We start from the raw sequence: 60,000 nt of genomic DNA on the forward strand, positions 1-60,000 counted from the left end.
AGGAAAACACACGTGAAAACCATATTAATCGTGTATGTGGCTTTTGAAAATAGATCCTTATGAGAATCAAAAGCATTTCAAAATACAGATTCTCTCTCTCTCTCTCTCTCTCTCTCTCTCTCTCTCTCTCTCTCTCTCTCTCTCTCTCTCTCTCTCTCTCTTAGGTTGGTGGGCATCTGTAGCCTTTGAAAACAGATCCTTATGAGAGTTTAAAGCGTCTTAAAATACAAATCCTCTCTCTCTCCTCCTCAGGTTGGCCAGCACGTGTCTGTTCCCACGCCCGGGGTCAAGGAGAATGCATCACACAGCTAGCTACGTAGTTCTGGTGGAAAATGTTCCTGGAAGTGCACCATTAAATCTCATTCACATCAAACAGCTTCTCTGAATCTTCCTCAGTCTTCCTGTCTTCCTCCTCGCTTCCCTTTCCTACACTCCCTCTCTTTCCTCCCCCTCCTCCTCCTCCTCCCCCTCTCCCTTTGTCGTGGCCATTATTGTATCATCTAAATGACGAAAAATTAAGCCCTCGTATTAATAATTCAGGTCAGTATTGCCTAGGGAACACGTTTTCTTTAATTAGGAGGGAGAGAGAGAAGAAGGACGGGGAACGCTCCTCTATCATGCAGACAATGGCAGCGGGACAGAAGGACATTATTGCAACAAGAGTGTGGAGTTGTTTCTGTTTCCTCATGGTAATTAAGCTCAGTGGAGATAATTATAAAGGCGTAGCAATTACGAGTTGTTTACATAAAAATAATACACGCCCCATGTTATGTGACCGCCCCCCGCCTCTCGTAAATCAGGGTGCGCGCAATTTACCGCCACGCTGAGCTCCGCTGTGAAATTTACGAACCCATGAAGTTCTAATTATAAATAGTGCAGCGGGGAGAGGAGGGGTGGAAAAAATGTTCAGAAGCCATAGAGTGACTGACCTATAAAAGTTATGATGCCTTGTTATTATTATTATTATTGTTATTATTATTATTACTATTATTATTATTATGTGATGCTTCATTGTAAAGACCGGAGGGAAAAAAATATATGTTGTCACTGTCAGTAGGTCTCTCTCTCTCTCTCTCTCTCTCTCTCTCTCTCTCTCTCTCTCTCTCTCTCTCTCTCTATCATGACAAAAAAATAAAAATAAAAGCACCAGTATTTTTTTTCTGAATTATGATAACAATTAACTTTTTAACCTTATAGGCTTTTTTTCTATTTTTTCTCTCTTTTATTTCCAACAAGCGACAATGGCTGGAAAGAACTACCCACTGGTGTAATAATAATAATAATAATAATAATAATAATAATAATAATAATAATAATAATAATAATAATAAAACCGCAGTTTCTTTACCCCTACTCTAAATAACTGTCACCGTAGTAGTAATAGTAATAGTAGTAGTAGTGGCAATAGTAGTAGTAGTAGTAGTAGTAGTGATGATAAAATCGCAGTTTCTTCACCCCTACTCTACATAACTGTCATTGTCACATTCCCAGACAGTTCCTAGACACCACCCACCACGCCCTCCGCTATATATAGAACGATCTCAGCCAACGCCTACACCCAGCGCCGGGCAGGAGGTGAGGTAGCAGGCAGCCTGGTGATATTACAAGTCTCTATCTCTCTATCATCTTCAAGTACCTCATGAGGTCACAGAGAGAGAGAGAGAGAGAGAGAGAGAGAGAGAGAGAGAGAGAGAGAGAGAGAGAGAGAGAGAGAGAGAGAGAGAATACATAGTTATCCTTCCATTATTTGCTCGCGCTGGCTTGGGAATAGTGTGTATGGATGAGGCAGGGTGCATGTGATACAGAGTGTGTATGCGGGTTGTGTATGATAAAGGTGTAGTTCTTCCACAGCCCTTCAACCAACACCACCACCACCACCACCACCACCACCACCATCTCCTTCTCCTCTACCTAATACTTTTTTAACTAACATTCCGTCTTATCAACTCCTCTCCTTTAACTGAGTGTCTTCATCCTCTATATCATCGCCGCAACGTTGCATTTCTTGCAATCTTCTATTGCTATTTTCACGGTAATTGCTCTTCTGATAGTGCTAACTGCATGCCTCCACTCATTCCGCGGCCTCGCTGCGCAAGACTTTCTACTTTCTCTCACCCCTATTCTGTTCACCTCTCTAATGCAAGAGATAACCAGTATTTTTAGTCATTCTTTTTTATTTTATTATTATTTTTTTTTTATTGGCAGGGGGATAAACTTTGGGACTCCCTGCCTGGTTCTGTATTTCATCCTTCCTTTGACTTGAACTCTTTCAAGAGGGAGATTTCAAGACAATTATCCTCCAATTTTGGATGATCCTTTTGACCTTTTGCATCTGGCACTCTCAATGAACCTATTTTCACTCTTTTTGTTGCCTTTGGTCAGTGCCCATCTCATATATATATATATATATATATATATATATATATATATATATATATATATATATATATATATATATATATATATATAAAGTATTTCTGTTAATACCTCCTCCGATCCCCCTCTCTTCCTCCTACTCCCCTTGAACCACCACCATCATCTCCTCCTCCTCCTCCTCCCTCCTTATCCTACTCCTACTCCTCCTCCTCCTCCTCCTCCTCCACCCCAATTACTTTATAACTATATTTCTTCTATTACTTCATCGGATTATTAGGAAGCTTTAAACGAAGATTAGTCCGGTGGTGAGTTTGTCTAATCTGTGGAAATAGGTAGGTATGTTTCTTACACGGACTGCCACGTATAGGCTTGATGACTTCTTGCAGCATCCCTTATTTTCTTATGTTCTTTTCCCCTATGCATATACTTGCAGCGACCACCCCTTTTCCCTTGGTTGCTGGCAAGGAGGGCAGGAGGATCACGATCCAGCAAGGGTGTTCGGCGTCTTGGAGACCTGAGCGGAGCTGGGCACCTTCCCGGCGCCTGGACACAGCTCACGTACACAGAAGACAAGGGGGATAGCAGGGACACAAAATAAACACTGGCATAAAATAATACTGGCCCCTCACGTCAGCTCTTCTTTTAAGACAAAAGTCCCGGATGTAGGGGAAACGGACTTCAGATTACAAACGAGGCTTCGTAGCATATTCTAAGTCAGGAGTGTCAAACTCAAATCCTTTCGAGGGCCAATTATGTACTTGGTTATGGTCTCGAGGGCCATCAAAGATTTGGTAATTACTTATTGGCAAGACAAGATTACAACTTATTTTGCTGGTCATCCTGGTTTACCAAAAATGCATTATTAAGGTAGAAGGTAAAAGTTATTATGTCTCGTCTTAACAGTTTAGTTACATTTTCCTCACTTATAACAATTATAGTAACGAGTTGAAAAATCTCTTGTCACCTCGCGGGTCACTTGAGACCATCCCATGAATTTGACACGCCAGCTCTTAATAGAGGTCAGTCAGTGAGATTAGAGTAGTTAATGCTGAACTCATCGCACAAAAAGAAAACCAAACCATTGAAGGGCAAACCAAAGAAGAAAAACCTACACGAACATTTCCACCACACACGTTGGTCAAGAGGAACTGTGATATCCCTTGCATTCCCTCCATCCCCTCCACGATGACCAACGCCGCCACCCTCGCCCACCAACTCACCCAGGCACGCAACGAACTCAACAACCTCAGGTGCAGTGCGTGGCAGCTTAACACGCTATCTTAAAGTGCTGTAGATGAAATACTGAAAGACCCCTGATGGCTAATAGGCCCGATGGAAGCTAGACTATTGTGAATTGTATGCAACTAACCAGCAAGTAGCACTTTTGTGTATTGGTGTGTAAGGTAACAGGATGATCAGTATCTTGGTAAACTACAGTAAGGTTATCAGTTAGTGCAGTGTTAATGTGCATTAGATCAGCAAGAAGCCAGTAGGCCTACACGTAGCAGAACGTACACGACAGACACATGGTTATCTTTATTTATCATCCATGTCTATAACTGTATTTTTTTTTTTTTTCATGAAACAGACATACACTGATATAACAAGATATTGTCCTCATAAGATCTTCCTCTCAAGCCACAGAATTTAAGGGAAATTGGTTCTGAAATAAGGTGATAGATGGCAGGAGGTGACTCAAAAGTCAGGTTGTTATGCAGCCAGTCAAGAGCTTTATTATTCCTAGCTTACTGTTGTAGTGAACTGAAACTTGTTATTTTTTTGGTAAATCACATACCATTTGCTTGAAGAAAAATTTATTAATTTCCAATGCATTTTTATGTATCTAGAATTAATTGTATGAAATTTTAAATGGAATTTCAACAGAATAGTAAAGACCATATGGTAAAGTTAAGCTAGACATAAGTTTGCTCAGATTAACAAAAATCCCAGCCAGCCCTCACTGCTGTTATGAGTAAAGAGGCTCTGGGAAGCTGAAATCCTTGTGTTAATGATGGAATCAGTATTACCTTCATATTATGCCAATGGTAAATTAATCATGTCATCTTGACATATTTCACCCTCAGTGTTATATGAGATTTTTAGTGAGTGGCATAACTGATGGCAACGCATATTTCAGGAAAACCATCCGAGGGTTGCAGGCCGAGCATCGGAAAGATGTGTCTCACCTGAAGGAGGTGATGGCCAGGACCTACACTCCCCTACCCACTCTGCAGGCTCCCTTGCAGCCTACCAGTGCCCCAGATGCAGGCCTCTTCCATGACTGGGAAGCAATAGGTAATACATGTTGCTGTTTGAGATTTGATACATGAGTGAATGTGCTGGAAGTCTCATTATCAGCTAAAAATTTTTGTAAAATTTTGATGGTTAACAATGGTGATGAGGAAATAAACAATTGAGATATGTGATAAATGCTTCAGTATCAATTAAGATACATTCCAAAAAGAAGAAAAAAGCTTAAAGTTTAAACTACATGTAGTACATTAGATTTTCCCTCTTAATTCAATTGATTTCTTTAAATACAACATGCTCCAGAAATGTCAGAATTAGGGTGATGTCATTATCAAGTGTATTGCTGTCAACAGGCCACATCAGATCCTGGTTCCGGACCAAGAATGGGACGCCCCGGCAAGGCAGTGTGAGCAGCCTGACCCGGGGTGTGCTGAGGCTGGCCACACACACCTTCAACAACCCTCACCACGCACTCCAGGGACTTGAGGATTTCTCCCATGTTTGGTGAGGACACAGTTCTTTTATTTGGTGAGGACTTTTCCTTGTATAGCTGACTTTTTGTGTTCTTCACTTCTTCTAAGTCAGAGAGAAGCTTTTTTTCCTTATTCCTCAAGCACCCAAGACTGTTCATAACTGATAGGCTGTTGAAAGCTATGTAAAAATAAGTACTAACAGAATTGTGATGATGGTGATGATGATGATGATTAAGGCTTCATGACAACAAGAGATTACAAAACAGTGAGGAAATGTGTATGAGAGTTTTCCATTTGGAGGCTATAATGTACACTTTCTTAAATGCAGGATCTTATTTGTGTTTGACAAGAATGAGGGGAGTGGGAGGGGCCACCGGAGATCCAAGGTGGCCCCTCCCCGGCTGGGTGGGCAGCGTGTGGGAGTGTTTGGCACTCGCTCCCCCCACCGACCCAACCCTCTTGGCTTGACACTTGCACGCCTTGACAAAGTTGAAGGTAGTGTGATGCTGTCCCAGTGTGTAGCTGTTACTATTTCTTCTCTTTATTAGATAAGAACTGATATATGTCATGAAAACAAAGTGGCCTCCATTATGTGCAGATATATGCAGAGATGACTAGATTGCATGAAGTGTTATGTATGTTGGAGACTGCCTGTTGGAAACCAGTTTTATTCCTCATTAAATTAAGACAAAAATTTAGAGAGGCTGAAATGGTTCATATTGTAAATAATAGTATTTACGAGTATAATGACCTTCACCTCTCTGGTGTGTTGTCTATTGTTAATCTGCTGTTTGTACCACAAAAAAACTGCTGCAGAGACCTATTTTCATTTTTTTTTTGTTATATTAAACCTTACAATACAGAGAGCATGGAGCTGTTAACATTATGTGCAACCACTTTATGTATACAACCATAAATAAAGACCTCTCACTTTCCTGATATGTTATGCTTCCCTAACTTACTGTCTGTATCACAGGGGACTGCCTTCACCTGTCAGGCCTGGACATCCTGGATGGGACACCAGTACTGGACATCAAGCCTTACATCCTACAATATGATGCCCCACCTGTCATTGCCTCACATTTTGCAAATTGTCAGACAGCACCAGTCTCCACTAAGCAAGATAAGGAAAATAGAAATTTCTTACCTCTTGGGCATTGCTTGGAGGGTGAAAAATATAGCTGTGACCTGAGCCAGAAGGAGAACCAAGCTTATGATAAATCAAGATCCCAAATAGAAACTGAAAGAATAACATGCAATAAAAGTGGAGTTTCTTTGAGCAAGAAAGCACTAGAGAATCACATCACAAAATTGGGAAAACTGAGTGAAATACCTGCCACAAATGAAGACCCCAATAGGACAAAAGGGGAAATGAGTTTTAGTAAAGCCCAGAAACAAGACAATTTGATCTCAGAATCAGGTGAAGAAGAATATAGAGAGATAGAGACTCTTGTTCTTGATCATGTAAGAGAGATAGGGGCAAGAAGTAAAGATGAAAACGAGGAGAAAGAGACGCATGTTTCTGTTGATGTAAGGGGATTGTCGCAGTGTGACAAGGGTGAGCAAGGGAGTGAAGATCAGAATGCAGTGGTGATAGCTCCCTGGATCACTGCACCTCCTACTGCCTCCCTTCAAGTGCTGTTTAATCCTATTGCAGAACAGCAGCTTCTGGCCTTCTCTCATCAAGCTGAGGATGAAAACTATAGGTATGGAAAGATGGGAATGACAGCTCATGTGAAAGTATATGCATACATTTGCTGATTTTAATGTAATTGTCATTTTTTTCCATGTTCATCTTTGTCATTAGTTCATTTTTCATTTAGACCACATGTAGAATCACGACAATACCCTTAAAATCTCCAGTAACTACCAGTAGAACTTTTTAAAGATAGTTAAGATATCAGAATGTTTGAGAATGTGTTCTTTTAAAGTCATGGATGTGTGTCTGCACCCTGCCAGAGTGAATGGTGTAATCTCTCCCTCCATTTACTGTTGTGGTCAGAAATCAAGTAATATGCTGCATTCCTACTGTGCTTTGGATTTTCTTGTACCTAATGACTGATTTGTTGGCAGCCTCCATATAAAACCTGACAATTGATAGAATTTGAGCAGATGAGAGGACTGAGGGAAAGCACATAAACAGTGAAGTGAATGCAATATGTTTATCACCTGCTGACTACAATCATCCCTCTTTCAAACATAACAGTATTCACTTCTGGCAGATTCTTAGCAGATCAGAAGACTGAGGAAGTGAATGCAAGATATTCATCTGCTGACTACAATCATGCTTATCTCAATCATGACATCATTCACTTCTGACAGACTTGAGTACCTGTCTGGTGGGGGAGAGCTAAGGAGGGCCATTGCTAGTGTGCTGCAGCAGGATCCCCGCTCAGTCTACCGCCGCAGGAAATGTGCCTCTCTCCTATACTACTTCTCTGTGGACACTGCTCACATCACTGCCTGGTTTGAGGGGAGCAGTGCTGAGGTGTTGAGGGTTCAGCCACTCACCACTAAGTCTGATATTTCCCTAGCAGAGTGACCTTAATTTTATCTTTATCTGTTTATTTATTTTTTTTTTATGGTCATATTTCTATGACTTTTCTTATCGTGTGTTTGTAAATGACATAATCCTTTATTTTCTTATCTCCTGTCCCTTTGTTACTCTTTATGTAGATTTATGTTATTTTTCTCATTTCTCAGTCACTTTTATCATGCAAGTTTTCTCCTCTGTTCCTCAAATCTTGTACTTTATACATACTTTTTCTCCTTGTGTTGTTAACTGTTTGGAAAATAAAAACATTGTTGAAATCATGCATTTTTATGACACTGGAACCAAGAAGACATGTTACTTATCTTTATAAGAAATTATGCATTGTTATGTGGGTGATGTTAACATAGAGAAAGACAAATCAGCAATCTTATGAGTTATAACTGCCTGGATCAAAGTGAGTTTGGCTAAAGTACTTGGGAGACAGCAGGTAAGTGAGAATTAGAAAACAGATGATAATGAAAAATACTAAACATACAAGACAACAAACCAGAACGAAAACTTTAGTAGTACTTTAATAGAAGGGACCAGGTGAGACTGAGAGCCATAAAAGAAATAATAAACAGGAGACAATAGGCTAGAATAATGGCTAAGCAAAGTAATTGGAAGATAACAGATGAAAAATAGTTATAATTATAAAGAGACAGCAGGTGAGAATGAGGACTTGTAATCAGAAAAAAAGTAGAGTGAAAATAAGAATTAATAATTAGGAGACAGCATAACTAGTAATCAGGCAAAAACAGATGAAAAATAGAATTGATAATTAGGAAGTAGAAAGTGAGAATAAAAAAATAGTTATTAGGAAACAGCAGGTGAGAATTAGTAATGTATTAATCAGGAGAGAGCAGGTGAAAGCAAGAACTAGTAATTAGGAGACAACAAATGAGAATGAAAACTAACAATTAAGAGACTGCAGGTGGGAATGACTACGTAGACGAGAGAGAGAGAGAGAGAGAGAGAGAGAGAGAGAGAGAGAGAGAGAGAGAGAGCACTTTGAAATAATAATTAATTTTGAAAACAAGTAAACATGAATAAATGGAAGATATCAAGTGAAACCGAGAGCGAATCAGAGTAATGAGGAAACAAACAGGTGAAAACGATAATTTTTCAAGGTAATTAAGAATCACCAGATGAAAATGGAAACTAAAATTAAGTATATCGGATAATAATGACAGTTTTGTCAAGGTAATTGAAAGACATCAAGAAAAAAAAAAAAACATGAATTACAAAAGAGAGACGGTGATGCTGAGAGCGAATCCAAATAATGATGGCAGCAAGCAGGTGAGGCAAGCAGAAGCGAGGAGAGAGAGAGAGAGAGAGAGAGAGAGAGAGAGTTTGTCTGAGTGGGAGGGTTGCCATGGTAACAAGCAGTGAAAGTTGCAGGTAGTAAGGGATAATTATATCTCTCTCTCAACGATAAAAAAAAAAAAAGATAAGAGTGTAGACGAGACAGTATTTGGTGAGCGGACCAAACATTCGTGCATTATTAATGCGTATTACACGGTTTTATGAAAGGCTGATTTTATGTTTTTACTGAAATTATGACTACATGGAGGTAAATATTGTTGATGAAGAAGATTCGGTAGATTTAAAACTTCGTAGGAGTCAACAGATATGAAGTTATTCCCAATATTATTAAGAAGATTCCACTTACAAGTGACCACAGCTAACTAAACCTAACCACCGATTATCTAACTACCGTAAAAAAAAAAGTATATCAGAATATGCGTATGACATGCATTATATTATTAATCATCGTTTATCACCATTTATCATATATCACGTATGATGTACTGAATATTATTTCGTATCATGTAATGTTATGCATCACAATCTATTTCTACATTTATGTATTATTTTATAGCATGGTGTATTATACATAACACATGGAAAGACAGAGAGAGTCGAGGTATGGCGCATTAGCTGACGTCTTTCCTCTATGGGATGTTGAGAGGGAAAAGCTGGTACTGCATGACTAATTAATTTATTGACTGATCATACAAAAGCTAAGGGTGCAATATGCGGAAGAATACTGAGACTGTCTAGCCAGGCGTACTGCGGCCATGCACAGTATAGACAACACAACTCTACTCACAAAGAAGAATCAGATGCTCTAACGACACTCAACTATAATACTTAATACTTTTAAAAGATTTATCTAGTACTATTAAATACTCTAGTTGTAGTCTTTTGTTAAAGGTTTACAATCCCAGACATAGTTAGTTTCCAGACAGGAGTTCCTTATAGTGACCAAATAACAAAGTGTACGGGGAGCAGAAAGCGAAGGACATGTAGCTTTTAAACCCCTTCCCTGGACCTCCCGGACGCCAAAATGAGGCGATTATGGAATTCCTTGTTGCTGTGTTGCCTTGTTATCCTCGTGGACGGTTAGTGTCTGTGCCTGGTGGCTACCTGGGGGCGTGTTAAGCAGACATTCTAATAAGGCTTGTTGTCACTAGTAAACGAGCAGAGGTGAAGTCTTGTTGTCACCACTAGTCGAGTTTCTAGTGAGTCTTGTTTGTGGGAAATGACTGATGAACGACTGTTGTCATCTGTAGTAAACGACGGTGTTACTTCTGTATATTGCCGTGCTTTATTTTTTATTTTATTTTATTATTTTTTTTTCGTCGTGGTCGGCCTCCTTCAATTAGCTGTGGTAGCAGACTCCAGTTGCACGGCTTGATTGCTGTTTGACTGGCACCTGTACTCTGTCACTGCATGAGTAGCCCGGAATCTTAATGTGGTTATCTTAATTGCTTTCTATGCCATTTTACTAATCACTCGAAAATGTTAGGAAAACTCAATACATTCTGCCCAGTGGCTGTAATGCCTAGTTATATCATTATGTCTGCCTTGCTGTTTCTGATACCTCTTCTTGGAACAAATCACCAAGAGGTGGCTATAACAAAGTCTGCCATTCATTCCTCCTTCCATTGCCTCCTTGTGTGTTTGGTCTCATCCTCACATTAACCTGTCACCCCTGTCTCCTAATCACTCCCATCCTCCCTCCTATTTCAGAAGTCATCCTTTTGTCCACAGTGTATCTAGCAACCATATTCATTTGCACTTTCTCACTGTCATCTTTTTTTCCTGCTAGTCTTTTCATGTGACCAACTTTTCCTACTCTTGACACATCAGATCTGTTTTCCTTTCTTGACACATTCCATGCTTTCTTTGCATAGGCATCTCTCAACTGCTTTGTTTCATTGTGTGTACAATTAGAGTTTTGGAGACTTAATTTTTCTTGATTTAATTTTTTTTTTTTTAAAGTTTTATATATATTTTTTTCCTATTCTATTATAGTTTTTTTTCTATTCTTCAGTGCTTATCCTCTGTCCTTTCTTGCATCATTTGTCTCAGAGGTGCCCCTCTCATTTCCCCTCACACTGCTCATCTCACCTCACTTTCCATGCTTGCAATAATCAAAACAAAGGTGCTTGAATTCATTTAGTACCTACATTCTTTATTCTTTTTATGCTGAAATTCTCTTGTCTGTTTGTTACTAGGACTATCATGTGCAAAATTTTTTATTCTTATAAAGCATTATAATAAGATCCAGATTTAACACATGTGCTGTCCAGCTTTCTAATGCAAGAATTAATCAGTATTCTCAATGTTTCATTCATTTTTCCGTTAATCATATGTATTATCCCCTTCCTATGACTTGAACTCTTTTAAGAGGGAAGTTTCAAGACACTTCTCTTTGGATAATCCATGTGGCTGTTTTCTTTGGGGACTGGCACCTTGGTAGCTCTCCCCCACCTTGCCTTTATTTTCTAAATGCTTGCATGAATTTATGTAATTACTTATTTTTTTTACTTTCTTTTGTTGTCCTGGACCAGAGTGCCTCATACATAGAAACTGTTGGTAGCCCAAAACACTCTTGAGGATCAGTGTAATAAGAACAGGAATTATCTTGAGTTTCAATCAAACAAGTACAATACCAATAAAGAAATCTTGATATCAGTGAGTAGTTTGCAATCAATCTTTTTCTTGGAATGGCAAATTACATTTTTCTACCTCTCTTGTATATATATATATATATATATATATATATATATATATATATATATATATATATATATATATATATATATATATGAGAAGGAAGATACTTTGTCACAAGTTATAGTCATAGGGGGAAATATAATGTTCATGCAAATCATGTCATTAGTGCCATTGGCATTCTTTCTGTTACCTTCATCTAGGTCAGAAAAAGGGGAGATAAGAAAAAAAAACTGAAAAGGGGATGATTTGAAAAGGAAACTGAAGCACTAAAAATTGACGTGCAAGGAAGGGACACTTGTGGAGTGGTGAAGGCTGGCCGAGTCACTCAGACCTCGGTGGTCATGGTGGCCTGGGTGGCATTGTGTTAGGTGTGCATTCATCCTTAGTTCACATTGATAAGCCTTTCATGTCTAATTTATCTTGCCTTCAGATTAATTTTGGCATGTTTCTATGATGCTCTATTTATTTATTTATCTATTTCTTGAACAGTCACTTTATGTTAATTTCAACAACCCATTGTCTCTGTTTTTCATATAAACTATCACTGTCTTATATTTTTGCATATGTATTATTGCTTCCTTCCACTTGTCCTCTATTCTCAGCTTTGTAAAGTAGGTGTCTAATCCACTTATATGGGTATTTACATTTTCTTCAAATAGTTTGTCCTCCTGCCATTTTCCAGCCATTATCCTTCACTTTGTCTTAGCTTCCTCTTTCTTTATTCTTTTCTCTTAATCTCTTGTATATGATTTTATTGGCTTTACACACATTGCACAACATGTTCATGTTTTGTTCAGTTTTCACTCTTAAATCACTTGTTTCATTCTTCTTTTATACTTGATATATATTTGCTTCTTTGTCTCATGGTTTTCTCTTTGGATTGGTTTCAGTAAAGAGGCATATATTTGGCAAACAACTTTAAACATATGATGTATTTTTCTCAAGGTATTTATCCTTAATGCACATTTCACACTTGTCCCCCCCACTTTATATATATATATATATATATATATATATATATATATATATATATATATATATATATATATATATATATATATATATATATATATATATACACACACACACACACACACACACACACACACACACACACACACACACCTCTTGAAGCTCATATCCCATGTATTCACATTTTATTCCTTTATTAGTATTTCACTTTAATTTTTCTTATCCTGTTATCCATTTTTCTGTATCCTTTCACATCTTTTTTTTTTTTTTTCCTAAGACAACAATATTAATAGTAGAAGTATTAGTTTATGATGATGAAGCTGCACATACATATAAGCAGAGTGGTGACATAACATACATTTAATTGTGTCAAAAATTCTCAAGATTCTTCAGACATTGTCCATAAAAACCATCGTTCAGAATGTAGGTAACAGAAATTTGTCGTTAAGTCTCAGTATTGAATATTACTACCACTAAGGATTGGGCCTTGGCTAGGAGCAGGGCAGACCAAATTTCTCACCTACCATTCCAGTGTTTATGAATGCATTATGTGGAGGTGCCATATATCAGGAGAGAAAACTGAGATGTATGGGTGTTTTTCTTTCCCTTGCCCTCTCTTATTCTCTTTCTCTCTTAAAAGAGGAAAAATAAAAAAAAGACTAATTGTAAATGAATACCATGGCACAGAGCCACCAGCCTTGTGCTCTCACCATTTACTATTTTCTAAATTTGACCTACATTTGGCATCATTTTATTATTATTATTTTTTAACTTGTGGAATGCAAGCATTTCATTCATTGTGTTGGTAGTACCTATGTGTATTGTGTGCATTGGTAGCCAGACCATTAGTCTCCTCTGAACATAATTCTAGTTTCATCTCACCATTCTCACCATATATATTGTATAATTAATTATTCTCAGTTTTTATGATGTAATGTCAGATCTTATTAATTAGGACTGTAGGGTTGCTTACATAACATAAACCATTATTATATACAGAACAAGCAGTGTTGTGTAGGGGGCACCAACTTTCACTCCCTCTTCCTCTTTTCTAGTACCCTCACCTCTTTTTTCACTCTCTTTTCTCCATCCTACCAACCTTTCTTTCTCATATATATATATATATATATATATATATATATATATATATATATATATATATATATATATATATATATATATTATATGGTATGGCTATAACATTGGACCATTTTGATGTGTCATGAGTGTGAATATGTGTGTAGTAAATCCATGTTATGTAATGCTCATCACACAATCTTTAGCATGTGCAATTCATCCTTTACTTGTCCTGTGATGGTATCATTTGGATATTGAAGAAATTAATGTTCAGCGTCCATTGAGAAGCCGTGATAGTGACCTAGGTTATGGTTGGCAAACTGCCTGGGGTTGAGTAAACTTGACATGTACAGTGTGTGTGTGTGTGTGTGTGTGTATACGTGTACAGTCATAGTAAGTGAAGCATGATTGTCTTTATTGATTATTAATGTGGATAATCTTTCCTGTGATTGATACCTGTGTATGTTACAATCCTTAGTTTATAGAGTGTGATTATGAATAAATCACCATTGATCAGGAAACAAATTTGATTTATTTTTACATGGATTAACATTTATTAGAAGGCATCTTGCCAAATAAGACAATAATATATAGCTTCTTTGACAAGTCCATTAGCTGGGACTTCATCTCATATTTTCCTTAGCTGTGCATCAGTGTTCTGTTCATGTAAGAGGATGTGATAAGCTGCACCTAGTCATAGGTATCTTTTCTTCTTTTTTGCCCTGGGAATGAATAATTACATGCATTTTTTTATGCAGCTTTTTTTTTTATTTTTTTTTTATTATATTGATACTTGGCATTTTGAAGCTTTTAGTAACTGTTGCCCAATAAATGAGAAAATCAAATTGCAAATTGTGACAGATTTACACAGTAAAAAAAAACAGTTATCCATTGATTTTCCTTTTCTGCTGTCTTTTAGTTATGCCTACAGTAAATTTATCTTTTCCAGCTTTCCAAGATGAGGAAGTGAGAACCCCCGGGTTCACTGCAGATAACTACACAACCATACAATCAACAATCTCCGACAAAATAGCAGGTAAGAGCCTCCTTGTTTTTCTTTACAAAGGATGAAAATTAATCTTTTCATAGTTGATACTTTTATTGCTGTTTTAAAATTACTTAATCCTTCCCTCTGGTTAGGAGTTTTATGTGAAGAAAGATGTTGCCAGGACTGGTAGGTCAAGTACTCTTTTGTTTAAGTTGTTATTTTCAGTGAATAGCAGATATTTAAAATACTGTAAACTCTCCATTTATGTTGGGGAAATGTCCTTAGAGACTGTTTAAATAGATGTTTAAATAGAAAATGTGTAGATAGATTGTGATTTTCCTATAAAGAACAGTGGTTAAAATGGGAGTTAGCTTCCTAGACAGTAGGAAATTTCAGTTTCTTATCTGCTTTCTCATAATGAATAGTATTTTGTTATCATGAATACCACAGTAAAATAGAAACTCAAGTTTTCACTCTCCATCATTACCCCCTTACCGTTCTTCAGACGGTACCTGACAGGTAAGCAAACTTTCCTCTACACTGCTGTCCTTCCTCCTGCTCTCCTGCCACCTCACACACTGCTGTCTTGGCAATGGCTCATTCATTTCCCCATTATGAAATTATGCTATATAAGAAAAGGAGTAAGAATCATAGACAATGAGAAGCAAAATTTTTTATTGGATGTAAACACACACACACACACACACACACACACACACACACACACACACACACACACACACACACACACACACACACACACACACACACACACACACACACACACACACACACAAAAAAAAAAAAAAAAAAAAGAACAAAATCACTGAGTGTGATAGACAGTGATTGGCAGGCTCATCCTGCTCTTCTTGGGGGCACTGCTATCAGTGGAAGTTGAAGGACGCTTGATTGCCATTTGGGGAGTGGTGGAAAAATTACAGAGGTTGGTGTAGCATACCTAACCAGGGCGATGGCCATGCAGAGACTGTGTACTGTGCATACGCTACAAAAGATTGAGGTCAACTGTATTCTACCATGCTGTCTAAACATTGCACAGTACATGCAACTGTGCACTGCACACGCATGTGTACACATACACACAACACCAGCATCATGCACTGAGTGGAGATGACTGCAGAATTCCCATGTTTGGGTGTTCATGACGTGACAGTCTGTAGTGAGGGAGAGTGGGAGTTTTGAATTGCGTTAATGTGAGGGAGAGTGTATCATATAGAAAATTTTGTCCCAAATAAAAGACAGCTTTAAAGAGAAAACATGCATATAGATCACGTGTAAATGGAGAGTTTGTTGTAGTTGCTTTGGCATCAATAAGGTTAAAAACCTGATGTGTGAGGCTTATTTATTTATTTTTTTCTGAATTAAAAAGACAAACAGTATGATAGGAAGTACATAAAGACAGGTAAAGTATTATTTGGAGTAGAGGTGTGAGAGAGAGAGAGAGAGAGAGAGAGAGAGAGAGAGAGAGAGAGAGAGAGAGAGAGAGAGAGAGAGAGAGAGAGAGAGACTAGAACAGTTTGATGTCTGTAGTATTTTCTTGGAATGTGCAGAGGAGTTTTCTCATGTGGGAGATGTGATTTGTGTTGAGGCGGTGCACATAGTGGTGGAGTGGCAAATATTAGAAGTGGATAGAAACTTAGAAAATTTAGGGAATGGTTTTATTGACATGAGTGGACTCAGGATTCAAGGAGCATCTGTATGTCATGTGTGAGAAGTGTAATAATGTTTGCTTGTGGATCATGAGTAGTGAAGGAGAACAGTGTTCCACATGATAGAAAGGACAGAGGTAATTATCTGTTGTATATCAGAGATAATTATCTGTTGTATATCATTGAAGGGCATCAGTAGTAAAAGACACAGCCTGGTCCCACACTCTGCTGCTGGAGAGGAAGAATATTTGCCCCTTTGTTTCCTGCACATTTGTATTCTTGCACTTAGGTTAGACAGTGGCATGAACTCTTCAGGTCAGTTAGTAATGTTTGTTATTGTAGTGGCATTGGTACAATGATGAAAATTGTCTGATGAAAATGAGTGATAGGTGGAATGTTTGTTATTGTAGTGGCATTGGTACAATGATGAAAATTGTCTGATGAAAATGAGTGATAGATGGAAGTATGGAAAGTGAGTATAATAGTGGTTAGTGAAAGGCAGGAGAGGAAGGAGCATAGAGAAGAATGTGATAGGAAAGTAGGTGAAAGATTGTGGATGGCTAGGGTAGCAGTTGGGGAAGGATCAAATGCAAAGGAAGTGTTTAAGGATATAGCGACTGTAGCAGCAACAAAATTGGTATAGTATGGAAGGTTTGGGGTTAGGTGAAAGGGAATTGCAAGGTGGACAGGAGAGGTTAAAGTGGCTGTGAAAGAAAAGAGGAAAGCATATAACAGAATGTTGAAAATATCAATGCCAGACTCTGGAGTTCTCTTTTTTTTTTTTTTTTTTTTTTTTTTTAGGAGAGGCACCAGCCAAGGGCAACAAAATTATAACAAAAAGAAAAGGCCCACTGGGATCAGCACCTCAGTGGGCCTTTTTTGTTTTTCTCTCTCTCTCCCTTGGCCAGTGCCCCTCCTACATAAAAAAAAAAATAAATAAAATAAATAAATAAATAATTAAAATGAATAAAAATGAAGAGAAGTACAGAGTCCTGTACTAGGAAAATGAAAGAATGAAGAAGAGAAAGTAAGATGAAAGTAGATGAAGTTTAATAGGAAGCTGAATAAAAAGTTAAGTGCAAATAAGTTGTAGTTTTGGAAGGAAGTTAGGAGAAATATGAGGGATAGAAGTGTTTAATGTTAGAATATATGAGTGAAGAGGAAGGATGGAGTTCTTGTAGGTAGCAAGAAGGTGGAAGAAGTGTGGAAGAGGCATTTTGATTGTTTGATGAATGAGAAGACAATATGAGGAGCAACAGTATCTAGTATGAATGTGGAAGCAGGTGGAGAAAGTTTTATGCAAAGAGGAATGGTAGGGAGGAGATAGAAAAAGTAACAGCTAGTAGTAGACTGGATGCATATAACATGTAAACTAGCATTGAGGCAAGAAGTATTAGATGAGTGAAGAAGGCGGTTCCTGTAAAGGTCATAGGAAATAGTATGATAAGTACAAAGGGATAAGCTCAGAGTGGCAGGAAATGTCTTCTAGAGAGTCTTCACTGAGAGACTAAAGGAAGTGACTAATGTGAAGATCAGTGAAGAACAGGGAGTATATGAATTGTGCATGAGACATGTGGTATGAACAATAAGGCAAGTGATGTAAATTGTTGAGTGGTGAAATGGGTGGAAAGAACACACTGAGAGGGTCTGGCCATATTAAAGGGATGAAAAGCGACAAATTGTAAATGAGGTGCATGTGAGTAAAATTGAAGGTGCTAATAGGAGAGGAAGACCACTTAGAAGATGGAAGGATAGGATAAAGGATATATGTGATAGAAATGGCAGAAGCCAAGCACTTGCACAAGCATGATGAGAATTCTTGGATAGGGAGAAGTGGAGGGTTGTCTGGTGTGGCTAACTTCTGAGGTGCTGTTAGGGGGAGCAAGGCATCAGAGAGATAGATAGATTGATGGGAAGATAGTTTGTGGTGGGTTCCTGGTGTTGTCTGCTATGTGGTGTAAACTCATCTGCTCTCTGTAGTGGTGTGTGTTTGTGTGTGTGTGTGTGTGTGTGTGTGTGTGTGTGTGTGTGTGTGTGTGTGTGTGTGTGTGGCAGTGATTTGTCTTGGTGCTGCAGGTATGGACAGATATTGCAGATATATTTTGGGTGAAGGATGGATGTGGATTTCAGTGCAGATGTAGGTGTTTATGGATTGGGTATAGGACAAGTGGAAGTCAGCACATTAATTGAGGTGGACTAAATGGGGCAGCATATGAAGGGGACATGGCTGAACATTAGCACATGATGAAACAAGGGAGGGTGCAAGAAGCCAGTACATGTACATGTGGCAGTCCCTGTATGAACCTATTTATCAGTATCCTTAATATTACTGTCCACAAATTTACCTAATCTTTTAAGTCTCCCTGTCAACTCAGCACTAACAACCTGATTACTGAATCTATTGCAGACATCCTCCATAGTAATTGAAAATCACTTCCTTCTTGTCTCTTTTTATTGAGTAATTATCAAGCTTAAACTTGTTACTTTAAGGCCTATCTTGATTATAAACCCTAGTGATTTTATTTATATCATCATTCTTGTTAGGTTATACCACTTGGAGAGGCTGGGTAGGAACAGGTGTGTACAGCAAATATTAAGGAGATATTGGTTATAAAATGTGAATGTGTGAGGTGATATGTAGGCATGAATGATGGGGACAGAACTGGGTAGGTTATTAGAGGTAGGTAGCTGCCCTGCTGATTGGAAGAGGGCAGGCAGGATGGTGAAGGTTGGGATGAAGGTTGAGCCAGGACTCTAAAGGTTAGGAGAGGTTGGCCAATTGAGCAAAATACTTTTGTTTACTTTTTGGATAGTATGTGGACACATAATATGGATGTGGGGTTGGTTTGAGTTGTGTGCCTAAAAATTTTGTGGATGCAGGGCAGGTGTGGGTTAAATACTGCATATGTTGGGTACAAGCTGCATGAAATCTTGTGGGTGCATGGCGAGTAAGAGCTAAGTACTTCAAATGTGGGGTTGATGCTGGATATGGTCAGGCACTCATGGAAACCTAGGCTTCTGACTCCATGACCAAAGGAGCCATAGTTCAAAATAGGTAAATGATAGTGATGTAGAGAAAGAGGTGAAAAATCAAAAGTAATATTAACACTAGTCTGGAGCACCAATAAACAGTGTAAGGTTAGTGAAGCAGCATGCATGTTGGCTGTAGCCTCAGCCATGACAAGTCATATGAATGTAGTACAATGGCAGGTGGCAATGTGTTCAGTGAATTGTTTTTACATTTCTGCTCATACTTTAATTGCAGCACTTAGAATTCTGGCAATATCACTATTGTAAAAGTAGAAGGATGAACACTGCTCTTGGTTTTTGTTTCATAATTTTAAGTTAAATTTTTAAGGAAATCTGAGCAGATGAAAAACATTGTCTTTAAAATCACTGTCGTGAAAGAATAATTCCTGCCAACCTGCCTGTCATTTAGATGTTACAGAAAGTATATTCTTGTGTGATTGTTGGTTATTCTGAGGATACTTGAAGTGCATCACCATTCATCTATATGGTTGTGTCATGATACACTTGATGCATCTTCAGTACATTCTTCATCTGTGAGGCAGCCTCGCTCATTTGGCATTATATGTAACCTATTAATGCTCATAAATCTCTCATACTCATCCCAATACACCCTTCAATCTTCTTTGGAGCCACTCATAATTTACTGATATATTCAATTTAATGCAACACAACACTGGGAACATACAATACTGCTTGTTAAAGATGTAGAACAAAGACCTAAAAGATGAAATAGGTTAGATAACAACAAAAGTGACTTGATGCTAAAATTAAGCAATATTGTTGCTATTAGATCTCATTTATAAAGTGGAGAAAATTATTTGTAAACATGCAAAAGTCTTTCTACATACTGTTTTAAAAATCTTCTTCAAAGTTAAGTAGTGACTTCCAAACTATAACCATAAATTCTACTGACTTTCTGTTGCTCCTTTCTCTGCAAGGCTACAGGAACCTAACCTTCATACATATTTTCCTGTCTCATAAAATTTTCTTCAAAAGTAATTTGTGTGTGTATGCCAGGAAATATGGTACTGGCTCCCAAACTTTAGTAGTAGTCCTTACTGACATAATGTTAATTCTTATCCTCCCAGAGAAGAACGTGGACTCCACTAAAAGTCCTAAAAAGCTTAAGTGTGTGTGCAGCAACTGTCCCTCACAGGAGTGTGAGACAGATGGCCAGTGTTATGTCACCATCATACAGGAAATAGCTGGAGAAAGACAGATTTATAGGTGAGTTTGGGCCTCCTGTTTCTCTAATGTTCTGCTCATCCTCAGGGTTTATTACCTAGGCATGTGAACTTTGATGTTTCAGGTGTTGTAATATAACAGGAAATGATTTTGGATAAATATTTAATTATTATGTCTTTACTTTAGGAGTACAAGTTAATTTATGATCTATGGTTAAATGACTGTGGACTGGTTTAGATAGCTGTATTCATATCTGATTACTGTTTTCATTTACATATATATATTATAATGTAGGTGTACATGAAATTGAGGTATTCATTTCACATTTCATATTATAGCATGAGAAAGTAAGAATGCTTGTAGCAATTTCTGATGGCCTAGGAAGTTAAGCTGATTTACCAGTGTCCTTGTGTCTTCTCCTGAAGTGAAGGAAGATACTGACATTGCTTATTTCATTGCATGGTAATGAGTCACCAATCACTGTTTTCTTGCACTGTGGATTGCCTCACTCCATTTTGCTTAATTTTTGTGATAAGTTTGAATTTTATTTATTTATTTGTTTATTTATTTATCACATATAATTTCAGGGCCGTCTAATTAGTAAATGGTACCAGAAAATTCTTTTATGTATCCACAATGACACTGAGGCATTGTCAAGATGTTAATTGGATTTGGAAAGTGTGTGGGTGTGGTTGTGTGTGCATGTGTGTAAGTGTGTGCCTGTGTGTGTGTGCATGTGAATGCAGCAAAATTCAAACTATCATGTTCATCTTTTATATCGCTAACACCAAGTTGGAGTGTGACTTGTACGCTTCTGTTCACCTGAGGAGAAGCCACATGCAGTGCCCAGAAGAGTAATGATCCTGCACCAATTCCCATCCATGGAACAGTCATTTACTTGATCATGGTGTATCTCCAGGGCATGTTGTAGGCATTGTTATCACTTATCATTATATATTTAACCATACCATACAATCTTTAGACATTTTATTTTGAGTTCAGTACAGTGCAAAATTGTAAAAGGAATTATATAAAGGAGTGCATATATTTATCAAAGAAAACAAGGAATGTGATGCTTGAATTTGGTAAATTAGAAAATATTGGTGCTTTGAAATACTTTTCAATAAATGCTTCATAGTCTTGGCAACACATTACAGCTACCTATCTGAAGTTTGAGTTATGAGACAAAAATTTATCACTTTTGTATGTAGCTAGCACATTAGAAGGGATGCATTTCTTAGGCTTTGCTGAATCTATTTGATGTGTAATTTGTATTTTCATTCAGTTTTAATCAAGAATTACAGTAAATTGTTCTCATCTTTTTTTTAACAAATTTTAAATATAAATCTATGATAAAAAAAGCAGAAGCTACACAAGTGCTAGCTTAATGATGGCATAAAGTGTGCTACATAGCTGTTGGTGATATGAAATTGTGTTACCATATCTTTTACTCTTTTAATCTTATTACTTTATAATTGTTATAATATGAATTCATGAACTTTTAATGAACCCTATAAATAAGAATAGATAAATGTCTGTTTGGCTTATCATTTCTGGGTATGTGGTGATCAGTGGTGGCTCATGGTAAAAAAAATTTGGGGGCTGCAAAATAATTTTAGATTACAATACTAATGAGGCTGTGCTGTAGGCAATTTTATTTGGATCACAAACATTACATTTTGTACTCATAGGCTCATAATTTAAGATTTATGTGTTGCCAAAGCTATGAGGAACATTTATCAAGTTATTAAGTAGAATATGTAGTATTGAAGTAACCAGGACACTGAAACTAAGCTTCAGTTGTCAAGTAGGGTGCTAAAACTGGCCAGTATTCTTGAATCACGGATGTAATGCACTATTTGTTTAATTAACACATAGGGTGAATAACATTCCCCACGCATGGTGCCACTCAGGGCTGGACTGACTCCACCCCTGCTACAGTCCGGCTAGCGCTGCGCCAGTCCTGGAAGAAGTGTTTTGCTCGTAATTGATTTATCAAATCAGGTAGTATTTTGTGTTAGAAAATCAGAAAAAAAAACAATGAAAAAAATATTGAATGGAATATAAAAGTATAATATTATTTATTTGTATAAAATGAATTATATGAATGAATCACTCATCTGCCTTGCAAGGCTGTGACAGGGTGGTCTGCAGTCCACCATCCCTTATGGACTGGCCGCCGCTGGTGGTGACAGTCATTGATGTTAATACAGCCACCAGTGAATGCCGCTGTAGCATATAGTTGCCAGAAAGCACCACTAAGTGAAATATGACAACTTTGTTAAAACTGGCTGTATACATACAATCAGCATACATACAGCAGATTTACATCTGCTGTACCAAAGATCTGTGACCTGATAATTCAATTAAGGTCAGTAAATTTGTACAACTTGTGCCACCATAATTGAATTATCAGATCATAGATCTTTGGCAAGTACTGTGAGTTTTTTTTTTAAACTAAAAGAAGGAAAAGTTGTCTGAAAAATAAATGGGAATTGTAATCAGATGCTAAAAACAGCACCAATAGTAAAGAACCTGGATTTGTGTTCTGATAACTCACATTCCATTATAAAATTGAACTCAGATTGCAGTTAATCTGACTGACATTTTGATAAATTAGACTTACATTCTAATATGAATGTAACAGACATTTCAATGAACTAGATTTGCATTCTGATAAACCGGACTTAAGTTCTGATAAATCAGATGCATGTTCTAATATACACTTGACTTCCGTTGCAATAAGCTGGACTTGTATTCAAGTAAACTGCACATGCACTCTAGTAAACAGGACTGAAATATCAATAAATGAAACTTGTGCTCTAATAGACTTATATAAGTAAAATATTATTAAAATTTTGTTGGTTTCACAAAATTCAGAAAATTGATGTTCCACTGTAGTGTGAATTTTTAAAGGTTTTGTTGAAGTCACAGTATAGTTAAATAGATCAATGTACCCTCATCACTGCTTTGTTATAATGGTAATTTTCATTAGGTTTCACATAATGGCTTTACCTTTGTAAAAAAAAAAAAAAAAATTGGTTGATATACAGTCAGCATCAAAAAAGATGACAAGATTCTCTGTCGATGTCAGCGCCCACACACCATTTAACCAATTTCAATTTGATCCTGTTGCATGGGAGAGCAAAACACTGATAATACCTGACCTGGTGATTCAAGACAAACGGTGGCCTTGAGCACACATATGCAATTTAAGTATAACTGACAGTTGTGTGATAAGATGTTTTTCAAGCTGCATTCCCAAGTTGACTTCCGTAAGTTACTGTCATGTATCTCTCTATGCCACCCATAAATGGCTACTAAACCACCTATTTCTGTTGACCGAGTAGCATCTGTGGTTGCTTTGTACTGAGGAATAAAAACATTTAAGAAAGAATTAGTATTACTGGAGGTACAGTGAACTGTGTACTGGTGGGTCAAGAGGTTCAGAGATGTGACCAAGGTCGTGATATCATAAATATTTCAGAGACCCATTACCAAGAACACAGGAGTTCTTTTCTTTCAATTCCTTTAGTGTTAGGTGAGGAGTACATTATATTTATCTTTTCATAATGTTCAAGGTTCGCTGAGCAGCTTTCTTTCTTAACCCAGGTCTTGCTTTATGCTTTATGTGGGTGGTATGGAGAGATATGTAACAATAACTTATGAGTCAACTCGGGAATGCATGCACAAAAAAAACATCTTATCACTCAACTCTCAAAGTTATACTAAAACTGTTAATATGTGAGTGTACCCAAGGTCACCATCTATTATCAATTATTATCAATGCTCTGGCCTCTCATGGAACTGGATCAAACTAATTGAATGGTATGACACAGACTAAGTGTTTTGTCATCTTTTCTGGTGCTGACTGTATAATGGGTTATTTCATACCTAATTATATGAGGCATCTTATTTCGTCTCTCATATTTTTCTCAGTGTACATCAGACAAGTTAGAACATGTCACATGCCTTGTCAGAGTATAGCAAGCATGTGTGTGTCTAAGAATTTTATTAATGATATGTTTAGAAAAAAAGCTAAATTGTAGGCTTCATCTTAGTTTTTCTGTCATATTTGCAGTTTACAGATACTTGACTTAGTATGTTAGAGAGTGTGCTTTATGTTGTAAGAGCTTTAGGATAACTTTATACCTTCTAAAAATAGTTTATTCATGACTAACCAATATTTATGTTGCCTTTAATGTTTCATGGAGAACTCACTTTTGCTCAAGTTATGCTATAAGCTTTGTCAACCTCTTTGTGAGGTAGTCTTCATAGTATAAAGAAACTGAATATCAGGTTTGGAATTGGTGAAGGGTCAGAACTCTATTGTGACTGACACTGAGTAAAATAGTTATTTTTGTATTTATTTAGATTTACAAAGTGCAGTTTCTCACTTGCCATGAGAAGTCAGATATCTATTTAACTGATAACAAAGACTTTTCAATGCTATAATTTTCACCTGTGTCAGATGTGGGATATGTTTAGCATGGTATTGTTTTGTTTTATGGGTATTTACTTGAACATTAATACATTTTTACTAATATGCAGTTCCCATGCCATTTTTCCAAAAGATATTTTACTAGTTATTATGGTTGATAATTGTGCAGAGTTGATCACAGTACATTCTAGCATGGGACAAGTGTATGTGACAGCAAGGAGAACTATTGGTGCCTGTGACATGGTTGTCCCATCAACTGATGTCAGAGAAGCAATATGATGCAAGTACTTATTTAAAGGAAAGTTTGATGCTCAGTGTAGAAAGGAAGCAAGGTAACATTTGTCTCAGGGTCTTGGGGAGGCATGAGGGTTCTGCAGGATTGTGTGAATCACAGCCAAGGGCTACACAGTACCTGGAGGTGGTTGTCAGTTTGTCTCCCTGTGTTAGTGTTAGGTATGGCAATAAGGCTGGTATTTGATGTTGACTTAGGTCATCATCACCATTCATTAGAAACAGTGCAGATATCCTCCTTAAAAAATACCAATAAAGTTAACCACTTACATGACACAGGAAGGGCTTTTTTGTATGATTTGCCAGCCTAGCTTTGTTCCTCCTGACTGAACAATTCAGGCTTGTGAGCCAGAAGACACCACTGCCACCTAAGGAACTTTGTAGCTTTTGCTATTACTGTGTATAGGTCATTATATTGCCTTTTTAAGATTTTTTAACCCTTTGTATGAAATAAAATTAGCATGTGTGCACCCAATTACAGAATAATGTTTTTCCATGTGCTCAGGATATCTTTAAGCTTAACACTAATGTCTGTGAGATGTGGAAATGTCCTTATAAGTTTTCATGACATGAGAACCAAATCTTTAAAAATTATCTAATGAAAGGTGTTTATTTTCTTATTTATTGATTAATTGATTTATTTATGTATTTATTTATTTATTTATTTATTTTTGTGGAACATTGCACTTTCTGTAATATATATACATACTTTGTATTTTATTTGGCAGTTATTTCTAAGAGCTGTTCATAATAATATTAATGATCAGAGATAGAGCATCCTTCTGTAGGCACACCCTAAACATATTTTATTACTTAGCAGTTAAGGCTCACTGGGATTGCATGGGTTTCCTTTTTATTTCATGCAGCTCATAATGATTTGCACTAATTTCTTTCTTTTAAGAGAAAACTTTTATTCGTAATAACTGTACATCTTTCATTGGGCAAACACTGAACTCAATCCCTAGATGCTGCATGCCTTTGTCATAACAGTACAGATTTGCTGTACTTGCTTGTTGCTATTGGTGCCACACACACATACAGGACACAGGCAGAGCTTATACACTCACTGCTTGCTGATTTTGATTTTGAGAAATCTGCTTCACCCTTAGATCATATGTTGACACGCAAACTTGAATGAATCATGGTGGGTAAGCTTGATGAAATTACATAGTACTTGATTTTCTCCTCTTTTGTTTCCCACTTGATTAGACACTGTACACCTCTGGCTGTCCTGGACAGTTTGTGTACCATTGTCAGTGAGCAAACCGTTTGACACAATTAACTCACTCCAGTCTCCCTTGTTCCTGTGTAACTAACACAGCTGGTCTTGTCCACACATTTATTTGTTCACACACTTTCATTGTCTATCACAACCTTTAAACACTATGTGGTTTCCTCCTTAAAAAGAAAAAAAAAAATCCATAATTGTTTGGCCTTCAGCTTTTTCCACTAATGCACACACATATTATAGTGGCAAGAGCTGCATTTGGGCAACAGTTATCATGAAGAAAAGGAAATGCTTTATTGTGTCTATCTGTCCATAGCTCATACCCCTCCAGTTTTATAAGAAAAGTTAAACCCTGTCATATAATGCATAGCAGGTCATAGACATTTTCTTGATTGGTACATGCCCTCATAATTTGGTGAAAATATTTCAACTTGCCTTATAAAATTTCTGTGAGCATTCATTACTCATAAGATTTCAAGGTTTAGTCAAAGGTGGCACAAATTAGTTACCAAGTTGATACTAGGTGCTGTATGACCTTGTTCTGTTATCACTTTACACTTTAGGAAGCAGCTGACAGGAAGAGGTAGAGAAAGTGGATGTAGATGTTTTGCTGAGTATTTTGTCAAACAGTTTTACAAAATGCATACAGTAGGTGAGTGAATATAACTTTCGCTAAGTCTAGTTTCAGACCTTGCCTAATATAATGCATTGTAGTGTGTACTGTGACTCATTATGTCATTTTGCAAGGTCACAGGTTTGCTGAAAATTGCAAGTAACCAGAAAGCTATATCTAAGTAATTACCTAAGAAATGTATACAGTCTCTCCTCCTTGAGTATCAATATGACCAGTTATGATACTCATGTGATTTTGTATAATGAGCAACTTGGAAAAGTTTTGATCAAGGGGATGTATGCAGTAGGACTACTTTATATCAAGTTTGTATCAAGATACAAACATATACATGCACCAAAGGCCATGTGAAATTCTTTTAATGGGGAACACTTGCTCTCCCTCTCAGTCCACCTGTAGCTAGACCTCAGGTTGGTCTGATCACATTTTTTATGACTCCAGACTTCCCAATCAAAATCAAATTTCATACTAGAAGGATAATATCATAGTAGAATACTCAGTAAATGCACTTGATTGAGTTTCTTAAGTAAGTTAAAATGATGAGAAGTTCTTAAAGCTCAGGACCCGTGCTACAAAAGCTTATTTCATTTGAAATGTCTGTGCAGTGTTGTGAATGACACTGGGTGAGTGGAGTATTGAGGAAACATGGGCTCAGCAAGTGTCTCTTCTTTTGAGGAATCATTGACACTAACAACTATATATGTGTCACTCTGAATGGCTGCCACAGGGAACAGGCGTGTTTGAACAAAAGCAAGCAGTTCCCTCCTGGTAGCTCATACAAGTGCCGAGAAGGCCACTCCGACAAAATATACAAAAGGATGAGAGAAGAGATCTTTTGCTGCCGTGATGCTGACTTCTGCAACCGGCATGTGACACCGGCCTCGGGGGGGCTGGCCCAGCCTCAGCCCACACAAGAGGCCCCCCCGTGGCTGGAGCCTGGTGAGAAGGGTGGGGAAGGTAAGGCCAGCACCAGCCCAGCCTCCCCTCCCAGCAACAGGCTGGAATCACACCACTAGCACTGTAGTCACTGGTTACATGATGGTCATCAACATAGCATCAAGAGGCCTGGCTGGAACCCTCTGGTGCTGGGGGTGGTGGAAGGGCTGGTCTATGGCACCTTCTGCTGTGTGATTATTGGCTTCCCTGCCCCACCTTGTAGGCACTTTACTAACCACTCACAAGCAGTTTGACTGTACCCTTTAATCCTGGTTTCTTGTGATATACTACTGTACTTGTGCACTACCATTCTGCTTTATTAATCTGTAGCTCTCACCTTTTTCCTCTCTTGATCCCTTACTGTTGCAGACATTAACATTTTCTATAATCATAACATTTTTCTAACTACAGGTATATACTTTACAAGACAACAAAAGTAACATCTCAAAGTTTTATGTTCTTGTGTTTTATATGTGATTTCCAGAAAGGCTTGCCCCTCACAAGATGAGCTCTACTACACTTAAAGGATAACAACTTTGACCTAAGTCAATGGACACATTTTACATTACTTCAGAACACTATAATTGTAGACTGCTTCACTCTCATGCCATTGCTAAGGCAGTTTAACTGGTGTAGGACAAAGGTAAAGGTTGTTGGATATTGGATGTACGTAATGACAGCTTTGAGGGCCTCTGGTTCATATTTTTATTCCTTGGTGTGTTGGGCTACCTGTCTCTTCTTTATGCTGTGAAAGCTGAACTTCTAAAACTGGTCCTGGAGACACCCTTTGACCAGATTGTCTCCCACTGCTGGTAGCTGTAACCTCCTGCCGTTGCTGACAGGGATTGTGTCTGCACTCTCTTGGTAATGCAACACTTGGGGCCTCAAGCTTCTTTGTGTCATGGGATGCTGGTAGGCAAGTCTGAGGCAGTTGTAATGTTTTGTTGTGCACAATCTTCTCTGGGTGCCATCAGTTTGGCATGGTTCAAGGTGACATCCAGTCATCCTTTGGTGTGACATTTACTAACTTGGGATGCCTTGACTGTTGTAAGGAAAGCAGTGGTGCTCTTTATTATTGCTACTCATGGTGAAGGGCCCAGGCCTCTACAGCATTGGTGTAAGTTGGGAAATCAAACTTTTGAAACAGATTTAATTGTAAAAGATATTTTCTTTTCATCTTAAAAAGTGGACTATATTTACAGAACTATTACACAAGTTGTCTGACATCAGCTTCAATTCCAACACTACTGCTGTATATAATTATTATTATTAAGTAAAATTATTATTAAGTAAAAAAAAAAAAAAGACTGCTGCATGTATGAAATAATGTTCTTGATTACTTTCTACAGTTTCACTGCAAGTGCACAGACTAGTGCAACATTTTTTTTTATTTATTTTTTTTATACTGTTTAGTGTTATGAAGCTAAGTATGGTGAAATGTAATATTGGAATAACTTTTCAAGTATTCCTCTAAACAGGATTTTGTGAGTTACAGAAAGTATCCTCGTGTGTAAGGGTGATAAGAATGGCTCTCATTAAATATCATATTCCATAAATGTTCAGAATTAAAGGTGCATGAATTCCTTAAAGCTTTAAAGCAAGCTCAGGATGTTGGATGGAAGGGGAATGTCTTAAAGGATGAAAATATTCTTGAAATATAGTCAGGTCATCTAAAAAATATCCTTGTTATTATTTACTAGGGCATGTTTTTGATGGCCAGCTGTTTCAAAACATCACCAGTTGTGTATTTGATTTAGGTTTTCAGGAGAATTCTTGTAACTTCTGTATTTATTATACATTGTAATGAAGGAAAATTATGGTGCCAAGTGGTTCACAAAGTGTGTGTGTGTGTGTGTGTGTGTGTGTGTGTGTGTGTGTGTTTATTTGTTTGTTTGTTTGTGTGTTTGTATGTGAGTATAATACTGCACCATGAGATGAAGAACTTTTGCTGGGATTCTTGTTTTGTTATCATCTCACTGTCATAGTGAACAAGGAGGAGAGAGATCATATTACTAGAACTCATGACTCTTAGAACTTGATTTATATCTTAAGAGTTGCTAACTTTAAAATGTGTACAGCATGGTTTGGCAAAGATCTATCCTATTTAAAACAGATGTTCCTGACACACTAGAATGAGGCTGTTCCCTGCAGATTTAATTGTAAAGGAAATTGGTACACTATCATGATCCGTTTTCATGGGGAAAAGTCATGTACTTCCTTGCCTTTTGTTGCCTGATAACATTGCCTCTTTGTGTTAATAAAAATCACATTACATTCAAGCTTTTCAAGTTACAAGTGATGCATTTCTGGTTACTTGAACTATATATTGTGTTGGATAGTACATGATCACTAAATGCTGATGCCAGACCCACCACACACACCATGATTACCTTACATGTGCAAGATTTTTTGATGAGTTTACTCATAAAAATGGTTGTACATATAACAATATCATCCCCCAAAAAGACCTACTTGTAGTACATACACATTTTTATTTTTCATATGCAAAAGACATGCTGTGCATGTGGATTTGTCAGTTCCATTCAGTAATGTAGCATATTTGACAATATTAATAATATCCACATATTTTTGTGTTCTTTGGCATTAATTTGTTTGGTAAGAAGCTCTGCTAGTTCTATATTTTAACAACTAAGCACACATTTATATAAAATGCCCCTGTAGTACTATTTTTCCAGTCAAAACTCACATTGTATTTGTATTCCTTACATTTGCCAAACAACATGATTATATGATATAGGGATAATGTTTATTATTTTCTGATTGTGTTATTATACTTAGTAGTTATAAAGTATCTGAGAAAGGAAAATGACAAAAGTAAAATGGAAGTATTTATAGCAAATGGTGTACAGTTGCAATAAGTCTTGACAATAGAACAAATAAATCATTGCAGTGGATCACTCTCTGGGAACTGCACTTGCTACTCTGGTTTACATGAAAACAGCTGCAACAGAGTGTGGCCCTTGGCTCCAACTGAGAAATTGTACTAGAGAAGCTTGGAATAGGGAAGTGCTAACACTTACTGAATAAATGCAGTAAAGAAAGTAGAAACTTGCATGCCATCAAGTTTTGCAGAGGGTTAAACTTTCTAAAGTTCTATATACGATGTAACAGAAAATACCAATAACTACTTTAGCAAATGTTTTATCTTCTGTGGTTTGTATTCAATTTTGTAGCTTGGTTCCATAGTATTATTAACTTTCAATTCAGCCATCATATTTATTTTCTTCATCAGTTTTGCCTTTCATAGATAATTAGGCCTTGCAACTCATTTAGCATGTCTGTAGAGACTTATTCTTACAATTTCCGTTTCATTTTTTATACCTATTGTGATTAAAATTATTCCAGAAATTTTGGTTTGAGAGCAATACTTTCATTGCTTGCTTTTATTGTCAAGTAATTCATCTTTGCATTATATCAGACTGAGATCTTTTACAGGATGATTGCTGAAACAAAGTGTTATCCCTATTCTCATTATAGAAGGAAAAATTGGAGATTGTCTTATATATATATTTTTTTTTTTGCACAAATTTGCGTCGCTTATGTGCTGAATCTGTAATGTTTTCTTAGGATAGTGATGGGCTTTGGTAAGGAATGTTACAGGAACTAGAAAAAATATATATACTATATAAGTACATTCTTGAATAAGTTTGTTCGTCTAAACTTAAGTCAAAACTTTGCAAATGTATCAGATTACTTTCACCATCAGCCTGGCTGCTGGGGACAGTCCATCCACTCTTTTGACTTAACCTGGTTTGCTCAGCATAATGCTTCCTACCTTACTTGTTTCATACAAATTGCACTTTACTAATATTTGCCATGCATGACTTTTGCTCTTATATACTATCATTTATTTGATTATTTGCTTGTTTATTTTATGATGTATTTATTTATTTATTATTTATTTTCTCTATTTTAATAAAGAGCTACTAAAGAGATAAGATGCATGCCATATCTCTCAGTGGTTAATACCTGTAACCCAGTTGTTGTTCCTTAGTTCTGCTTTAACTTGCCATCATAGCACCACCTCACTGTTTAGTTTAGTAACTGTGTAAATAGTTGATTTGTCACATTTTCAGGAGCATAGCCAGGGGAGTTCTTGGTCAGAAATATTTAAAATTCCACATCCCTCCCAGCTCAGTATGTTTGACTTTTCCTCCTTAGGATTCAGTGTGGGCACCTGCCCCTTCCTATGATTACAGGAGTCTGGCTGTGTTCTGTTACTGAGTATCCTTATTATTTTGTCATTAGTTGCTTATGTAAGCTTCACTCCATCACAATCCTGTTGAGCATTGTGTTCCACTTGCCATGACTTGCCACCATTAGATATAACAAAAAAATATGAGGAGAATTTCATAATATATATATATATATATATATATATATATATATATATATATATATATATATATATATATATATATATATATATATATATATCACACTCATCTCTCGTTTACCATGGTTTTAGTTTTCAACGGTTTCACTTTTCCATAGATTGCTGCCAGCCACAAATTCAAATAACAGATTGAAGTGATGAGAGGCAATGTACCAATGTTCATTTCTTTTTTCTTTCTTTTTTTTTAGTTAATTGATAAGTAAAATGTTTGTAACCACGTATATGAAATTTTTCTTTACTTAAACGGGATTTTGGGGGACCAGGGGGTTTCTTCAGGGGGTACTAATTTTCCACATATTTTCCTTATCCATGGGCATATCTGTTATCTAACCCCAGTGAATAACGAGGGATGACTGTATGTATATATATATATATATATATATATATATATATATATATATATATATATATATATATATATATATATATATATATTGTGTATGTGTGTAAAGGCTTGTCATCTTTGTAAGAACTGTATTTACAAAATTTATCAGATTACATAGTTAATTGATCATATTTATTCACATGGTAAAATGCAAACAAATTACAGCACATTTTTTTATTATGGATAACAGAATTCATGAGAATACCATTTCTCAGTGAGTAGGCTTGCATAGGAAAAATTTCACTTAATTAACTTTGTCACAAGAATTTATCACAGTTGTCACCATAATGATTATGGGAAGTTGAACACTTGTTAATTTTTTCCTCCCCACATTTTTGTGTACTATTTTTCAACCTCAAGCAGTAAGAGATGTTGCTGTATTCATTTTCAGTATCTTTCAAAGATTCTCATTCATCATTTTCACAGCACTTCAGTCTTTGTTGTCACAATATCATGCCTTGAGCTTTGGGATAAGCATTCAGTTTGGGACTTCATAGATGACTTAGCTTATGCATCAGACACAAGACCAGGTATTAGTGTGGCAGTCATGTGATATTCATTGAAGGGTTTGAAAGAAAGTATAAATTCACATTCTGTTGTGGGTGATTAAGGTACATTGTTAAAGGTAAGCTAGTTATCATCCTAGTTGGAGAGTTTTGTGGATGCAGTGCCATAGTGGTGAACCATTTATGAAGAGAGAAAATAAAAATCCCAGGAAATGAAGTAGACATATAGGAACTAGATTATTGTATATATTTTAAGGGATTAAATGACTAGTATATGTATTTGACTTAGCAAGAGTTGTGTAATCCCATTGAAGGTGTTAATTGTAAATATCTGTAATGCAAGTTGTTTAAGATTATCAAGGAATAGGACAATACTATTATTGTTTATTTATTTATTTATTCACTCATTCATTCATCCAGAAACTTAATATTTAGCATTAAGTGCTTTAATGATTGTCAGGTCTACACCTACTTGTGGGGCTGTGCAGTAAGCATACAAGAACCCAGTCTTGTAATGTGCTAGATGTTTGGTAAGTGCTGGTAGTATTATGTTTGTAAGGCAATATGTGTGGTGGGGTGTAATGTTATTGTCTCTCCTTCCTGTGCCCCCCTAGGAACTGCTTTACGAAGGAACAGTTAAATCCGAAGAGCAGACCATTTATATGCATGAACACAGGCGACAAGGCAAAATTTGTAAATTGTTGCAAGGATGGTGACTACTGCAACAGAAATGTCACTCTACCTTCTATTGAAGTAGGTAGGTATGACTCAGTAGTGTTCCCTCACAGCTCCTTTTACACCTGTCCCCCGCAGCCCTCAGGGTATTCTTCAGGCAGTCCTGAGATGGCATTTTTAATTTTTCTCTTACTTTTTAAGGGCTTACCATTTTCTTTGAAGGAATATTTCTCTGAAACAATCTTGTGAAGATGGCATTAACCTGGTTTAAATTTGTTTCATTCTCTGGTAATACAGTTGCTATTCCTCAGAAAGGAGAATCCAACATAACCTTGTGTTTTGCATATGTTTTAGTCATGGTTTAAATAGGATTCATCTATTTCCTTTTGTAGGCAACATGACAATGATATGCCACTTCACACACTTTAGCCAGAACTTCTTTATTGCAATGCAATGAGTAGTTGTGTTGTGGTGGTTTGTGTTATAGCAAGGGCTTTGATTGTTTTATTAATAATTATGCCTTATTTACTCAGTGCTTCTCTTGTTAGCTGACAGTATATGCGTATGATGTAGCTATTATGTTCCTTTGTATGAGATATCAGTTTCTTGGTATTTATCGTATTTATTGTTTTCTGTTGTCTGATGATGATGCTACAGTTGACACAGGGCATTGTGCTGCTCACGTGGTGTTTTGGGCGACGGTAGTTGTTGTCATGTTTTATCATTGGGACTTTGGTATCCAGCTAGAAGGTGGACTTCAAGTGCATCCAGATCATCATGAGAACAAATTTGAATGAAAGGAGCAATAATTTAACTATAGTTTAATTGTTCCACAGCACTGATCATCGCTGTAATAATGGCACTCCTTTCCTCCTTGACTCCTTCTGTTTAATGACTCCATTTTGCAATGATAACAATCAACATCAAATTCCACAAGGTGAGGAGACACTGGTTTAAACAGGTGTGTGGTGGAATTGTCAGATTCAGTCTTCCAGTCAGGGCTTCTGTCCTTTTGGGGTGGGGCTTTGTGGTCTAGTTGTGGATGTACTGGTCTTGCTGCCCATGTGGGATTTTCACATGCACTGTTGGGTACTGACATATTGAAGTACAATGTAGCTGTTGTGGCTGATAAAATGCATAGTAAGCATAATTTTGATGTAGGTGATGAACATGATGTGTTTATAGTTTTGCCAAATCTAAATAAGTACAGGTAGAATGAATTGTTGGTAAAAAGAATTGAGTAAAGTTTTTAAGTCCTTGGTTATATACTGTGGTCCCATGCAAGACCCTCGCTTTATGCAAATTTTCTCTTCAATTTCATCTTAAGCTTGCTCCATTAACCATCTTTATCACTATGCTTATCTTTATGCTGGGCATTACTGTTCATGCACTCAAGATTGCAATGTGATACCACTGATTTTTGCAGCATCTGAAACTCTGTACCAAGTAATTACTTTCAGTTGCCATGCCTGAGCTGGGCAGATTATGGACCCCTCTCGTTGGTTCATCGTGATGTGTAGATCCTTTATGATACTGCATCCAGTATTTAGTGTGCTGATTTATTGCAGAGCTGTTCAGTATCAACTTTGTTTCAGTTCACTCACCAAGTGAAAAAGATAGTAGGTAGTACTAACCATGCAAATGATACTTGAAAGTGTGAGGCACAACAGTCTGGGAAGAGGATCATTGGTGTTGTGTATGGTGAGAATTTCAAAAACACTCAAAGTGTAACACAGGTAACAGTTTGTAAGATAAAAAAAAAAAAAAAAAAAAAAAAAAAAAAAAATATATATATATATATATATATATATATATATATATATATATATATATATATATATATATATATATATATATATATATATATATATATATATATATATATATATATGCCCTCTGCCACCCCTGGAACAGGTGATTGGTGCACTGCAAATGTTCTTGCATTTTTTTTTCTATAATATTATCTCAGTTCATCTTGTCGCTTGCCTTGCTCCTTTAGCCTTGTATCAGATCTTCAGAAAAGCTATGGGAACAAACAACATACTTATATAATACATCCATGACTTGCTGCACCAAATCTCCAGTGGTTTATTGAATTATGAATGCATTTATGTAGATAAATCATCATCTTTCTATATAATGCTAGCTTTTCCACAATAATCTTATCAGATTAGACAATTTATGACACCACCAACCATTTCTCTCCATCATCTCAGGCTCATTAGTGCCTTGTGGTGACAAATGTTGTTCAACACACTGCTTCCATATCTTTCTTGGGCTACATGGTGGATGGCAACTTGACACTTACCTAACTCTAACTACTGTGTCCGATGCCTTACCACTCTCCTCTCCACATGACCAAACCACCTTAGTTCCTTTACTTTCAGTTCAGCTCCGTCAGTCACATCTTGTTAGCACTTCACTGGTCACCTTATCTGTCTATGTGCTCAAAACTGTATACTCTAAAATCCTTCCCCTTAATCTGTAATCTTCTGACTGTAACCAATTTCTTCATTAGATCTCATTTCTCAGAACCATACACCAGTACTGATCTTATGCATGATTAAAATACTCTTCTGTTTTCTGTGAAGTTGATTCCATGTTTCTGGATTTTTCTTTGCTATTGCCACTTATATTTTTGCTTCCTCCTTTTCTCTACTCCTTTAACCAGCTCTCTGCCATTGTTTAAATATGATTCTTTTTTCCTTCCCTAATTTTATGTTGCACTTATTGATTCTACTACTTAGTCTTTCTTTTTTTCATCTATATTTCCAGATGTTAATCCACACCTTTTCCCCTTCATTCAGTATGCACTCATGTAACATGTTCTAGTCTCCTTCTCCCTATATCTTTTAAGTAAATTTTTCGAACTCTCTTATATTAATTAGAATATAAAAAATAAAAAATAATTTGAGGAAGTGGCAAGAGCATTATCACTGTACCAATCAGGTATCCTACTGAAATAAGGTTGAAGGCAAGGGATGTGGCTTCAAAGTCAACATTATCTTAGGGTAATTATAGTTTTGGAGCAGGAACCCAAATGTGTTGATATAGCTTGATGTGCAAGGGAAACTGGTGCATTTTCGTTATGTAAATAATCTCGGAAAAATAAAAAATAAATTTGCATGTAAACTTTTGTTTTACAACAACAGCTACTACTACTACTACTACTACTACTACTACTACTACTACTACTACTACTACTACTACTACTACTACTACTACTACTACTACTACTACTACCATTGTATATAAATCAAGGACTTATTTTAATGCTATTTATGGACTATCTGGTTTGTTGTCTACATGAAATTCCTTATACATTTCCATTGTGCTTCTTAAGTCATGTAAGGAAGATATAGTATATTTGAGGTAACTTTCTAGCATATGACTGATTAACAGAAATGTTTGAAGAATTTGACAAGTACATATTACTTTTATGACTTTAGTGGAAAAATAGTTTGCTCGTATGTATGTGGGATGGCTTTTGTTGCAGGTGATATGTGATATCTTAAGTAACTTGGAGGTCTTTTACCAGTGTGCATCAGTGACACACAGTCACTTGCTCATCATAAAGGAAAATTCTCTCTGATCTCATGTGACCCACTCTTGTTTGAGTTTGAGAGAAACTGTTCTTTCTGTTTGCACATGATGATGATAGTACTAATACCTGGTGTAAAGTTATCAGTCATGTTGTGTTATATGTATTTCTTATTTGCTTCTAAAAGCAAATGATCTTGTTTTGGTGGGTGTTTGTTATGTAAGTGGTTCCTTAGAGGAGTCACTGAATGAATGTTGCCAGTGATAAATTTACTTTGGATCTATGAAGTGGCTATTACCAGCGCATCAGAATGACTATGTAACCATTCCAATTTGGATCAATGTGGGAAAAAAATGAGCTACTGTGATATTAGTGATTCAGGTAATAGTAGATCTGAGTGACAGATGATGGATGACATGGATGTGTTCCCTGTGTCAACTCTTGTTGGGTTGTGTGTTCTTCAGAGTCTAGGCTGTGTGAGGTCTAGATAACAGGTGATACTTCTTGTGTAGCTTGTAATCTTTGATATTCTGTTCTAAGTCCTGTGCTGTTTTGGTGCTGTAGATCTCAGAAGAAATGGGTTATGTACTTTCCTTGTTTTGGCACGATGATTTGTTGGGAGTTTCAGTTTTAGAAAATGCCAGTTGCTGCCTTGGCTTTGTAAATATTTATTTTTCCTACAGTTATGTGTGGAAGAATGTGTGTATTTGGCTGCATATATATATATATATATATATATATATATATATATATATATATATATATATATATATATATATATATATATATATATATATATATATATATATATATATATATATATATATGATGTGACCAGATTACTATACATTCAGATATTACATACATAGCTAGATACATTCCATACTTATATATTTTGATATACTTTTGTGTTTGTATGTGAATGCACTTGAAATGGAGCCTGAATACAGTGGAACACAAATACTCTAACAACGCTATATTCCAAATACTTTAACATACTTCTGAGCACCTGATAACAGCTTTTTCATTTAACTTGTAAAGTTTCACCTCTTTTACACGAGTAATATAAAGCTCATTTTGAGGACAAGAATTATGGATACATTTGTGATTCCTGTTAATTGGGGACTTCCATGTTTGTTATGTCAGGTTTACATGCTAAGAATCACATCAGCATTGCTGCAAGCACATTGCCTGCTATTGGTAACTTCAGAAACAAAGCCTCAGATTTGCAGAGCACACAACAAACTTTATCAACACAACAAGGGCAGAACAACTCTAATCAACACATTTCTACATGGCCCTTTTATAATACCGTGCAACAGAACACTTAAACATGCCTGGCAACTCCTGTTGTATTCATTGGTCCATATTTTCCTCAGTACAAGAACAGAATCATATATATCAATGAATGTTTATTTTTTCCCATGCTTGAATTTAGTGCATTTTTCCACACACATTGGTCATGGAATGATGCAATGTCAAACTTTGTACTTGAGTATGAGGTTCATATATTTTCAGTTGCTTCCGTCTGAGGAAGTGAGACATTTGTTCTCTTGAGGCATGCCGTTAAAATTAATTTCTTTGGCACACACACACACACACACACACACACACACACACACACACACACACACACACACACACACACACACAGTGTTGTTTTACACTTTATGTCTGCAATTTCCAGTGACTGTAGATATTTTTAAATAGTTACCCTTTTTTGACATTTCCTTAGTGTAGTTTTTAGTGATATGAGTGAATACTAATTGATAATATAACTAGTGATTTTTCAGATTAATTTTTGTTATTGTTTAACAAACAAAAGCAAGTAGCATAATAATGCACCCAGATTATATGATATAATGATAAATTTAATTACATAGTAAAGTTATCATTTTACATGGCAACCTGTACCTGTGAATGCTGATCACTTACCTATTATTCAGTAGCAGTACAAGGGCCACCAATGCGTTACCTGCTGCTGGCTGGAGCCGTGGTAGTGTCTTTGCTGCTAACTGTTGTTCTGGTGGCCATCGTGTGTTACTGGCATCATCACAGGGTAAGTGTGTGTTTGTGTGTGTGTGTGTGTGTGTATGTATCCTACTGTGAAAGAGTTATGTCTGAACTGTGTACTGTCCTGTCTCCATATCTACTATTTAGTATCCAACTTCTCCTTAAAGTCATTAACATTCCTTGGATAGAGTACATTTTCATCTATATTATTCTATATTTATATGATTCATGGGTAAAGTTGTGCTTCATAATATTTCTCATACAAGTGCTATTCTTCAGCTTTCTTTTATGTTCCCTCATGTCTCATTTATTTCATATATAAAAGTCCTCTCTGTTTCCTTCATTGCTTTGAGCACTGTTATTATATCTTATCTTTTTTCTCATTTCTGAGATTGGGAACTTCACCCTGGAGTCTCTCTTCATATGATAAATCTCAAATTAGTATCACTTTGATTACTACTCCATGTACCTTATCCAATTTCCTTATATAATGAACCTTGGTTACTAAACACCTCCCTTTTCAAACAAATCAGTTTTTGAACAAAATTTTGAACTTATTACTGCTTCGGTTGTGGCACCATAATTCAGTTGTAGAATAAAGTTACTTGATTTCAATTATTTAAAGATAGCAAAAGCTGCTGTTTATTACTAATCTATAGTTTCTTTAAATATTTACTTTGTTTTTATATATTTGGAGGCAAGACACAGAGTGCAAGGTAAATGTGATCCTGTTGAAAAGTCTCAATGTAAGCAAATAGCTTTTGGTGCTCAGGAGTAATCCCGAGCCACCTGTGGCTCTCTCAATGACCCCCAGCACCATCACTAATGCACAACTAGCTTTTCTCAGCAGCAAGATGTCTAAGTGTTATGATCACCTTCATTTTGGCAGTAAGTGGGTTACTCCTCTCTACGTCCCTCTGTAAGGCTTCCATCACTAGACCATTGACAAAGAGAATACCTGCATGGTCTAAACAGTATTTTCTGATGAGTTCTGTGTCACTAAGTTCATTCAGTACATCTTTTCTGGATAAATAATTTGTGAGCTGGAGATGTTGTGAAGCAGCCATCTTAGCTGTGGGACTATCTGTCATAAGCTGCTAAGACAGGGTAGACTGGTGTATGGGAACAGATTAATCCATTTTACATTGATTCCTATGGGGGAAAATAGTTTGGGTTTTTAACATTTCAGATTTTGAACAGTATTTAGGAAAGAATTAAGTTCTAGAACTGAGGTTCCATTGTGCTTTTTATCATAAAGTGACTACCAAGGTTACACTCCGCTTTTGTTAGGCTGCCCTTATGCTGTATATTTTTGGTCTCCTTGTTATAAAATTTATGTAGAAAGGCTGGAATCTGTGCAAAGAAGGGTGACTAGAATGATATAGGCACTGAAAACTTATCAGGATAGGTTAAAATGCATTCAGTTGTATGTGTTGGAAAGGTGTAGTGTGTGATGATATCATAGAGGTATTTAGATGGATTAAAGGGTTCAACAAAGAAGATAAAAGTCAGGTTCTTTAAGTCAAGGAACAAATAAGATAATGATTTTAAACTAGAAGAATTAAGACTTAAAAGAAGAGATGCAAAAACTGATTTACAAATAAGGTTGTGGATGAATGGAACAAACTTAGTAGGAACATACAGATATTAGATAGCTTCCAAATAAGGTTGGATAAATTTGTGGATGAGGATGACATGATAAGTCATAAGTGGTCAGGAATTGCCTTTTGTCAGTCAGGCCTTTTGTAATTTCCTTACTTTCTTATGTTCTGATATATCAGTAGCACAAAATACATTTTTAGAATATTCATTTATCACATATTATAAGATTATATAGGATATGATGTCAAAGTTTAAGTTCCATTTATGCATAAATAATTACCTTTGCCAATTTACATAGCATTTATTTAATTGCAGCCACAGAATGAGCGGATCCGTCGAGGTTTCCCAGATGTGGAGTCCATTTTAGACCGCTCCGAACTGCCTCTTATGGGTCCACACACACCTATCAGGGACATCATTGAACTCACTTCTAGTGGTTCTGGTTCTGGTAAGGCAAAATGAAATGCTCATATTACTAACAAAATACATCTCAACAGCAAAGAATTTTGCTTGTCAGCTCAGGGTGTTACTGTTTGCCAATATGCATTGTAATAGTTTTGTTCATTTATTTATTTTTCATATGTATAGCATACCAGCCAAGGGTTTTAAAAATCAATTGAATTGCTTGTTTAATTGCATTTTCATAAAATGTAGTGAATAGTGCAGTAGTTGTAGGAGACTTCAAGAGAAAATAGTACTGAATTTCAACACATTATGGATGATTACAACTCAGCTGCTTAGAAATCATGAACTTTTTTTTTTTGCACTAATTATATAAATGGTGTTTTTCAGCTCAGTGAATATTCTTGGCAGAAATTATGAAATTCATGAAGTATGTACTTGCACAAAGCATGAATATTATGAAAGTTGAATTAACTATTTGTAAATTTATTCTTTTCCTAGAGGGTTATTCTAAAGAAAGAACATAAGAATTTAATAAAATAAGGAAAGCCAGAAGGAGCCAATAGGCTTACATATTTAGGGACTATATACAACATATCTTCCCATATCCACCCATTATCCCTGTTTATAAATTTTTTTACTTGTCTAATTGTTTTTGCAGGCCTACCATTGCTAGTTCAGAGAAGCATTGCTCGTCAAATTCAGCTAATAGATATTATTGGGAAAGGTCGGTATGGGGAAGTGTGGCGTGGAAGGTGGCGTGGAGAATTTGTGGCTGTCAAAATTTTCTCATCAAGGTAGGTGGTGTACATGAGATCAGAAAATTCTCCCTTTCTACTCGTTTACATGTAAGTTAAAGCATGTAGTGGATCTGTTATTTTTTTTACAAGAAACTGAATTAAGAAATAATATGTGTATGATAACTTGACTGGATTTCTAACATTATCTTAATTTTTAAATCTCTTGATTGCCAGGGATGAGAGATCCTGGTTCCGTGAAGTGGAAATTTACCAAACAGTAATGCTGCGTCATGACTGTCTTCTTGGATTCATTGCAGCTGATAATAAAGGTGACTTCTTTAATAAGCTTCCAATGCATCTGGTAGATTGTTGTATTACTTTATATCAAACAATCAATTTTAAGGATCCAAATATGTTTTTACTGTATGTTTGTCATTAGCAATGTTATTTGATGTAGGAATGTCATAGTGTGCTATTTTTGTAATTTTTTCACTGTGATTTCTTAGTGGTGTATCTCAATCCATAAGTGACAAATGATGCACGTTTGCCTGACTCAGGGAACTGACAGGTACTCATATACACATCAGTGTATATGAACTTGATTTGGCAACATTTACAAAGCTGCTCCCTATCACTTTTCCCTCTTTTGAGTACACACATGGTGAGGATGATGAACAGAGGTGATTTGCCCTTGTCCTGATGCATGGTTCAGTGTAAACATGGCTAGTTTGATCCACTCCTAAGGCATGGAAACTTTTTTTAGAGCACATTGGAATAATATTTCTTTCAAGATGTGGGGAAAACAGAGAGGCAGATGGGCAGGACAAGATTGAGGTGTGTGAGTTGTAGCCAGTGCTGTGTCCAGCATAATTAATGCAGAAGGGCCACTGTGTTTGTGGTGCAGGAATTGATATATAATTATTTTATCAAAAACACCAGACTTGAACAATAATGCCATTGCAAAGGAGAAAGATAGGCACTTCCTATGGTATTTTTATACATGATTCTTGGTCAAGAGTTAAAGTTTCTTTAAAACTTTTCTTTAAGAATTAGAGTAATTTTTTTTTAAACCTGTTATGATTGGAGGTTCCTGGAAAAGATGCCCATAGTATAAGAGTTAAATATAATTTTTCTGGGATAATTTTTTTTGTGGACATTATCTACTGTATAAATTGAAATGTGTACATGCATTCTGTTGAAGCAATGTAACAAGAAGACCCACTTGAACTTATGGCAAGAAAGAAGCACTGCTTGTTTCTGTCATCATTGTTTAGTAGCAGAAGACAGTATACCAAGGACTTGATTCAACTTGTAGTTGTGAACATAAGGATAGTATTTTTCTCACCATTTCAAGAATAGCTTGTGGAATTTGAGGTGCATATTAGTGTATATAGTTATGGCTTTACAGTAAAAGATTTAATTGGTCACAGCAAATTCTTGAATTAAGTAAGCTCCATGTTAATCTAGTAGGATGTATACACAAAGGGTGATCAATGCTTCTGCCTTTTCTTGTTAAGAAGTCACATAAAATTCCTGTTTTGTTGTAGTTGGAGTGATGACTTGGCCACAGTAAATCAGGGGAAAGAAAACTGTCCTGAATAACTGATAACATAACTTGGATACCAATAAAAACACTGAAATGTTCTGACCACGTCTCTAGGACTTACGTTGCCAGCTTTAGATATATATATATCTCAGGTACTATAGTTTTCTTTCACAAAACTTAGTTGCTGTTTTATTCTTTTTTGTTATTCTATTCCTTTCTCATGTTAAATTACCAACACTTTCCACAGACAATGGAACATGGACTCAGTTGTGGCTGGTGACAGATTACCATGAAAATGGATCATTGTTCGACTACTTAATGCGGTATACAGTAGACACAGCTGGAATGATCCGTATGGCTTTGTCCATTGCAACTGGCTTGGCTCACCTTCACATGGATATCAATGGAAATAAAGGTGGGCAATTCATATACATGGTAAAGTTGCAGATATCATTTCTTTTACAGAAAGAGAATAGTGTGATGATGCTTAATTATGAAATTATCATATTCCTTCAATTATGACCATTTATTGACTCAAAATTTTATGTTTCAGGGAAGCCTGCCATTGCTCACAGAGATTTGAAGAGTAAAAATATTCTTGTTAAGTCAAATGGAACATGTGCAATAGCAGATTTGGGTCTGGCAGTAAGATACGACTCTGTCACAGACACTATAGACATTCTTCCCAACAACAGGGTTGGGACAAATAGGTATTTAGCTCCTGAGGTAAGTGAGAGGCATAACTGCAACTGTACATGTCATAAGATATTGCATTTTTGTCCAACATTATTTAGTTGCAGTCTTACATTTTCTGATATAATATATATATATATATATATATATATATATATATATATATATATATATATATATATATATATATATATATATATATATATATATACAATTTTATTTTTTATTTTTTACCAGTGTCTTGATGAAACATTGAACATGAACCACATCGATTCTTTCAAGAGGGCAGATGTTTATGCACTAGGCCTAGTGTACTGGGAACTTGCTAGGAGGTGTAACACAGGTAAGCTTTTAGAACTATCAACTAGTCCATCAACTAGTCCATCTAACAAGTCAGCCAGTGCCTGTATAAAAAGGAAATGTTCACCAGGTCCTCATTACAAAGAAAGATTAAATTGGTAGTACTGAATTAGACTAGACATACCTGAGTACAGTCCAGTACAGCCTGGACAGTACAAATACAAAGCTGATTGCTTGCTTTTACTAAGAATGCATTCACATGATGTAATCTAGATTATGCTGTGCAGTTCTGGTCCTTATATTACAGGAAAGATATATGTCCATTAGAATTAGTGAAAAGGAGAATGACTACAAGGATACAGGGGATAAAGGGGACAATCTTTCAAATTTACATTAATTTTTGAGAGGTGTAGGTTAAGGGGACTTGATAGAGATCTTTAAGTAGTATAGGGTATATAATAAGGGTGATATAACCACCATTTTCAGGATCAGTAATCAGAACAGAATAAAAAATGATTGGTTGAGGCTTGAAAAGTTAGACTTAAGAAGAATTTGGAGGGAATTGGTTACTAGCTCTCGTTTTCACTGTCTTTTAAAGAGAGAGAGAGAGAGAGAGAGAGAGAGAGAGAGAGAGAGAGAGAGAGAGAGTGTGCGCAAAGTAACAAATCAGTCCAGTGAGTCACTTACTCTATGATCAGTTCCTTACAGCATATCTTCACTCTCTTCAGTAACCATCTCTAAAAACTTGTGCTGCAGGTGGTGGGTGTGAGGAGTACCAACTGCCCTACTATGACATGCTCCCCAATGACCCTACCATTGAAGAAGTTCGTAAGGTGGTGTGTACAAATAAGCAGCGGCCGGTGATTCCCAACAAATGGCAGTCTTGTGAAGTGAGTCTCAGTATGGTGTTGATTCAGTTCTGATGTCAGATTGTTGGTCCTGTTGTATAATTATTTTCGTTATTTTTTGTAATGGAAACTCTCACCAAGAACACCCTATAACCATGTTATCTACTCGTCAAGTTGTTGCTCTGGATATTCAGGTGCTGTTTCAACAGTAAACAAAACATGTTTCTGCAAGAAGTCGTATAGATTTAAGAAATTGGAAGTTCATGTCAGAAGGCATAGTATAACACAGTACATCTGCTTGTTTATTTGTTTTGTATTTGGAAACTAACCTAGACCATCTTCAGGACCTGCGAGTGATGAGCAAATTGATGAAGGAGTGTTGGTATCACAATCCTGCAGCGCGTCTCCCAGCTCTGCGCATCAAGAAGACCCTTGCCAACCTAGGGGCTCACGATGACCTCAAGTGCTGAACGGATGAATCAGTGAGAGGAGACATGTTCAAGTATTAGTGCTTCCCTTCATGACCCTTGTGCCATGTAAGGGGCATGCACATATATATGTGTACAGTCGTATGTTTGCTTGTGTTTGTGTATGTGTGGGTGTGTGTGGGTGGGTGCGTATGTTCTGCCTGCAGCAGTCTTGGTACACAAGTTTATAGTTCTTGTGGGCATTACATTATAACTAAAAATAACTAAACACAGCAAATATTAAAGAGGAGAAAAAAAAAAAAGTGAAAGTGTCTGAGAATGTGTGTGTGTGCATGTACTCATTTCACCAGTCATGGAAAGACTTGCAGTTGCCAGGGAAATGAGTGCATATGTCACCAGTCTCTGGCAGGCTGTTTTTTGTTTTGTATCATAGATCCCACAATTAGTACAGTGAGATGTGCACTCATTCATCCAAATTGCAGGTGACAGTGTGGCTCCAAAAATTTCAAAGCAGCTTGACAGATTTTTACAAACCCATGTATACTGTACCAGTTAATGTTTGACTTAAAGATGGGCTGGTCTGATTGAAAATGTATTAACATTACTCAAGGCTGCTTTGTGTAGGTGGTGTATTTGTGTTTTAATCTATTATTGCCATATTAATTTACAGATAAAAGTAAGTCACCCAGTTAGCTGTAATTTAGAGAAGCATTTTAAAATCATGCCTTCATTTAACCATTTCCTCTCATTCCACACATGCTAAGATGATGTTCATTCCTCATAATACTTAGTTCAATTCTTTTACTCTGAACCTGATCATCATTTCATCCACAACTTTCATATAATCATAAAAACAAACCGTCAGGGTCATGTTTCCATAGTAAAATGAGATAGTGGCTATCACAAAATTAAGTAGGTGCCATTCCTCATGATTCTGGCCATGTGAATTTGTGCATATGTTACTTTACTCTCCCGGCTGTTAAAGAGACAAGGTAGTGCCTGTCATGCAGCCTTGACATTGGTAAGATAGACAAATGCTCCATGCTGTGTGCGTGTGTGGAGGCATAATAACACAGGGTCAGATACTGTTGAATATATTCCTCCCAAGATAGTCCTCTTGTGTTATGAGGTAGGATGAGACTGAGCTTTGATTGTGCATTTTTATGATCAGGTTTGTAGCATTGTTAAGTTTGTTGTTCCATTGGTATGTGAGGGTAAATTGAAGTTTTATTACTAATTTAAATGGATTAGTGAGATGGTGAAGCAGTTGTATCAAAAAATATCTGGATTTCAAACTAACCCCAGTAGTAATTAATATTACTGCTAATGTTAGAATAATTTACTTTAGCTGTATTATTTAGTGCCAAAGCTTTATGAGGCAGATTATTTGATAGGTCATGGAATATAAGTTACAGTTTGATAATTTCATATTATCAAGACATCTCAAAATATTGGTCACTTACATCTAAGCTACATTGAAGCTTGAGTTATTGTTCAGTATCTGAGAACAGCTACACCTGCTTTGGAAACCAAAATTATTATGCCACACATCTTTGGCTTTGTCAGTCAGATTCATATGCATATAGTTGTACACTGTTTTGCAATTACGTATTTAAATGATGCATAGCTTGATCATTCCAGCATTTTAATTTTTCTTCAATTTATCCTATTGATTCTCTTCTGTTTTGCAGTTCACAGAAATATGTTTTTAGTTATTCTTTAACATATGTGGCAAATCACAATACTCACAGATACTAATTCAGACAATTCTCATTAGTGTTTAATTTTGCCAGGAAATCTAGTATCAGATTGTAAAAGTGGTTTCATGCATGGACTTCCCTCCAAAACTTGAGGAAAGCTTTTCAAGTGTCACACCAGTAGATTTTGCTATTTATTAGTGATAAATATTATTGACAGCTGCAGAAGATTGTGCAGCCCATACAGTAAGATGCTGTAATAAGTAGAATATATACTTGTCCCATTGCAGCATGGTTGAATTAAGAGATAAAATTGAACATTATAATTCAGATTTGTTTCCTCAATTACTGTTGTGGAAAGGAATATTTCTATGAAGATGACTGTCAGTGGAATGCTAAAGTTATCTCCTCAGTATTTTACAAGGTTCAAATAATATGGAAAAGAAAAAGATGGAGGTTAAAATTTACAAAACTGTTTGTGGCTGTTGGTACAACACTGGGAAGAGATGTGACAGATGCTAAGGTTGTTAGTGCCATGTTTGAAGAATCAGATGACTATTGTGTGAATGAAAACGAAGATGTGTAAAAAGTGGAGTAGAAATTTAGACTGGACAAGCAAAAGAAAAAATAAGCTGTACCAACTTTTCAAAAATTGAATGACGGAAAAGCAAAAATAAAAAGGAAATGTAAATTGAAAATTACCTAAAAATGAAGTGTAACCCAACTGCCATGAAGGAAAAGGGGATCAAGATATCTAAGGTAAAGATACCAGATGTGTTTGTTAGTCATCTAGTTGCCAAGCCCTAAAAAAAGATAGGATAGAAACTAAAAACTATATAGGAAAGGAGCAGAAATGGTAAAAAGATAGGGAAAGAGAAGAATTAAGAGAAGGAAATATGTAACAGAAGTCTGTGTGGATTAGCTTGCAGGTAGGATAGAAACTAAAAACTATATAGGAAAGGAGCAGAAATGGTAAAAAGATAGGGAAAGAGAAGAATTAAGAGAAGGAAATATGTAACAGAAGTCTGTGTGGATTAGCTTGCAGGTGTGAGTCCCACAGTCATCTGCTGTGTGAGTTTGGTGTGGGAATACAGTTTACAGTGTGAGGTTGGTGTGAGAATACAGTGAAAAATTTTGTGGGTGGAGGTTTGACTTGCAAATTTCACTGGTTGCAGGTCTGGTATGGGAGTACTTGTGGGTGCAAGGCAGGTATAGGTCAGTGTATTAGATGAGATAGGCTGAACAGGTTAGTGATTTTTACATGATTATAGGATGGAACTGGAAGATTCCTAAGGTAATGGGTCAAGAATGCTATTTAAGGTTTAAGAGTAAATGACAGATCAGTGCAGAGAGCTGCCCTACTAATTTGCTGAGGGAAGGAAGGCAAGAACATCTTAGTGATTTTTACATGATTATAGGATGGAACTGGAAGATTCCTTAGGTAATGGGTCAAGAATGCTATTTAAGGTTTAAGAGTGAATGACAGATCAGTGTAGAGAGCTGCCCTACCAATTTGCTGAGGGAGAGAAGGCAAGAAAGCTAAGGTGTGATGTATGGTTGAGATTACATGGGACTTAATAGCCCTGGAGTAAGAGGTTGGCCAAGTGGGCTTGTCTCAAAAAGTCACTGGTGGTTAGCTGGTTCAGCCTTAAATGTTCCAATATTTATCATTGTTTAACAATTATTATATATTATACATACTTTACAAAAGTTGACAATTTGGGTGAGACATGGAAAACTGTAGGTGTCAGATAGGTATGGAAAGTGGACAGCTGCAGGGTGGGCCTGAGACATGCAGACTGTAGGTGCAGGCTAGGTGTGGCAAGTGGACAGCTGCAGGGTGGGCTTGAAACATGCAGACTGTTGGTGCAAGCTAGGAGTGGGAAGTGGACAGCTGCAAGGTGGGTGTGAGACATGCAGACTGTAGGTGCAGGCTAGGTGTGGGAAGTGGAGAGCTGCAAGATGGGTGTGAGACATGCAGATTGTAGGTGCAAGCTAGGTGTGGGAAGTGGACAGCTACAGGGTGGGTGTGACATGGCAGACTGTAGGTGAAGACTAGGTGTGGGAAGTGGACAGCTGCAGGGTGGTTGTGGGACAGAGTCATGCACAGTCCTGCTGGTATGCAGTGTAAACAGATTGGAAGTAGAAAAAAATATATAAGGAAAGAAGATAAACAAACGTTAAATTTTATAGTTAATGGACCTGAAATTAGTGGAATTAAATGTAGCAGAAGCTATTTGATCTAATAACAGTTTTCTAAGTTAGCATAACACTGATGATGAGATTGCTTAGCTAATTAACAGTGATGAACAACAACATTGTGAGTGAGGAAATGAAGAGGGCACTGCTTGATGGTGTAAAATTGTTAACACTAAAAAGTTTAAAGTAAGTAAAACATGAACATAGAGTGAAAGTCAGACTTTTGGTATTAGGCATTGGAAGCAAATTGTTGGAGAGGTGCTTGTGGTGTGAACAAGATGGATGGCAAAAAACAGTGAAAAAGAGCATTTGGCTGGTATGGTTTGTGCTAAAGGTAAAGGAACAAGTTGTTGAATAAGTAGACATGGTTAAGTGCAACAGCAGGTATTATGGTCATGAGAGCTTGGGAGAAAGCGAGATGGCAAGGAGGATGCACAGGATACTCACATGGATGCTCTGGGTGTAAGAAGAATCGGTATGGCAGGACAGTGCTTGGAATACTTAAGAGATAGAGAAAAGAAAGATGAAAGGTTAAGTAGGATGGACTGTGTGTGAGTGTAATATATGGATAGGTGCAAATGAGGACTCACCTGTCATGGCTATTCCTTTAAGGAAGTTCCAAGGAATGGATGTCAGAGTAGATTGTATCATGTACATTAGAAAACTGTGTACTGATATGTTCTTTTTGTATACTCATTCACATCAAACACTGAATTGCAGCTTGAGTGAAAGATCTCTAAGATTTTTTTTTATTATTTATTTCTTAGAGCTGTTGATGCAGAGGAGATCTGCTAAAATTATGAGAGTAACCCAATAGCCCATATCTCTGACACACTCAAAGAAGCACTGGTGTTGTTGAAGTGCAAGAGATGTGTGATGACATTGTATGTCAAACACTTGTTACTGCCAGTAGTAGTAGTAGTTGCAATCGTAGTTGAAATTCACAAAAATGTGAATTGTCCATTTTGAAATGTACCTTCAATATTTTCCTGATGACAAGGAGTTAATATAAAAGAAGAAAAAAATTTGTCTGCACATGTATATAAGAGTTTCAAAAATTTTATTACTTTTGCTACTAACAAACCTACATATAGATGTCACTTCATGACTTACTTTTTTTTTTCTAAATATTACTGCCTTGGATCTTTGGATCTCTTTAAGAAATAGCTATGCATACATATGATTTGAACTCACCAGTAGCAGTCATGCTTTGCATGATTTTTGCAGAAATATTTTGACAAAATAACCAGTAAAGATAATTTTATCTGAAATAACCAAGGAAAATATGTGGACGCCAACTGGATGAAGATAAAAATAAAGTGTGGAGCACACACAAACTACAAAATTTAGAAGAAAAAATCAATAGGCATTTGTACTGAGATACATACTTCTAATGCATACTTGTATAAAACAATAATTAAGAGTAAAGTATGCATCATGCATCAGTAAGTGGCAACCCTGGCACCAGTTCAGGTCTTCCTGTGGTTTCTTGCAGTTCAAATTATTGAGTGCTGATACTTCACCTGTAATTTACTTAATGTAATGAATATGATATCATAGTCACTTCACGTCAGATACATACCTTGGCCTTTGAGAACATGACAGTAACAGGTACATCAGGAAGAAGTCAGTATCAGGAACAAGCTTGTGATGTTTTTGAGAGTCATCATGGCAGTGTACTGACTGAAAACATAATAGATAATTTCAATAGATCATTTTGATAGAAGCAGAACTGCAAGTATAAGTACTTTAACGTGTTACCTAAGTCTCGCCACTGAAAGTCAGTGAAATCATGTCTAGTAATGATAAGCTTTGATAAATAAATGAATTTTTGCTATCAGTTCGTAGCTTACAGAAATAATGTTATTCAAATAATCATTCTGGAAAAAAATAAATACATAGTTGAGAGTATAAAAAAATTAATGATGAGAATATGTCTAAAAATTAAACAAGTATTTTGTGTGTGTGGTCTGTTTGTAGACCCTGTACTGAAACCTCCAAGCATGGCCAGACTTAATAAACATGCAAGAGTGACAACTGTAGCATCTAAGCATCTAAAGTTACTTCCTCCAATCACCTGGTTATCTCACCATGCTGCTGGACAAGAGCTATGTGGTTTTCATGGAAGCTGCTGACTGACAGCAGTGGATGAATTTTATGTGATGTCCCCAAGAACCAGAGGGCTCATCATTGAATAATTGGGGTGCCGTGTATGTACCATGAAACCGTGTTATTATGTGTTGACCAATGTGGATAGAACTTGACTTGCCTATGTGCAAAACAGTGTTATCAAACTGGTTGGTGTATAACTGGATATTTATGTGATGTGATGTTTCTTGACATTTTTGGTTCCTGTATGAAATACTTGTATGCTGTATGGTATGATGTGATGTTAGCTCTTGAAGAAAACTTTTTATATCTTTGTATTCATAACTTGACCATTTCTTTTATTCATGTTCCTGAGATATCTTGTAGTCGTGTGATGTTCATATTTGTAATGGTGTAATTTATGTTTCTGAAAACATTTGCTATGTGTAATATTTGAAATACCTAAGTAACTGGTGTTAGCAGAAAAGTAGAAAAGAAAAAGATAAATTTTCACATTCTAAATTAGCCTTACAAAAACAATCATTGTATTATTATTATTATTATTATTATTATTATTATTATTATTATTATTATTATTATTACTGTTATTGTTTGTTTGGCAGTTATTAATTATTATTATTATTATTGATTAGTATTATTCCTATTACTTATTTCAACATGTATTTAGCTATTTTTTGGAATATAGTGCATGTGTAATGAATTTTATACATTAACTGTGAAAAACAGTTATTTAGAATGAATGGCTGTGGATGCTAAGAGTGAGGGAGTGAATGTGCACTGCATAGTATTTGTGTGAGCAGTTGAAAAGGTGTGTACTCTATAAATCCAACAATTTTAATTAATTTGTTAGTATAATTTCTTACCTGTCATTTCATCGTGTTAGGCAGTCCTTTGAATTATTTTATGATATATTTTTTATCTAACAAATGAAACTGAAATAATAAGTCTTTGTTCCCCTCGTAACAATTCATCCTAGATGAGTCCAAGTGATAATTACCAAGTAAATCAAGTTGTCGTAAATCACCACATTCTGACTTATGGAACTAGTCACAAAACACTAACCTTGAAATAATTAACATTTTATTATTTGTATTTTATAGAAGAAAAGTTCACCTTTTCCATAGTGTTGCATCCACCATAACATGCTATGACCTGTGCTGTGTGTAAGCTGTGTATGTACAACAATATAAACTTGTTGAATGCAGTGTTGACTTAGAACTGCAGGTTGTGTAATTGATACCATTGATTTGTAAAGCATCAGTGACAGGAATAAGGGAAGGTTTATCTTTCTGACTTGGCTTATTGGTCAAACAATTTTTCTGTAAACCTCAGGAAGACAATGTATTAGAAAAAAATCAAGCCTCAGTTATATTTTTTGAATCTTTTGATGATGAAAGTTCAACATAGCATATCACAAACCCTGCTCTGCTATTTTTGTCATCTCTGGACTTGCCTAATATTTATGGTTAGGGATTATGATTTGGGTAACAAATCAATGTTTGTATGTAGTAATGGAGTGTTGAGACATGTCTGTAATTGGGTTCATTTATTTGCTTTATTCATCTTAAGCTTTTATAGTTACAGGAAAAGAGTTTGTGGGGTCTACAAGTCTTTGCACTGTGATAATAATGGCCAATGTCTAATAACAGTAAATGTATCTATGGAAAATTTGTCACTGCATCAGGTGGAATTTACTAAGTGCAGTTATCAACAACAATTTTTTCCCACAACATATTCTAAGGTATCAAACCCATTTTTACCCCATTCTTATCACAAGAAAGAAAAAAAAAAAAATTTGGTCACTTAAAAAGGTTTTGACATATTGCAGGTAGGAAGTGGATGTCTTTATTGCCAACCTGTGTTGGAGGTGACCTTAGTAGCCTCAGGATAGAATGAGAAGTTAGCAGTCTCATTTTGTGTATAGTGAGGCATGTGGGCTCTTGACAATTGTTTATTTGTTGGGAAGGTGTCCTTTTAGCTATTCTGAATGATATTGTAATGCCCACAGTTGACATTCTGTTCCCTCCCCCTATAAGAAAAATAAATATAAATAAATATAAATAATAAAATAACTCAGAAAATGGGATCACCAGCATGTGACCCAATAGGTATTTAGATATTAGTAATGATTGTCCATTACCACAATGCAGCTGCTCACCCTACCTCCCTCCCCCTCCCTCAGGTGCCACAAGTGTCTGTGTCCGCCATATTCCCTACCTACACACAGAGGTCAATGTTCACTGTTCGCCAGGTAACCCTATCCCCAACAAGCTCTTTTGCATCATGCTGATTCCAACTACCTCTGTGTCATGCCAGTACTGTACACTGGGAGGTACATACATGCAATGACAGCTGGGAGAATCATGTATACATGTTTTAACATTGTCCTCTAATACTTAATACTTTTACTGGTCAGATGATAATGACTTGGTTTATTATTGCGCTTGGTCCAGAATGACACAATTAATGCTTGTAGAATGCAAAGCTTCTTTGCCTCTTGGCACTTGTCTGACTTGCAGGGACAGTACTACGGAGTTTAGGTTACCAATTGTTCGTGGCATCAAAGCCATTACATAAAATAATGGATGACCTTACTTAAGTGCATACTACACATCCCAGTCCAACAGTTACTTTGCACCTTGAGAGGCATATAAACTTGTCCTGCTGGCCTCTATTTGTACCTTGTTAAACTTTACAAGTACCCTGAAGCATTCACAAAGATATGTTATTTATTTAGAATGAACATTAACTGCCCGTCAGACCAATGCAAGATTATGTCTGTGTCACTGTTTCTTTGTGACTGACAGTGCAAACTGTTCAAAGTGGTTGTGGTTGTCTGTAAACCTGAACTTTACATTGTGTCTCCTCAAGGAGCAACCCATCTTTGTGGCTTAAAGGAGTGGATGATTGTCCTGTTGTGGGAATGATACTCTGAGGGTCATGCACTAGTTAGGGGAAGCACAGTGCACCGAACACCCATCGGTTGACTGAGAGGAAGTTTGTAGTCTGACAAACAAGGGTGTGGACAGTTTCTTCTCAAAGATATACAAGTTCAATTTATTAAGTAATATGGTTGATCATGGTCTGTGCAGAGCTTGAGGCACTTCTTACTGCAAACCTTTAATATGAAATTAGAATTATGTAATTGGTTGTAATTGATGTAAGGATACATGTCCCTCTAGCATATTGTGTAATATTTTCTACAGCTTGAAAGTCTTAAAACTACTCTTTGAAATAGAAACTGCACACTTTCAACCGCCCTCTTCCCCTGCCACTGCCCCTGTCTCCTTCCTTCCTCAGAACACTGTGCGGAGGCCTTTGTGCCCCTGACGAGTGCTGAGTATGCCTCCTGCATGTCAGAGCTGTACATTGCATATAGCGTCCTGTCGTTAATATTATCATTACAACTAGTCATCATTACGCCTACGGAAGGTCATGAAGTACTCGGATAACTGTATCGATCACGTGCAGCCTTTCTACTGCACTGTTTGTTAAATACAGATATTTTATGATTACCGTCTTTCTTTCACACACAACCTTGGGTGAGGTGAATTCAAAGAACATCACCCGCGCCGTAGTGTGACGGGTGCATGTAGTGTTTGGCGCCACACTGTACTGGGTGAAAACAAGCACTGGCAGTTCTCAATACGGCGCAGGATTATCTTTGGCGTGTTTCCGGTTTCCACGGCAACCTGTGCACGTTTTCTCTGTGATGGCGCGGGACTTGTTCACGCTGAAAACCTCCGAATTATCCATGGTGGGTGAATCAAATGTTAGTGGTAATTATAAATTCCGCGTATTACTTTGACTCGTATGTCCAACTGCATCGCTTGGGGACTAATTTACCACTTGGACGGCACAGAGGCAACGCAAACATTACGTGCGTCCACCATCAAAACCACGGCACTAATCACCACTTTCATGTTCATCTCCGTATTGATAAACAAAGGGAGGCAGCAGACGGCCCGTGTCCACTGGGGAAGATAATCTGCTTCACATATACATAAAAAAAAAAATATATACACCGAGGGATGGACAGCGGTAAGGAAAATGGTAAATGTGTGAGGAAAAGTTGCAGTATAAGTGTGTGTGTGTGTGTGTGTGTGTGTGTGTGTGTGTGTGCGCGCGCGCGTGATTTCCAATGTATTAGCACTGCAGGATTTATAAGCAGGCACACACATATCCTGCATCCCATAGCTACCGTAATGATTCCTTACAGTCCTTCAAAAACCTTTATGAATGACCCTTACAATCCCACAAAATCCTTTCATATTCCCTTACAATCCTACATCCTTCAAAAATACTCCATCAGCCATGTAATACTTTTGATACCCTTACAGTCCTACAAACATCATTATGAAGACATTACTATCTTTCAAACACCCTACAAGCACACTAGCACACGAACACTCCTTTTTTAGAAACGAGTGAGGGGAAAAAAAAAAAAAAAACGTGAATCTTTCTTAACAAACACAAGACTTAGAGGGCCTCCTAGTCACAGCACTGAGTAGCTATCACGTGTCTCCAAGCCGCGCTGCGCCGAGCCAGCAGTAGACCACCAAAGTAGGACGGACGTCAAGCACACTCCACGGAACGAGTCCTTCCTTATTCCTGGTTCCTGGAAGCTGCACCAGGGACTGTGGAGTACATTGTGTAGATCTTCACTCACCATACACGACTACTATTACTACTACAGTGTATGTGTAGTAGCAGTAGTAATTCCGTCACGTATTTTTTTCATTTTTTTTATTTATTTATTTATTTTTTTCATTAAAAGAATTCTACACCGGATATGATGATGAAATTTGGTCACAGTGCTTACGTCTCGGAGATGAAAGTGTCGACTGTTTTGTCGCGCGCGTTTGTGTTTGCTTTGCGTACTCTACTTAGAGCACATACTAAATATTTATTCTCCGCTAACCTTCGGTGTGTGTGTGTGTGTGTGTGTGTGTGTGCGCGCGCACACACACACACACACACACACACACACACACACACACACACACACACACACTTATTCACAGGTCAAGAAACTAACATTTAGCTATGTATACAAACATTTAAGTAGATATATAAATACACTACTCTAGTATAGTCCCCTTATGCCTCAAGGGGCGGTCATAACCTTGACAGTCTCCCTCATACTACAGGGTTATATATTCTGCTACACGACTCACTCACACACACACACTCTCTCTCTCTCTCTCTCTCTCTCTCTCTCTCTAATTATTTTCCTAGTTCTTTTCTTTACCTGACCATATCTTTTTCCACCAGTATTTTTATATCCTCCTTCTCCTCGTCCTCCTCTTTCCCCTCCTCCTCCTAAGTGTGGCCGCTGACAAAAGGTTATCGTCGGTTGGACTGAATCAAGAATAAGCGCCCCGCCTCACCCTGACTAACACGTAAACGTTATTTGTCCCTGAACGAGGGTATCTGGAGGCGCCTGAGGGGACGCGTGGCAGCCAGGGCGACTCCACTCCAGCGTCGCACCCTAAACCCAATTCCGGCTACCCTCTCTCTAACTCATCGTTCCTCTTGCATTTTACTTCCCCTTCTCTCTTCTCCTTTCCGACCTCCCCTCGCCCGTCGCCGTTCCTCAGGCGCTGCTCCTCCTTCGCGGCTGCCGGGAGGAGACGCAGAGGAAGGCAGTAGAGTGATTTTTTTTTTTTTGTCTCTGGCGAGGTATCGTGAGCCAGCGGGACTCGTCGAGGTGCTTCCACGATTTATTTTACGCAGGAATAATTCGTAATTTGTTCCTATTGAAACTTTTCCCTTTTTTCGAGGGGAGGAAGAGAGGGAGAGAAAAGAGGGATTGTGCCGTTCTTTCAAGGAAACTTCTTTGGCTCTCTTCCAGTCCTCTCCTTCAGAGGGACTGTTATGTCGGCCGCTGCTCAAAGGAATAAAAGATCTTACGGCAGGTTCAGGAAACACAAATATAGAAAATATCTAAAAGTTTATATATACTGGAATTATACCCATTCATTCATTCTTTTATTCATCCATTCATATATCTATCTGTCTATATATTTGTCTATAACACACACACACACACACACAAAAGAGAGAGAGAGAGAGAGAGAGAGAGAGAGAGAGAGAGAGAGAGAGAGAGAGAGAGAGAGAGAGAGAGAGAGAGAGAGGAGAGAGAGAGAGAGAGAGAGAGAGAGAGAGAGAGAAATCAAACAGATAGATAGATAGATACAGAAAGATACAGATTAGTATAGATGCGCACATGCACAGACAAACAAACTGCTTTCCACTAAAAAAAAATATATTGAACACGTGCGGATATTGAAAATCTGACAATCAGGTTCGATTTTTCCGGCTGCCAAATATTCTGCGAGCGGTCTGCGGCTTGTCGGCAGGAACCAATTACAGGTGTCCGGCGCTAACACCTGTCACGCCGCCCACCGCCCTGACCGCCGTTGCCTCCACCCTGGCCAGGAGCAGATCAATGGAATAACCGGGTGGTGTTATTGCTTACGACTTGTTAAATATATTCACGAGATCTTCAGGGTGCAAGTCGCCAGACAGGATAACAAGGGGACATCCGAGGCGTGTGAATGGTTTGGTGATAGTATTGAATGTGCCAATCTGGTGGTGGTGGTGGTGACGAGATGACAATAATGGTGTCAAAGAAGAAGAAGAAGAAGAAGAAGAAGAAGAAGAAGAAGAAGAAGAAGAAGAAGAAGAAGAAGAAGAAGAAGAAGAAGAAGAAGAAGAAGAAGAAGAAGAAGAAGAAGAAGAAGAAAGAAGAAGAAGAAGAAGAAGAAGAAGAAGAAGAAGAAGAAGAAGAAGAAGAAGAAGAAGAAGAAGAAGAAGAAGAAGAAGAAGAAGAAGAAGAAGAAGAAGAAGAAGAAGAAGAAGAAGAAGAAGAAGAAGAAGAAGAAGAAGAAGAAGAAGAAGAAGAAGAAGAAGAAGAAGAAGAAGAAGAAGAAGAAGAAGAAGAAGAAGAAGAAGAAGAAGAAGAAGAAGAAGAAGAAGAAGAAGAAGAAGAAGAAGAAGAAGAAGAAGAAGAAGAAGAAGAAGAAGAAGAAGAAGAAGAAGAAGAAGAAGAAGAAGGAAAGCAGAAGGAAAAATATAAAAAAAAGAAAGAAAAAAAGAAAAAAGAAGCAGAAGCAGAATAACACCACCATCACCAACAGCACTGTGATAATGGTAAAGAAAATCAACATCCCACCACCACCACAATCACCACCACCACGAGCACCGGCACGTCACAACAATCAACACAGCTCACTCGGCGTCTTCACCCCGCGTGCTCTTCTCTGCTCGTGGTCCTCGTCTTTAACTTGCCGCTTGTCCCCGCCGCTTCTTGAGCCTCACCATGCTGGAAAAATGACGACCTCCTTCACGACGCGCTCCTAATTAGCTTCCAGACCGTCTGCAGAAACCTTGGGAAGCGCAAAACTCGACTACAAATGGTCTTCATTGACTATCTCAGGCTCTTCCCTCTCACTGGCAACGCTGATCACCAACACTCGTGCCACCGCTGACCTGGTTCAATAATTGACGTAAAAAAAAAAAAAAAATTCATAGAAAATATTGGTGCCTCAATTCATTCACCGAAACACTGGTGCCTCAATCCACTCAGAAATGCTGGTGCTTCAATTCACCTTATAAACACTGCATGGTGCCTTAAATAATGGAAATACTCGTTCCTCAATTCACTCATAGAAATGTTTGTCCCTCAATACTGATCCTGCAGTTTACTTCCTCTATGTTTCCTTAGGACACAGTGTATGGAATTACTGGAACTCCTCAACCTAAGAGGTGTAGGTCAGATGATCAAGTCAAC

At 37.0% G+C, this 60,000-nt stretch overlaps 2 protein-coding genes across 11 annotated transcripts; both read left to right on the top strand.

Moving 5' to 3' along the window:
• The first annotated feature begins 3,412 nt into the window (after positions 1-3,412).
• Positions 3,413-7,910, top strand: LOC135116243 (tRNA (adenine(37)-N6)-methyltransferase-like). 2 transcript variants are annotated; one of them, XM_064033617.1, is made up of 6 exons: positions 3,413-3,626; positions 4,514-4,671; positions 4,980-5,130; positions 5,428-5,594; positions 6,076-6,805; positions 7,422-7,910. In XM_064033617.1, exons 1-6 carry the CDS (start codon positions 3,562-3,564, stop codon positions 7,639-7,641), a joined length of 1,491 nt encoding a protein of 496 aa, XP_063889687.1. In that variant the 5' UTR covers positions 3,413-3,561; the 3' UTR covers positions 7,642-7,910. The 2 variants fall into 2 exon arrangements, with proteins under 2 accessions (XP_063889687.1, XP_063889686.1); XM_064033616.1 differs by lacking the exon at positions 3,413-3,626 and adding an exon at positions 3,649-3,779.
• A 1,963-nt stretch (positions 7,911-9,873) lies between these two features.
• LOC135116244 (TGF-beta receptor type-1-like) lies at positions 9,874-55,718 on the top strand. 9 transcript variants are annotated; one of them, XR_010276220.1, is made up of 14 exons: positions 9,877-10,037; positions 14,657-14,743; positions 20,481-20,619; positions 27,896-28,125; positions 39,575-39,687; positions 41,559-41,691; positions 42,307-42,442; positions 42,620-42,714; positions 44,179-44,346; positions 44,485-44,657; positions 44,862-44,967; positions 45,681-45,814; positions 46,117-49,702; positions 49,825-55,718. XR_010276220.1 is itself a non-coding variant. In XM_064033622.1 (13 exons), the coding sequence occupies exons 1-13, from the start codon at positions 9,983-9,985 to the stop codon at positions 46,240-46,242; spliced, it is 1,608 nt and encodes a 535-aa protein (XP_063889692.1). In that variant the 5' UTR covers positions 9,874-9,982; the 3' UTR covers positions 46,243-55,718. The 9 variants fall into 9 exon arrangements, 8 of the variants coding, with proteins under 8 accessions (XP_063889692.1, XP_063889688.1, XP_063889689.1 ...); XM_064033622.1 differs by lacking the exon at positions 27,896-28,125 and adding an exon at positions 34,027-34,169 and having other exon boundaries at positions 9,874-10,037; positions 46,117-55,718; XM_064033618.1 differs by having other exon boundaries at positions 46,117-55,718.
• Positions 55,719-60,000: the final 4,282 nt, after the last annotated feature.

This window comes from Scylla paramamosain, chromosome 30 (genome assembly GCF_035594125.1).
Source record: "Scylla paramamosain isolate STU-SP2022 chromosome 30, ASM3559412v1, whole genome shotgun sequence".
Classification (NCBI taxonomy): domain Eukaryota; kingdom Metazoa; phylum Arthropoda; class Malacostraca; order Decapoda; family Portunidae; genus Scylla; species Scylla paramamosain.

Excerpts from the sequence above, each read along its gene's own strand:
- LOC135116243 (XM_064033617.1), top strand. The coding sequence starts at position 3,562 with ATGACCAACGCCGCCACCCTCGCCCACCAACTCACCCAGGCACGCAAC. Across the intron at positions 5,595-6,075 it reads ACGCCTTGACAAAGTTGAAG|GGGACTGCCTTCACCTGTCA; the intron begins GTAGTGTGATGC and ends TCTGTATCACAG. Across the intron at positions 6,806-7,421 it reads GCTGAGGATGAAAACTATAG|ACTTGAGTACCTGTCTGGTG; the intron begins GTATGGAAAGAT and ends CACTTCTGACAG.
- LOC135116244 (XM_064033618.1), top strand. The coding sequence starts at position 9,983 with ATGAGGCGATTATGGAATTCCTTGTTGCTGTGTTGCCTTGTTATCCTC. Across the intron at positions 39,688-41,558 it reads GTTACTGGCATCATCACAGG|CCACAGAATGAGCGGATCCG; the intron begins GTAAGTGTGTGT and ends ATTTAATTGCAG. Across the intron at positions 42,715-44,178 it reads CATTGCAGCTGATAATAAAG|ACAATGGAACATGGACTCAG; the intron begins GTGACTTCTTTA and ends CACTTTCCACAG.